Source organism: Haliotis asinina, chromosome 2, assembly GCF_037392515.1.
Source record: "Haliotis asinina isolate JCU_RB_2024 chromosome 2, JCU_Hal_asi_v2, whole genome shotgun sequence".
NCBI classification, from domain to species: domain Eukaryota; kingdom Metazoa; phylum Mollusca; class Gastropoda; order Lepetellida; family Haliotidae; genus Haliotis; species Haliotis asinina.
The window spans coordinates 17493544-17565632 of NC_090281.1; the positions used below are offsets into that span (position 1 = coordinate 17493544).

General features: G+C 40.3%; 3 protein-coding genes across 5 annotated transcripts; 1 reads left to right on the forward strand and 2 right to left on the reverse strand.

Annotated features, from left to right (window-relative positions):
- Positions 1-4654: 4654 nt before the first annotated feature.
- Positions 4655-14106, forward strand: LOC137272305 (methyltransferase-like protein 27). The gene is made up of 5 exons (XM_067804667.1): positions 4655-4737; positions 7220-7389; positions 8697-8825; positions 13027-13162; positions 13601-14106. The coding sequence occupies exons 2-5, from the start codon at positions 7270-7272 to the stop codon at positions 13777-13779; spliced, it is 564 nt and encodes a 187-aa protein (XP_067660768.1). The 5' UTR covers positions 4655-4737; positions 7220-7269; the 3' UTR covers positions 13780-14106.
- A 2519-nt stretch (positions 14107-16625) lies between these two features.
- LOC137273330 (sulfotransferase 1C2-like) lies at positions 16626-30729 on the reverse strand. The gene is made up of 6 exons (XM_067805921.1): positions 30677-30729; positions 21025-21201; positions 20508-20828; positions 19637-19740; positions 18862-19027; positions 16626-18209 (listed from the first exon to the last, which is right to left on the reverse strand). Exons 2-6 carry the CDS (start codon positions 21185-21187, stop codon positions 18097-18099), a joined length of 867 nt encoding a protein of 288 aa, XP_067662022.1. The 5' UTR covers positions 21188-21201; positions 30677-30729; the 3' UTR covers positions 16626-18096.
- On the reverse strand, positions 28515-39208 carry LOC137273331 (uncharacterized). 3 transcript variants are annotated; one of them, XM_067805922.1, is made up of 7 exons: positions 39072-39208; positions 37382-37553; positions 36366-36544; positions 34415-34488; positions 34064-34178; positions 31444-31567; positions 28515-29786 (listed from the first exon to the last, which is right to left on the reverse strand). In XM_067805922.1, exons 2-6 carry the CDS (start codon positions 37543-37545, stop codon positions 31476-31478), a joined length of 624 nt encoding a protein of 207 aa, XP_067662023.1. In that variant the 5' UTR covers positions 37546-37553; positions 39072-39208; the 3' UTR covers positions 28515-29786; positions 31444-31475. The 3 variants fall into 3 exon arrangements, with proteins under 3 accessions (XP_067662023.1, XP_067662024.1, XP_067662025.1); XM_067805923.1 differs by having other exon boundaries at positions 28990-29610; XM_067805924.1 differs by having other exon boundaries at positions 28990-29679.
- Positions 39209-72089: the final 32881 nt, after the last annotated feature.

Sequence of the window (72089 nt, forward strand, 5' to 3'; positions counted from 1 at the left end):
ATTCCGCCTTGATGATGGAGGAACATCAGTTGGAGTTACAGATTTTAGTACAGTAGGAAAATGGTCACTTCCACAGAGGTCATCGTGGACTGACCATTCAAATTCATTTAGTAGTTCGGAAGTTGTCAGTGACAAGTCAAGAGCAGAATAAGTCCCTGTACCGGGGTGTAAATATGTGTTGGAACCATCATTATAAATACATAAATCATTGTCAGAACAAAAGTCCTCCAACAATTTACCTTTAGTGTTTGTAGTTACACTACCCCAGAGTTAGGTTAGGAACATATATATCAACAGCGGTGTTACAGTATCCAGCTTTCACAGATTTTGGAGCAGTTGGCGAGGAAAAAGAAAACAAATATGTGTTTGTTGGAACAGTTTCTTTATTTTTCCGGGTTGTAAGCCTTTTGACATGCATGACACCTTGATCTGTCGTCTCTGTCCCAATATCTAATTCCGTCATGTCCGCAAACAACTGATCACGATCTCGAATTATGCCTTTGCTAGTGTTGAGCGTCCTGTGAGCTGAGACTGATACGGGAATTCCTACCAACATTTCAGTTGTCATCAGGTTTGCAGCTTGCTGGCGTTTACTACATTCAATGAGAAGAGCTCCTGAACGCAAGCGTCTAACATTTTTGACATCACCCGCAATGCCTTGAATAGCCTTCGATACTGCAAACGGGTTCAACTTTAGTGGTGTCTTATCATGAGTCTCGATCACTATAAAGCGTGGCCAGTAGTCAATTGATTGGGTCGGTCTGTGTTCATTATCATCTTCATCTGGGTCTAGTGGACGTTTTGCTTTTTTAATGGGGGTTTCGTAAGCCATAGTTGGTTTTAAACGGTTCATCATCCGAGCTCCCCACCCACCACGGAGTATCACAAGGACAATGCTAAAGCAAGCGGGCCTCCAGCTTGCAGCACCAAGGATACCCGGATGATATACTCCAGTAGAAAAATCAAAAGATTAATATTTCCACCAGATTGGCCCATGAGCCACCGCCTTCTGGGCATACGACTCTAGGCAAAAACATATATAAAATTCAAATTACAATCTCCAAAGAGCCAAGCATGAAAAATCAAATTACCAGTTTCATAAATTTTGAGCATGAAATAGTTGTAGCTCAGGGCTTGGCGTGATCAGCCAATTGATAGAACTGGGCCAGTTCTACCACCCGTCTAGGTGAAGTAAGGTCCAAAGTGGCGTGTTGAGCAATAGGAACACTGGTCCTGCTCCCATTGCCCTCAACCACCAGGATCCCCTCCTCCACCGACACAGGGCCGCAACCCACGGCAAACGGGTTGGTGGACCAAATATTCCCCGGGTCCACTACGGGGGTGTCGGCGAGCTCTTGGCGTTACCCAGCACCCACCACGATTAGGTGGCTCGCCACGGGTGCCCAGCTCTCGTAACCCTGATAGTATACCATTGCAGCAGTTGTAACTCTGATAATATACCATTGCAGCAGTTGTAGCTCTGATAGTATACCATTGCAGCAGTTGTAACTCTGATAGCATACCATTGCAGCAGTTGTAGCTCTGATAGTGTGGCATTGCAACAGTTGCAGCTCTGATAGTGTACCATTACAGCAATTGTAGCCCTGATAGTATGCAATTGGAGCTGTTTTAACTCCGATAGTATACCATTGCAGCAGTCGTATCTCTGATAGTATACCATTACACAAGTTGTAGGTCAGATAGTATACCATTGCAGCAATTGGAGCCCTGATGATATGCAATTGCAACAGTTGTAATTCTGATAGTATATCATTGCAGCAGTTGTAGCTCTGATAGTATAGCATTGCAACAGTTGTAACTCTGATAGTGTACTATTACAGCAGTTGGAGCCCTGATAATATGCAATTGCAACAGTTGTAACTCAGATAGTATAGCATTGCAGCAGTCGTAGCTCTGATAATATACCATTGCAGCAGTTGTAGCTCTGATAGCATACCATTGCAGCAGTTGTAACTCTGATAGTATACCATTGCAGCTGTCGTAACCCTGATAGTATACCATTGGAGCAGTTGTGACTCTGATAATATACCATTGCAGCAGTCGTAGCTCTGATAGTATACCATTGCAGAAGTCGTAGCTCTGATAGTAGACCATTGCATCAGTCGTAACTGTGATAGTATACCATTGCAGCAGTTGTAACTGTGATAGTATGCCATTGCAGCAGTCGTAACGCTGATAGCATGCCATTGCAGCAGTTGTAACACTGATAGTATACCATTGCAGAAGTCGTAGCTCTGATAGTATGCCATTGCAGCAGTCGTAATACTGATAGCATACCATTGCAGCAGTTGTAACTCTGATAGTATACCATTGCAGCAGTTGTAGCTCTGATAGTATACCATTGCAGAAGTCGTAGTTCTGATAGTATGCCATTGCAGCAGTCGTAATACTGATAGCATACCATTGCAGCAGTTGTAACTCTGATAGTATACCATTGCAGCAGTTGTAGCTCTGATAGTATACCATTGCAGCAGATGTAGTTCTCGATGTAGTTCTTGTAGCCGTTGTCGCTCATACTGAGCCAGAAGCGGATACCTTGTATGAGCTCATGTTGAACAGATATGCATTCTGTGACGGAGACGGAACTATAAAATGCCATTTTTCCCATGTATGAAGCTTTTGTCATTCATGTGTCTTTCGAAGATGCGGAAATAAGTGTGAAGACATCCTCAGATGATCGAGTATTGTTTGAAAAGTCAAACGTTTGTACAGGAAATTTCTAAAATGTTCTGTAAGTATACATGTGCATGAAAGCATACTGGTGCAGTCGGATTTCGATCTCAAACTATTACCATCAGTTTGTCTGAGGCCCGAGGAAATCCAACCCAGGTTGGTGTACGTCATCGTATCTAAATATTATGTCGTCACATAACTGGAAAATAATTTAACGCAAATGAATATATAGGTAAATAAAAAAATGAGTGAGTGAGTGAGTGAATAAACTGACATTTGTTAAAATGTGCTGTGATCATTGTGATGACGATGTCACTAGGCTTGAATCATCTGCTACATTGATACTGGGCAACGTTACAAGAGCAAGTACGATTCATACATTGGGCCATTGATAAACATTCGAAAAGGTTCGTTATACCATAATCATCCCACATCTGACACTACAATATACATGTTTATTTATATACAATGTTGCTCTAAATGTTATGTCGACTATGAATGACGATTTGGTTGTTTCTAAATGACATGTCTCAACACGAACCATCCTGTTTACTTGTTACGGCACCAGCATGGGTGTTACTAAATGTGACACTAGCAAATATGGAGTATGTGTAACAGGGTTATGGGAAGCCTCGTGGTTGAAGCGTTTGTTGGTCACAGCGAAGTCTGGGTTCGATTCCCCACATGGGTACAATGTGTGAAGCACATTTCTGGTGTCATAATTCTGGAATTTTGCTATATTCGGTGTATATAACCCAACTCACTCACACATCGTCACCTTGATCGTCACATGACTTCCTGTGCATCCTTGCTGCTCATCAACTGTACCATTGACTTGAGGTTGCAGAAGATGCGTCTGTTCACACTCATCAACCAAAGAATGAAGGTGGGTCGGGACTAGCGGCTTCAAACGAAACTCACCCACTTACTCACTAGGGCGAATAATATGCCTGCTTTGACTGTTAGCGCTATGAGCATTCACATCGTGAACATATCATATTATTGTTATCGCTAACGTGAGCGTACCTCAAACACGTGTACATTTAGCTTAGGGTATTAGGGCAATTTTTACATGATTCACAAGCCACAAGAAACACCAACTTGAGAAAGACAGAATTATCTGAATAATGTAAATGAAAGATACTGAAACAAAGAAGTGTCTCGGCATTGCCATTAGAAGGGTCGGTCGATGAAGAACACAGAAAATAGAAATGTTGGCCACACCGAAGAACACAGAAAATAGAAATGTTGCAATTGTTCTACCGACACTGAAAACAAAAATGCATTATTTGACTGTGACAAGCTTTTGATTTCGTTTTTTAGATAATGTTATCTACAAACTAAATGAAAAGTCTCTACATGGAGCACTTATGGCAGAACACAGTCACCAAAACTAAAGCCCTAACATAACATAGGAGAACCTTGTCCTTGTTTCACCTGAAACGGACAATAGCAAGAACCAGTTGTATCTGAGCACTCGTGAAGAAGCTCTGTAAACCTTATCGTTACTATTCCCGGATCTCTCTTGAAACACTGTGGAGGACACGTGTTCTCGGTGTTTCATTTAATGTGTATCCTCCGTTCTAATGCAAAACAATATCGATTTGTAATTATGATCGTTTGTTAAACAACTTTTATCCTACATTGTATAAAAATTATGATATTTAGATGTTCATTTGGCAAGGTAAAATTACGAGGATTCTCAATCTTAATTTCACTTTATTGATATACTTGTTTGTTTAAAGTGAAATTCATCGGAATGTTTTCACACCAAACAGACTATTTACAGCAGATGTTAAGTAATACGTAAATTTTAGCATACTTTCAAACAGTACATCCATATTTTCAACACGCATCACATTACAAGCCTATGTAGAGTGAACCACCGTCACGTGACGCCACGTGCACGGGTATATATATTCGTCTCTTTTGACATTGCAGAACATAGCTTGTTTTGTCACTGAAGAACTGTCCTAAGTGAACACTTATGTTCACACACAGCCACACTTCAGGAAGGAACAACTTTACTTGTTTGGAATTTAGGTAAGTTTGCTATTGTTCTTACATTCGAGATTGAAGGTGTAATTACTGCATACCAACCAACGTGGGAGGGAGGGGGGGGGGGGGGGGGAGACCCGGGTTGTGAGATGTTTAGAAAATATTATTCACCAGTTGACAACATAGTCATTCTTCATTCTATTGTTCAAAAGCATTTGACTCAAGGAAAAGGCAGATTCGGCAGATTCTACTGTGCTTCCATAAGTTTCTAAATTTCTAGATTTTTATAACCAAAATATGATATTAATTCATCTTTTAGAAATGGTATCTAAGGAACAACATTTATATGAGAACGTGAACTCGTCGGTGGAGGGAGAAAACTATCTGATTATTTTGTTTGTTCCGTTGATGTTAAACAAGGATGTCTACACACGAGAAGTCCAGTTTACACTGCCAGCTTCATCATGGGCTTTAAGCATATTATAACAAGCACGGGGGTATCGTGTGGAGTCCATATGGATCGATCTACACCAATACTTTATACACCGGCAGAAGTAATTAACTGATAGATGATAACGTCCTAACTCACCAAGAACTGCATTTGATGAAGATCGTTTCGACAAAGCAAGATAATGTTTGAAGAAATTACTCTGAACTATTTCTACACTTTCCCTAAAGGTAAACCCCCAAATCTCACTGCCATAACATGCAATGGGTGCGATTTCTGTATCAAATATGGACAGAATAGCCTTCAAAGAAAGATCTGGGTAACATTTCATGAGCTGGTAGATAGGAAAACAGGCTTTCGATGCTTGATTTGCAAGAGTTTCACAGGCTGTTGACCAACACAGTCGTGAAGAAAATATTACACCTAGATATTTATAATATGTGACAGTTTTCATTTAGATGCCATTATAATACCACTTTTCAACATTTCTAATCATTCCACCGTTACGAAACACAATAATGTTTGACTTTTCCATGTAAACCAATAATCCCCATTTACTGCAAAATAATTCTAAAACATTCAACTTCCTCTGCAAGTCAACCACAGAATCTGCAACCAACACAATGTCGTCTGCAAATAAAAGTATCTTAATAACTTCAACAGGGTCATTGACAAAGATACCATGGCAATCGTCATTCTGCAGATTAGAAGCAAGCTGGCTTATAAAAAATATGAACAATAAGGGACTCAGCATGCAGCCTTGTCTTACGTCACTAGATGTGGAAAACATGTCTGTAATAGAGTTCCCAACTTTAACACAAGCACGAACATTTTCATACATGCTTACTAAGACTTTGTAAAGTTTTCCATGAATTCCATGTTGGAGAAGCTGATATAGCGTTTGTTTCTATCAACTGAATCAAATGCCTTCCGAAAATCTATGAATGCAGCGTGAAAACGATGTTTAGGTTTTCTGAGATATTTTTGTGCTAATTACTGCAGTACAAAAATATTATCTGAGGTGGAATAATCCTGCCTAAATCCGGCTTGAACTTCAGAGAGAATATTATTCATCTCTAACCATACTCTCAGTCTGTGTTCTATGATACATGTAAACACTTTCCCCAGAGCATTTAATACAGAAATACCTCTGTAGTTATTTGGGTCAGTCAGATCACCTTTCTTAAATAATGGGAGAATCTTTCCTGTGTTCCAAGATTCGGGAAACATTCCACAGTCTAGAATAGAATTAACTAACGACTGTATATAAGGAATCAGATGTGGAGAATTTTTATACAACTCAGATGGCATTCCATCTATACCCGGAACTTTATTTTGCTTTAAAGACTGAATGGCTGTAACAATCTCATTTTCGGTAATGTTTTCAGATAACATAGTTGAGTTATTACAATTAGAGCAAGTTAAATGGTCATGTTCTTTGATAAATTTTGCTACGGAAACATCAAATTCACTAGTTTCTGAGTTAGGATTTAGCAGGTCTTTAAAGTAATGGTACCAAACCTCTGGTGAAATACCGTTTGATCTGTGTTTTGTTTGTAACAGGGATTTTACGGATCGCCAAAAGGATTTACAATCGCTGTAATGTAGATTTATACGATCAGTTTGCTCCTTTTGAAAAGCCTTTTTTTCATGACATACTTCTCTAAATTCCTTCTTGCTTTGTAGGAACTGTTCATGATTTTCTCTACAATTTAGTGCTCTGAGGAGTTGTAGTTTACTATATTTCATTTTTTTTCATAATTGAACATTCCTCGTCAAACCACTCTGGTTGTTCATTACAGCAGTTCCACGCTCAGAATATGGAGCTTTCTGAAAGTGTTCTCCAGATAATTGTATAAGTTTAATCAAACAGACTGCCGCCTCATCTACATTCACATCTACACACCGGAGCAACCTATCCAACAAATCTGAAGCCTGATTTGAACTATAGTTTTCCATATAAACATCTCTACCCGTATCGGACCAGAAGACCCGTTAAATTACATCACTATGGAATAACTGTTTTATGTGTTTTTTTTTAACATGGATGTTTGAGAATATAAGTAATTTGTATTCAAGGAACTACGACTGAAGCATTCACAGAAAGCACGACACAGTAAGAGAGGGCGATGACACAGAAGGAGAAAGAGGAAGCTGAGGCAATGTTCTGCTACCTTATTGGGGACGAGGAAACTAGCAGAGATGAGATCATTAACCGATTTTCACGAAACAGCCAACATTATGAAAGGGTATGTGCAGTCAACGAACGCTGGCAGAAAAGTAATGATTTCCAGATTGAAGAGGAACAACTTAATTGACAGATAACCGTTACCAAGCAAGTGATACATAGACGAATCACTTGTTTGATAGTGGTGTTAGCATTTACACCGAGTGAGTGTTAGAGTGAGTGAGTGAGTTCAGTTTTACGATGCACTCGGCTATATCCCAGTTATATAACGGCGGTCTTGACAGTCCCGACAGTCCAGTGATCAACAGCAATCCCATCACTCTGGGAAGGATGACATGAGCCAACCAAGTCAGCGAGTCTGACCTCCCGATCCCGTTATGGCAAATATGGGTTACTGAAGATCAATTCTTAACGTATATTCACGGGTCAGCATCTACTCCGTAACGCCGATCTGTGACATCAAAGAAGTTGTCTACATAAAGATATTGTTCCTCTTGATGATACCAACTTCTAAAGGCCAGATTTAGAAAAGTTAGAAAATATATATGCCATCAAGAGAAGCAGGAATAACACATGTGCCCTGTATACATGTAATGTAATTTAACCCCGAGCGGATGATTACAACACAGAACGTTTTTGGATTTCATGGCATAAATTATATCAATCTCAAAATTAGAACAAATCAACTTTCAGGGCGTACATATACTGAGCACATAGAATATTCTCAACGCCATGTTTAATTAACCATGTGAAGATCCGGGTTAGAGTTGATCTTCAGTAACCTATGGTTGTCGTAAGGGGCGACAAAGGAGACCGGGTGGTAAGGCTTGGTTGACACATGTTATGGTATCCTAGTTGCATAGGTCGATGCTCATGCTGCTGATCAATGGATTGTGTGGTCCAGACTCTAATATTTGCAGAGAAACGCCATATAGTTGGAATATTGCTAGGTGTTGCTTACAACAACAACAACAACAACAAGGGTTTAAGAAAGGAACGCGATTATGACAATGTAGTTACATCCAAATGATGACAAATGTGTCACCTCAGCGCGTGAGCTAATAAATGTAGATAGTCCATTGTTTTAGGCTGTAGGTTTTCATGCTACATATATTTACGGCTTCTTTTTTCGACATATGATGTAAGGATTAACAAAGGATTATCTAAAGCCACATCAAAGCAAACTAATTTAAGGGATGTGAGATTTGTAACCCAGTATCAAGGCTGTAATGGGCTACCTCTAGACGCCCTGCAAATATTCTACAAGTCACACTGGAACCTATTTCCACACAGTTTAATTTTGTTTTGAAGTATTTGTGAGCAAACAAGACTTTCAAGAATATATTCCTCTCCCCTCTTTTTCAAAAGGTTATGGCAGCGATGAACAACAATTGCGCAAGGATGACTGCACAAACAACTGCGGAGCTGTTTCCTAGCAACAGGAATGATGTTTATATTCTGGATGTGGCAGCTGGAACAGGGCTTTGTGCAGAGCAGGTTAGCAGATAAGAGATATTCTAAACCCGTTAAACGTATTGTCATCTACTGGCAACACTGAAAACACGTCTAAATTTCTTTCTTTGTAGCGAAATATTAGAAAACTGTATTCCTGACACAATTTAAAACTCCTTTGACTCTTACCGTTAGTTCAAAACGTGAAAATTAACATTGTGTATTGATGTCCTGCATAACAAAGTACGTCCTTTCTTTGCACGCTGGTGTCTATGATAAACAGTGCAGGCACGCTTCTGTCTGTTGGAATAACTGATTCAACATAGGGACATACAGTTAACATTTGATCTGTTAATACGACAAAAATGTGATGTAATTTGCGTTATTAACTAACACCACTTCTCCATTGTGTCTCCATTGTGTGCTCATTAGTGAGGTATTATATACAGTCCTCAAGATATTTCTCTCTATTATACACGACCCTTAAGTCTTGATCACATAATGTGGGGCATAGGCCAGGAGCATTAGACACAAACAGTAGGTAACATTGGAAAAAAATAGTAGAAAGCTGAATTTTTTTAGGAAAGCTTAGGAACATCATTGCCATGTGTAAAGTACAAAGTTCTGCAAATTCTACCTGTGAGATGAGCTTTTATTTGATATATCACATGACATAATTATTGACAAAATATCTGTGTGTATAATCATTTTAATGATTTTGGCGGCCATCTTGAAATTGGAGGCCATCTTGAAAATGCCACAAGGTAGAATTTGCAGAACTTTGTACTTTACACATGACAATGATGTTCTTAAGCTTTCCTAAAAAATTCAGCTTTCTACTATTTTTTTCACATGTCATGTCTAATGCTCCTAACCTAGCAATCTTCATTATGGCCCTTATTTTATGATATTTCGTATCATAATAAGTCAGTAAAAACTCATTTTTGTTAACATACGTGTAACATTTTGTTTTCTAATTCGGTTAGATATTTCGATATCTCTGACAAGGTCTTATTTTCGGGATATTCTCAGTGACCAATGCCAGGACCTTACATATCTTCATATGAGTTTCATAAACCAAATCTGTACAGTTTTAGTGGGGAATCCTATATCAGCATTTTCTCTGTATTTGACATGTGTCAAGGTAATGTACAAAGGATATTCACATAACTGCTCACAGTTTAATTCGAACAGTCTTTACACAATCTTACAATTATATAACATCACCTATCCTTAAAATTGTACTTTGTCTGGTGACTCGTGGCAATATTGAAAAGTGAGTGAGTGTGTGAGTGAGGTGAGTTTTACACCAAGCGTGGCAATATTCCAGCTACATGGCGGCGGTTTGTAAATAATCGAGGCTGGACCCGACAATCCAGTGATCAACAACATGAACACCGACCTGTGCAATTGGAAATCGATGACATGTGTCAACCAAGTCAGCGAGCATGACCACCTGATCCAGTTGGTCGCCTCATACGACAAGCATGGTTGCCTATTATGGCAAGCATGGGTTGCTAAAGGCTTATTCTAACCCGGACCTTCACGGGTCCACTGAAAGGTCAAGATCAGCAATAAAAAACAAACAAACAAACAAACAAACGACAAACAGACAAACAGACAAACAAACAGACAAACAAAAACCAGTTCTCAATGAGTTGAGTTGAGGTGAAATGGGGTTTAACGTTGTACTTACAGACTATGCGGATAGCGAAAAACAAACAGATTTTACTGTCGCTTGTGACAGCACATAGAATATATGAATATTTCACTCATATGACGACGTGCATGCGTGTGTATGTGTGTGATGCTGTTTGTACTCGTCTAGACTGGATTTATAGTGCTCTCTAACTGAGATACCATGTTACAGTTAAAGGTCACATGCAACCAAAGCATCAAACATAATTAAACCACAGTTATCACTTATTCATGATATATAAAATGCATGATTGAGAAAAACCCGTACACCCTTCGACCAAGAACGATGTTCAATTGGGGACAGGTCTGGGGACTTAGAGGGCCAGTCCAATGTCTGGATACCTTCTTGTCGGAGATAAGCGGAGACAATTCGGACCCGAAGTGGTCTGGCATTATCATCTTGGAATACAAAATTTCGGCCGATAACTCTAGCCAATGGAGCCACAACAGGACGCAATATTTGGTCAACGTTATCGCTGACCCGTCATGACTCCGTTAATGATGACCAAATCTGATCGTCTGTCATGTGTAATCCCACGTCTTCCAGTGAGTGTGCGAATTTCTCTATTGATGGCAGGGGCCGATTTAAACGTATCGCGTAGAGCAATTAACGTAATGAGACGATCCTGTCGTGGTGTCGTTGATTTTGGTCTACCACGCCCAGGTCTCGTTGCAACCCCACCCGTTTGACGGTACTTATCCCACAGGCGTGAAATTACAATTTTTGATTTACCCATCTGCCGGGCAACTTCACATAATGATGTCCCCCCCCCCTCTATCATCCCCACAGTTCTCCATTTTGTTGCTTCACCGAGATACTGCCTCGGAGGCATTTCTGTCAGTAAGTGTCAATCTCTATTGCATTAGTGATTGCGACTTCTCCAGTACATTTACAGGAGTTAACTTCTGTATGCACGTGTAGCACGTGCTGGGCACGCATTATGCGAAATTCCATTGTCATTGGATGTTGCATTTGGGAGATACGCCACGATAACGGACCCTGTCACAGTCAAAGTCATCTACATTCAATTTCTTGGTTCCCTTATTTTCTGTCGGTAGTATATGTGCGATAGGTGTAAATTACAAACTGGATGTGCTCAATGACTGCATTGCATATTGTCATTAGCAGACAGGCAGACATACGTGTCAATAAACCAGACACTGCGTTTTCTCTGTGACAGAGTCTGCGTGTCACTATCACCATGTTTTTTTTACGTAGCTTTTTTACTTGTTTGTGTACACAACCAGGACTAGACTACTGCTCACGACCTTATACACCAGGCAGGCATACTGTTTCAAGCTCTGTGAACCTATTCACTGCTCATGCGTTATGAGCGCCGCATAGATGTAACCTCTTTTCCCCTGGCGCTGGGAAATTAGGACTTTGTTTGAACTCCGATTTCGCAGGGTTTTTTTCATCGCGTCTTGTATCAACTTTATAGGTTGAATTGGCATATTTCATGATTTGTTTTGGTAAGAGCATACCGAAAGATATCAGAATCTGCAAAGTTGTGTTATATGTTGCATGTGACCTTTAAACAGGAAAGCCCAACTCACACACATCATACTAGCTCCGAGCTGACCAGTCATTGTTGTTCCCATTAATGCCGAGGGCCAGACAGGGACCAACAAGTACCATTTTTGTATGATGCGTCCGGGGATTGAACCAGCGACCTTCCGCTCTCCGGGTGGACACTCTAACCACTACACCACGCAGGCGGTCCATTTTTCAATGACTAAGGCTACACACGTAATAAAAAGCATTTCTTCTGAACCTGTCAAGTTAATGTTCGATGCTTCGATATTCACACATACAATGCTTACAGTTTAATTCCATTAAGGACATGGTCGTTTAATGTTTAATATTTCAGACATATCGAAAATCATATATAATTACATTCACCTCACGAAGGGTCGCGGAAAAGACCAGGAACGTTGTGTATTAAACAAAAAGACAAAGTCATTAATATTCCCCGCAATTGCGAAATGCCCTTCAAGAATATGCCCTCTAGTTAGGATTATGTGAAACATTTTGGTGTGTATAAGTGGAAGGAGAGTATCATAAGATTTTACAGTTCTGCTCCGGAAAAGAACACTGTCACCAAATTCAGCCAGAATCGAACTTGTTGCCATGGTAACGCAAGATATATTTTATTCACAAATATATTTTATTTAGGCATATATTGTTATTATATTTAACAGGCACCAGTACACCACCAGACCTGTCTATGAGTCACGTTTGGTGAAGAAACAGTGAACAGTTTTAAAGTTCTGCTCCGGACAATTTGACCTGTGTGTGACGGATGCACGGACGGACGAAACCCGTTTCTGTATCATAGAATAAAGAAGTTGACATCCATAATATTTTGTCTTATACTTAACACCAACTTCTACATGCCTCTCAAGAACCTCATGTGCAGTTACGATATGATCCTTAAAATTACGTATACATGCACATGTTTCACAACACTCAAACACCCATTGTAAGTGCCCCAAACCCCCTGTCATTATTTTCTCATCATAATAATTACATTGGGTTTATTTATAGCTTTACTCTCATGGCTTTCGAAAAATGGATGCATTGGAGCCATCAAAACAAATGCTGGATGAGGCAAGGAAGAAAGATCTGTATGGACGATACATCGTGGACGTTTTGGGAGAAAATACCTTACAGATTGGAAATGGTAAGTGGAGAACGTCATAATGTCATAACAAGGTAAAAATATGGAGCGATATTTCCCTGATCTCCTAAAACGTGGAATCCACTACCATCGTCACTCTTTATGTAATGATGAGTTGGAGATTTTACGTGCGCATTCCGACATGTTTCGTATTTCGCACACGATTATTCAGCATTTTAATCACTTTCTGTCACTGAGAATACTGTACTGATCGCATCTCCTTACTTTCTGCAACCTGTCATTGCGTATATCATTGTTTCAAACTGCCTGCCTATAACAAATGAGAAAGTGACATTCCCGTTTACTGTGATTTTGGAACACAGCTCAGCATTGCTTTCAAATAAAGGTTATTATTGTGTGGTAGTTGTGACTTTGGCACAGACTTCGCTGTTCAGTAATCACTGTAGAATAAATGTGACTATTTATATTAATTTGTTTCAGATACGTATGATGCAGTGACAATTTCAGGGATGAGCACGATGGTTCTGAAGAAGTTACCAGTCAATGCAATGGAGCAGCTCATCCGCATTGTTAAACGAGGAAAGTGTATGACAGCGATCATCTCATTAGTCGTGATGGTCCGCATAAGAATTGGCCTTCTGGAACCTTGTTATGTCTAAGAGGTGGCAAACGGAATTGGGTGGTCAAGCGTGCTGGTTTGTTTGATGCATTCCACTGTATCCCGTTTGCAGAGATCGATCCTGATGATGACCTTCAATGAGTTGTTTAATCAGAAATCTGAGTCCAATGAACCAAAAACAAACAAACATAAAAATCCCCCCAAAACACAAAACAAACAAACAAAAACAAACCACACCACCACCACCCTAGAAAACAAAACAAGAAACAAGAAGAACCCAAAACACCACCACTTCAAAAAACCCAAGACAACAAAACAGACGGAAAAACATCATCATCCCACCCTTAATCTTCTGACCTTTGTCGGCAGTTATACGAGGTTTAATGCATATGGCAGCTTACAAATGTTCCAGTCACAATAAAGCCGAAATACTATCTATATATGACTCAACATTTTAACTCACACAGTCTTCAAAAGATTCAGCGATTCATAAATCATCAATTCAGCAGAAGTATGTACTTTAAGGAATACTATGGACAATAACCTCTTTATTGCTTGTCATAATGTGTTGCTGTAATTGGAAATACATTCAATCAATTAGAGGCTAGTAAGGCTACGGTATCAAAATCAGCATTACCTTAAAACATCCATTGTTTAAGATATAATTCGTGCTGATATTTTAAGGAATATTGAGAGAGTATTGATTATTATTTACTAATTCTGGTAGAGCTATAACAGAACGCTGGTCTGACAATAGCATCGACTAGCCCTGTAGCTGGGTTGTATACACAACTGACCACATTTGAACCTCCACTTGTAAGCAGAGAGAATCTTTCAATATCATTACCTTTGCCTATCTCAACAACTGAAAGAAATTGAAAATGATAGTTGATAACTGCTTTATTGTAAAGTATTCTGATATGGAACAAAACATTAGTAAAGCCACCTATCAAATCTAGCTATTAAATGACCAAATGCTTCTCATCATCAATGTAATCTGTTCCCTGTCATTGCTCTTCCAGGTGGCTACATCATCAACACGTCTTATTACGACGTGCTCACTGAAGACGGCGACGCCAAAGCCGTGACACTGAGGGAAAACATGAAGACCCTGGAATCCCACGGGAAATGGAAGCAGGTGGATCTCATACGTTTCCCAGACGTCGTCAGAGGGAGTGAAGGGGGCGTTTCAGTTCACAGAGTCCTTACTTGACCACACCGTGCTTCAACACTCCAGATTTACGTTATTTCATCTTATGTGATTTACAAATATACTGTAATATTTCGTTACTTCTTTGGCATACATCTTAACAATATTTCACATTTCATGAATCAAAGTGCTCTTTGGCATTTCCTTGCTCAGTTGCTACATAAATTAACATTATTTCATGTCATATGATTTAGAAATACGTTTTTTACAGTTTGCGACTTAACTGCCATATAAATAAACAACATTCATATTATGATAATCTGAATTAGAATTTTAACATTTCCTTGCTCGTTTGCTCCATAAATTAATATTATTTCACCTCAAATGATTTAAAATACAAATTTACATTTCGCTGCTTAATTGTTTTATGAATTAACATTGATTGATCTCACATGAATTAAAAATACGTTCTCTGAAATGAGCATTGCATCTTTATTGTTTGTTTTCTACAGATAGGCATTGTTACCTCGATGAAGATAAACATTTGAATAAACATGGACTACAGATTACATATTGTCAGTGGCGACTGACGGAATCGGGAGGTCAGGCTCGCCGATTTAGTTGAAGACACCATGTTACAGCTAAACGTGGGTCCCCACCGTGGATACCGACTCCGAGAGCCAGTCCATTGTTACAATGTTAATGAGTGGTGTTGAAGGATGGGCAACGGCAAGAATTATCTTTTATAATATTCTGGAATAACGTGACCACGGGGTGGAACGAGCAACGTTCCAGATCGAACCACTGAGTCCTGAACAGAAAAAAACCGTGATTATAACGACATCTTACAGTGATATGTTCAGCGTAAATTTGTCATGATAGCTGATCAGGACAGCCGTCAGTCTCATCCACTCCACAAAACCTAAGTTACAAAGTTACTCGTCATCTGTATACTAACATGGTTACCATATGTGAAGAAGCTCATTTCTGGTGTCCCGCGCCTTGAGATTGCTGGAATATTGCTGAAAAGGGCGTAAAACCAGTCACTCACTCCATCTGCACATCCTGTCCAAAAACATGTTAACGTATACACGCAATGAATATTTTATGGTTATGAGGTATTATAAACTTTCTTGCATAACCACCTACGTCTATTTCCTCATGCATCACATTGGACATAATACATGTATGTTGAGAATACACGTGTGTTGCTTATGTATATGCTAATGAATCGACGGATGATAAATATGTATTTCCCATAGGTTTATGGTATATATTATCTTAGTAAATGTGGTTTAGCGCCATTTTAACAGTATGCCGGTGAGCCAGCTGTGATCGGGGTAAAAGGAGATTTGAACCCACATACATGGTTTCGTTGCGTGTGTAGGACCGCAGGTTGACTTACAGTTTCATTCGTTTACAATGAACATCTCAAATAGTGTAACATAAATAAATAACAGAACTACCATGATTAAAGTAAAGAGTTATAACAAGGACTATTGGTGAGTGAGTGAGTGGATGAGCTGGGGTCGGCGCCTTACCCGAATGGACCTATCGTATTCTTAGTCTTTACAAGAAAAGATACAATATCAACTTCAGTTAAAAGAATCGATTACCGATTTCATTGTCCCAGTCATGTTTCCATGCCATGCGTGTAAATATACGCTGTATAATTATTGGTTGAACAAGTCCAGTTAGCGGAAATGTTATTTGTGGAATTACATTGACTACATACATGTGTGTTAGTAAGTAGTTTATTCCAGTAAATCATGCCATAGGTCCATTTTTAATCTGTTAACACAGGAATGGTCTTCTAAGTCATTATAGAATGGACACACACTAGACAGACATTGTATTCTGGTTCTACGTTTGGGATGATACAAAATGGGCAAAATCTTTCACTTTCATGCCTAATTTTCTACACTGTGATATCTACTGGATCACTCCTGAATGTACGAATCTGTCAAAGGGTAATCCTAAACACATCAGTATTGACAGCATATAAGTAGTTTCATGTTCCCCGGATAACGTGACTGTTTTATAAAAATAAACTGAAGATAGTTTGTCAAGCGATTAAAGAGAAACTGATTATTAATATCAGTACACCGTGTTCTAAAAGCTGACAGAAATGACTGAATGCAAGACACAGATCGTCGGTTCCAATTTTCACCAAATCCATAGGAACATAAGAGATTTAAATTTTAATTTTAAGTATCCAACAATCCAATTAACCCTTTTCAGATCGGTTGTACTGATATACATAAGAGTAGCGTAATATAAAGATTTCATTCTGAGATAATATACGTAACCAGTATATATTTTCAAATGTTGGTTTACTTTTATCTTCCCAGTTCGCAACTATATCAGGGACATATCGTCTTAACTTTAGTAAGCGTTTACAGAACTTATCATGAACATTCAAAATATCTTAAGAAGAATGGAATCCGCATATTTCTGAGCCATATAATATTATGGACAGTACTTTAATATCAAAGATATGAAGTAGCATTTTCAAATGGAGTTTATGAAAATAGCACACATTTGATTGTAATATAACATTCCAAGCCAGTTGAGACAATATTTTTTGAGATTTTATAACATGAACCGGAGATTGATTGATTGAGTGAGTCAGTTTACGCCGCATTCAGTAATATTCCAGCGATAGGGTGGCGGTCTATGATTGATCGAGTATGAAGGGGTCCAGTATGCCTAAATTAACACAATATGGCTATCTACACTAAAAACATCTATATCACACATAATTAAAAAAGATGAAAATAAGAAAGGGGACAATTGGCATCCTTGTCGCACACCAAAGAGGCAGTCAAAGAAGGGACTGCAACTATTGTTGACCAACACACATGATTTCACATTTGCATACATATTCCTTATAAGTCTAAAGATTTCCCTTTACATGATTACCTAGTGATGGTATTAGTGACATGACACCTTCCTACTTCAAGTCAGATATATTGTACATAAGTAGGAATGGTATATTTATGAAAATTTAGTGTCGGTATCAATAATATATAGATAAAGAACCATTTACCAAAATAGGAAAATTTCCAAGAGGTAGCTGCGTGTCTGCGTGTCTGCGCGCGCGTGTGTGTGACCTGAAAGTTTGGACATAGATCAGGACATATCCTATGGGTGCAACTGCAGCGCTTGCTGATCGATTCCAGTCAGGCCATGATGGTAAGCCTGAAATCAGGATGCCCAAAGTTTTTCAAAACGAGATCCCGCCATCTTCTGTCGATACACTCTGTCAAACTCCTCACACTGTCCCTCCTTGAACCAGTTTTTCCAATCTCCAACTACACCTGAAAGAAAGTGAGTAAAATACACAATTCTACGATGTGATGTATTAACATACATTGTGTTTACATTTCTTTCGCGAAAGAAAAAACAGAAACAGCAACGCCGACCCTTTTTGATAGAAAGCCACATCAGTACTGTAACAGGTCCATGTAAAATTGTGGAGTTAAAACTGCCATAGCGTTGTGCATGTAAACAGATCAATGTAAAACTATGGGAGATACGACTGTTGTAGCATTACTGATGTAACAGGTCATTGTACAAATAGCGTCAGTCGTAGCATCACGCTTGTAAAAGGTTAACATAGGTCAACTGTTCGAGTCAAGCAAGTACTCAAAGAGTTTCAGCTGCAACTTATAGTACATCTTTGCAGTCTACTGAAGTACTTATCTAATCACGATGAAAAATACTTTGGGCAGTCGGCAATACATTGTAGTCTCCATGTAAGCCTGATTCAAACACGAATGAACTGCAGTCCAGCCAGGGTCTAGATTTTAGAAGGTCTCTTTTAATGCCATACATTAACACTGACTTACGACTATCTCAGCGGTGAGAGACCTTTGAAAATCTAGGCCCAGATTACTTCGTCAGTTCCATCGAGAGATCCTCTCAGGAAAAGGTCACTGTCCGTTTTGAAACACCGCATTGTTTTATTACCTTTACGGTAATGGACGTGCACGCCGCTCTGGGACGTCCAGGCAAAATCTCGTTTATTTTCCTTCATCTTGTGGAAGCTGCACTCGCTTGCTATTTCCCGACACAGGTCAGTGGACACTGGGCAGTCAAGGAACCTTGACAACCGCTCCACAGTTTCAACTGGATCCTGGTATATAGCGCAAATGAATGAATGTTTTACATCACAACCAGGAATATACAAATAGACATGAATATTAAACAGCAAACGATATGTATCTCATGCTCACATGATGTTTCATACGTCAGGCAGTCCAGTGACATGGGCAACTAACAACGCCCGCACCTAAGCGTGACTCGGGTTTAGTTATTAAAAGTGACTTATAATCCGTACATGGGTTGGTGACGCACAGACGTGGGATATCTGATCTAATCATACCTTTCAAAGAGCTACAGTTGTCCCTAAGTCAATGCAGCTATCACACACAAGAGGACACCCCACACTTCCTACATCCACGTAGTTGCCTTCGGTTGGTTTGTTGCTTTACGTCGCACTCAGCAATGCCCAAGCCATATGACGGCAGTATGTAAATAATCTATTCTGGACCAGAAAATCCAGTGATCAGCATCAATTGAGATACACTGACCTGTGTCAACTTAGTCAGCGAGCCTGACCACCAGGTCCCGTTATTCACCTCTTAAGAAAAGCATGGGTTTCTGAAGAATGTACCCCGAGTCTTCAAGGGTGGCTTGTTAAAGATTCTGCCTTTGGCTTTGCTTCAAAAGCATGGAAACTTACAGCTTTGTGTTCTTCATACTGAAGGACAAATACAGGATGGTCAGGGTTTTGGTCAAGAGCTCTCTCCCAGTGTCTGACGTAATCAAACCAGGAACCCCAGTCCACTGAAAGATAAGTTATTACAATGTAATGATAGATCCATGTAATATCAAGGTTTTACTAACTGTTATACTATCGTCTAGCTATGAAAAAACCCAGTCTTTCTGCGATATGACGGATTTAAATACGGGCCTGTACACACCACAGAAGTGTTGTCATTGCTATTAGATTCATGCTTATAAGTAAGTTAGTGAGTTAATTTAACAAATATACACAAAAAACTTTTTGGAGACATGAATGGTCGTGGTGTGCTACAAATGGATCTTCAAATACAGAGCCTAGCCCAGTTGGAGTCTGTTTTACACGAGGAATTGGCGTAGACTGCCTCTTCAGGGGGTGATAGGTGGTAGGACGGGTGTGTGTGTGTGGTGTGTGTGTGTGTGTGTGCGGTGGTGGGGGGGAGCTGGCTGTCATACAGTCACATGGAGTAACACTCGGCATTGACCTTGAATCGTGTAAGACACCCAAATCGCATTTTGAATGTTAACATTCAACATTAACTTCAACATTAAATATTCCATGACCATACTTGTAAAGACATTGTTTTGGATGACAATCAGTGGGTTTTACTGAGCAGAACCTAATGGTTTAGCGCCACGCTGAAAACCAGTGTTCGATTCCCCACATTGGTGGAATGCGTCAAGCCCATTTTCCCGCTGTCCCCCAACGCGATGGTGCTGGATTATTGTTAAAAGCGGCGTAAAACCAAAATTCACTCCCTTCCTCCCTCATGTAAGTGATTCATGAGTGTAGTTATCAATGTCCCACTCACTCTTTCCTTCCAGGAATAGATGCAACCAATCCTCCCAGCTGCCGTCATAATCAAAATATTCAATCGTCTTCTGGAAGTTAAACCACGACACGGCACAATCCCTTGGGTTTCTCAGCAGTAAGATGATTTTTGTTTTCTTTTGACGCGCCCCAACAGGGAGTTGGTGAAACTGAAGATGAGTATTCAAGACGCGTGGGGAGGAAAGCGCCCTCTGCTGGTCCAAAGATATTCTTTCGATCATCTGGTCCTGTTTGGGCATCTCTACCGTCTTGGCACTCCCAGTAAGGATCATGTTGGTCACTTCAAATGTCCAGTGCGTTCCTGTGAAAAAACCAACACGATGTTATCTTATATCTACTATTATCATTTTGATGAGAGAGAATAAAACAACTGAAGACATATGGTGGTCCTAATACCTTTGACCAAACAAGACGTTACAAACTATGCATGATATTATTGATGCAATGAACATATCAGAGAAATATACAAATGAGATTAAAGGATGGCCGTGCCTAACCTGAACGCATCCAGCCACAAATAATGACATCATCATCTCGGATTTCCATGTTTGGGATTTTCCGGATGAGCTGTTCATCAACGTCTCCGGGAAACCAATTTCCATCCACGTCCACAAAGTTGAGTCCATGTCCAGATCGATCCAGCACTCGAATGTGGGGCATTGTCCGCTGACGATCTGAAATATAAAAATGCCTGAAATAATCTGAGAGGCAACGTTTTTGTGACATGGAGCCACTGGTCACTATTCAGGACCAGAAGTGAGTGATTTGGTGGTCGTGTTAGCATTATGTTAGTGGAGAAACGAGCAAGGACAAGAAGCTGTCAAAGACAATCAGGGGAGCAGGGTTTGAACCAACAGTCCACTCCACAGTCTTAAACCTACATTCATCACTTTCAGTGTTTAGACCACAGCTCCAATGGAGAGTCCTCACAGCAGAGTCACAAAAGTCCTGCCCATCACTTATACCAGGGAGCATGTTGACAGCATCATAGAACTCATCAACGGATGCATCAGCTGCACTCACTTCACATGGAAAGAAAAAATAATGCCCTAGACCCACGGCCTCCCTGTTAGCTCCCAGCTATCCCCTTCATCACCGAGATCTAGAAGAAACGAACATTCCCGACCTGCACCCCACCTGCTGGTTCCGTAAACTGGATGACTTTTGTATTCTTCCCCCACCCGACGACTCCAACATCCTTCATCAACACCAAATTCCCAACATCCCCGTATGCGGTTTACTTTGGAGTCAAATACAAACAACCAACCTCTACTTTCCTAGATGTCCTGGTCCAGAGAGAGAACAAGAAGCTCAACAACCATGTTGACCGAAAACCAACCCATACGGACCAGTATTTCCATTTTCCCTCCTTTCACATTATCCAAGTCAAGAGAAGGATAATCTCCAGTCTGGCCAAGAATATATGCTCCACAACCGCATCCCCAGAGTCAGAGTTGGACCACCTCGGACATGTCTTGGCCAACCACATCGAATATCTTGCATCGTTTGTCGACCAGACCATCAACACACCAGGCTCCCCCCCCCTCCCCCCCCCCCCGACAAGAAACAGCCCCCTTCATCATACGCCTCCCGTACACTGGACAAACTAGCCATCACATCCGACAACTCCTTAAGCAGCAAGCCAAAATTGATGTCATGTTCGAAAGAGGCAACGCCATACAGAATCTCCTGCAGACTACAGGCATACCCACCCCAGCAAAGATCTCGCAGGTGTCGTTTATTAGATTGAATGCAACTGCAATCAAGACCAGTCACCAATGGATCAAAGGACACTAGGTCTCAGTGAGAAACAAAGACTCTAAATCCTCCATAGCTCACCACACCAAAGCCAATCCAAACCACAACATCAGAAGGAACACTACCGAGCTCATCGAAAGGAACAAGGCTGACTTCAAAACCCGCAAACTATAGCTACTTGAAGCAGTCCATATAAAGAAGATTAGCCCATCTTTAAACAGAAATAAAGGATATTTCACTCCCAAACCCTATCATCACTTGCTCAGTTATTTACATGTAACCCAACTAAGCTATTGTATATTACCCCTTGTGTCCATCACCACAGACTTACCGACAGCACCTTATCACGTATATAAACACCTATGCACATCACTCTCTACTGGCTACATCATCCTTAATCCTTTATGTATACAACAATGTACATCTTCTATTGAACTCAATCTACGTACCTAATCCTGTAGATCAACATCTTCTATTCTACATATATAAACTCATTTTCGCCCCATCCCTCAGCTGACGTCCAAACATCTAATGGATCACCCAAAGTTACTCCTCATGCATCACTTGCTTGCCAACGACATCAGAATCTATGTCGAAACGTCGCCTATACAGAATAAAGAAGATGAATATCTAGAAAAATAGTCCACATCCTTCATCTACCCAACTTCTAGAATGCCAACCAAAGAAGACAGTAAGCACCTACGTGAAAGCACCCACCAGTCACCGAATCAATATACTCAAAACATCCGCCAAAGCAGAAACGTGTGCAGATGTCCAGACGTTTTGTGAGAATGAGACAAATTTATTGAAGGTTCCACCATGGCCACCAGAATAACACCACATAATAGTTCTGTTGCTGTTACCAATACAAAAGTGAACAACTAATAAACAAACCCGACTACAACATTCTGACTAAAAAGCAATCCACGAGGATTAACTGTCCTTAAATAAGGAGTAAGAAATGTAGACACAGATGACGTTGCGTGAGGCTTTACGCCTCTTTTCGCAATATCCCAGCAATGTCATGGCAGGGCACACCAGCACTGGACCCCATGCGATGTACTGCAGTGGGGAAACAAACCCGGGTCTTGGGTGTGACGAGCGAACGCTTTACTGAGCCCAAGAGGACGTTACACATAATTAGTTCTAACGGGTAAGTTTGCAGTTACATCAACATATACGTAATACAAAGAACAAGTAAGAACGCGGCTATCTAGAGTACATACAAATATATGTGAAAGCAAAACAAGCGCTGTCAACGACAGCTGAACACATGCTATATCAATAATATCTTATTTCAAAATGACTACGGTATTCTCGTTAATGATATCCAAGATTCCCGGACAACATGTCAGTGAGATACATGAGCTTCCAGCATACAGCCCACGCTTTATGTAAGCTTTCGAAATAACTAAACATACACACTCTCAACATTGCAAGATATATTGCTGACGTTGTACCAACAAATGCAAGGAACAAATGTTCACGGAATACACACGTAAATGTATAATTATAATCAGACATGAACTGAGTGAGTTTTGATGACGCCGCTTTTAATTAGACAGGAAGAATGACATGTTTGTGAGGTACCTTAGAGCAGCTTGACGTTGAACAGCTTGCGTTCTGATATTTGCAGGAGAAATAAGATTTAGACAGGTATGTCCTGCTGTTAAATACTCAGTGTGCTGATGAGGCAGAAGACACAGTTTGCTCCAATTGGTCAAACTGTATCTTAGTGTTCAATATGTACAACATGGAGCTGACATATGCTTTCTCTTCATGTGGTGCTCCTGGATTTAACAATGCTCACATAGTTAAACAAATACACGTAAATTTGTAGGAGTCATAAAAGAAGATTAAGCCCACGGCTATGCTAACTATGGTGCCTCAAGGGATTAAATCTGATGAAGACCACTCTAGTTGCTTGACCTTGCCTGTTTGACCCGTGTGGCCTTTGTATAGAATTGACCAGAGGCGTTCTTATCGCACAAGTGACACTGATTGGAAACATGGCAAATCTCTGTAACAGTTGGAAAACCGGTCAAGTATTTGCATTCTTCAGATTGAATATGAGATCAAATGGCGCAGAACAAAACTGTTAAATCGTGTTATGAGACTGTACGGTAATGTCAGTACGTTTCAATGCGAAGTCTGTGTGCGCCAAGGATGTACACTGAATCTAGTTGTATTCTTAATTTTCCCCCAAACTAATTATTATGTTTTTTTGCATTCATTGAAAACTGCTAAAAGCCAAGACTAAGCTATTCGGTTTCATACAGACTAGGGACAACGTATCATTTTATCATTCTGTTTTCAAGTCGGTGATCACAGCCGGTGACCTGCACAACACGAATGATGTCACATATTATGAGAAACGTACACTCGCTAAAAGTCGCAAACTAAAAAGCATGATTAATGTTTGGGTTATAGTTGAAATCAAATAGTCATTTGACAAAGATGTTAAACTATGCAGGATTAACTCGGGAAAAAATGAACCAATAGTGGTTTTGGAAATGGCGTGATTAATGTTCAGTCTACAGGAATCTTTGTACATTCTTTTGTAAAGAGACTGAAAGGTATGAATTTGCAAACGTGATCATTTTTTATTTTTTTTCAAACATGTCTATATCACTGACGGTTAAAATCTGAAACATTTTCTACGCAGTATTTGATTTTGAAGAAATGTGATCATCGACAGGTTTGGGCAAGAGCTAGATGGTCTCACCATCGCAGGTGGGCGAGAATTTAAGACAGTGAGTGCATGAGTACAGTTTTACGCCGCCTAAAGCAACCTTCCAGCAATATCACGCTGGGGGACACAGACATGAGCTTCACACCTTGTAACCATTTGGGGAATCAAACTCGGGTCTGCGGCGTCACGAGTGAACGCTTTAACCACTGGGCTACCCCACCGCCTACTGAGTTCAGAGAATGGAGAAAAAAAAAGTTGAAGGTAATGTCCCAGATATCATGGACGATTTCCAATTTATACTACTTGTCCATTTTAATTCTAATCTCAAGGAGAAAATTGTATGTGCATTTCATACAGTGACAAATATGGTAAAGTGTCTAAAGTTTAAATGTAAAATAAGATAGCTGTTCAAAATGTTCCCATATTTATTGGTGTGTCTCATAAGGTGACAAATATGGTGAAATTTCTAAAGTTCAAGTGTAAAAATAAGACAGCTGTTCAAAATATTCCCAGATTTATTGGTGTACTTATGTACTGCTGTACAGAAGCAAATCTGCATGTGAGAGATATCTCCAAATCATAATACATCTCAACTAAATGTTCACTGCATGATACCAACTATATCAAAGATATTTGTTTATCAATCACTCCAACACAGTGATGGTAGCAAGTGTTCATGAAAAGGTGACCGCATCCTGTCCAACTGGTAACATTCGCCATAATAAAATGCAAAGACTAGTTGTCTAATGGCCTGATAACACTGTAAACTCTGCGAGACCCCGAGCAACCTGCTGTACATTCAATGCTGTAACCTTGACAAAAAGTTCCTGAGCATTAGTCGCTGACACTTTGAAAAGTGAGTGAGTGAGTGAGGTTTAACGCCGCCTTTAGCAATATCACGGCAGACGCCACAAGAAATGGTCTTCACACAATGCCTTCGGCGTGACAAGCGAACGATTTAATTACTAGGCTACCACACCGCCTGGACATTGTATATTGACCCCGTGTGTGTCTGACCATTTCAACTCTACAGCCATTAGAATACTCAAGAAACGGGTTTGCACCATCGAAGCAGGGGGCACCAGGAAATGGGCTTCACGCATTGCACCCATGTGGGGAATCGAACTCATGTCTTCAGCGTGGCGCTTAACCACGAGGTCAGCCGCCCCACCCCTCCAAACGCACGCGCTTGACAAAAACCTTTGGGGAGCACAGGATTTCTTAGTCGTGTCAAATACACTTATATCGATGTTTTATATCATATACACACTTATGACAATAAACTTACTGTAGGCCTTTGCTTGGTTGAAATCTGCTCCCAGTTCAAAGGAGAGCGTCGACTACATGTTAACTGTCTAGAAGAGTGGGACTCCACGCATTATGTTTCCAATTACGCATTGCCTCTCTGGCGTGGATGCTACACACCTGTGAACCAGCGCTGATAACAATGCATTTATATTGCCGAAGCAACGAAATCAAAGCAAATATCTGTCAATATGGAAATAATCCACTGACCTCAGACCGAACATATGGAAGAGTATGAAATATAATCTACATCTAAACTACACATCTCCATCACGACTTCATTGCTATTTAAACCTGTTTTGTCAATGAACAGCATTTACAATTATTTTCGACGTTAGAAATATATGAAAATCATGGTCATATTTACAAGCCTTTGTCCAGATGCCCATTTATTTCATGACCTGCAAAACAGATGGCAATTTGGCGGTCAAATAATATACTGAGCAGCGAAAGAAATGGAACTCTTCTTTTAGACAGGACATAAACATGAATGCTTACTTTTATGAAATTTCATTTTTTCGAAACTTGCGTTTCTTTTGCTGTTTAGTATAGGTACATTTCAAGAGTCAGTCATGCGGGTGGTAGTTGTATTACATGTATTTCCTCACATGGTATTGAAATATTTACAGATGTGATGGCTTTGAACAGAATTGAGGGCCGAACACGTACCAAAAACACGGCGCGGAAAGAAATCTTATGTTTCACAAAGTACACTTTATAGTCTGTCCAGGTTTGTAACACTCCACCCCTGTTCCACATGTTAACTACCAGTTGTCCTATTGATATACCATATCAACTGAAGAATGTGGACTTGTTTTCGCGCTTTCGGAACCTATGAAACACAAATTAAAGAAGTGGGCTTGGGTTAAATGGCAGTCCATTTAATGCAAGTCTCTCACCACATTTCTCTCAAAACAAATAGTGCATTTCTCTCAATAATACCAGCAGCAGTCCCCAGGGAAAATTCCATGAACTTGTTTTGCACTAACAGGAAGCTAAAGTGAGTGCCTTTATGTCCCAAAATATACCCAGCGTCATTAATGAAGGGCCAGGCTATTTGTAACACCATTTCTTAAAAGTTGTAAAATTGAAATATATACAACTGAATGGTTTACTGATTACCGATTACTGGATGTAATCCACTGTACATGGTCGACGGTAATCTTACCGGACAGCGTTATTGGGACGATACCATGGCTCATATAGCAGTAGCACCCTCTTAATTGCACGAAGACAATAGGGATTGTCAGGGATCTCAATCTAACCGAGCACGCCAGTGATGAACTCGGTCGACGTGTGTACAGACGTCACCCAGTACCAGTGGATGTCCCAGGACTCATCAGAGCTCTAGCAGAGGAATGGAAGCGATTCCGCATTCTATCTTTGTGAATTTGATAAAGAGCATGAGGGCACAGTGTATCCGTGTCTTGGACACGCGAGGACCGAGGGTTTCATGCTTGTCATTTCAATTTTAGGGCTTAGTCTTCACACTTGGTGTTTGCTGGTACTGAATCTTTTTGTCTGCATGTCACGATGTCATTTTTGAGAATTTTTTCTTTACACAGACTTTATAACATTTGACCCTTTATTAATGGCGCCATGTATATATAACAAGAGGCCAAAATACCGTCAAAATTCTGCGACATTATGCCTCTGAAAACGTTATGAATGATCAAATAGAACATAGCTGGAGCGAGCGAATATGGTTTTATACCACTTTGTAGACACCAGAAATGGGCTTCACATATTATATCCATGTTGGGACTCGAACCGGGTCTTGCGCGTGAGGAACGACTGCTTTAACCACTAGGCTACCTTACCGATCCTAACAAAGTTGCATTGCCAGTGGCTAAGTGAAGAAAACTCTCCGTTTGATTAGGGTGAGACGGTATAATGCGCCATTAGTAGAAACACGGTATTTGCCCTTCGCTTCGGTGTACCCTAATAAAAAATGGAATGAAAGAAATTCAGTATTTTCGGTTTTCATACCGTTATTTTACAAACTTTTTATACCTTTTGTAAAATGTCTAGAAATCGTATCATGTTGTCCAAGTCTATGCATTCCTAGACGGCAACCATTTTCCTGGAAGTAAGTTGGGAATTGCATTCTATGTCGTCAACTTAGATATACAAGTCAGTAGACATCAGTATCTGGGTTCCTTGTTCAGTTCTTTCAAATAAAAATATTTTCCAATCGCGTATATTATGCAAACATAGTATTTGCATAAAAGGCGAGTTGTCACATATCATAGGTATAAAATTCCCACTGGTTTTACACAAATACGACAGGTACAATACGTTAAACTTTAGAATAAATGAAAAACAATCTGATACAGAAACTAATTCCCTAATTTCTTACAACCACAGACGTTGTATAAATAAGTTTCGAGCAGAACATGAACACAGGATTTACTGAGAACATATTATATCGAGAGGTACATTTTGTCACCTGACGTGGGAAAATTTGCCTGTAGTGTGTTCTCAGTAAATCAGTCTTAGAATCTCGAAATTTGTATTGCAGCTACTCCAAATGTACACACGTCTGAGATTTCATACTTTTTATCGAATCAGTGTTCAACAGATAAGGTCACTGGAATAAAGATCGAATGAGTTCTAAGTCTTGTGCAAATATAACTACAATTCGATATACTGGATAATCAGTGTTCAATTTTGAAGCTCGTGTTTGTTTTTAATCAATTAAAAAAGATTATCAGCGGAAACAATTTATTCATTGAAAAAACTATCTACTTGATACACATCATATCACACCTCACTATGTTTCAACAACTGGACAGAAAAGTGAGTGAGTGAGTTTAGTTTTACGCCGCACTCAGCAATATTACAGCTATATGGCGGCGGTCTGTAAATAATCGAGTCTGGAACAGACAATCCAGTGATCAGCAACATGAGCATCGATCTGCGCAATTGGGAACCGATGACATGTGCCAACCAAGTCAGCGAGCCTGACCACCCGATCCCGTTAGTCGCCTCTTACGACAAGCTGAGTAGCCTTTTATGGCAAGCATGGGTTGCTGAAGGCCTATTCTACCCCGGGCACGGGGCGGACAGAAAAGAATACCAATAGTTAGGCCGAACTTGACCAGATATTTCACATATCAACTACATAAACTGTAGACACATATGTACAAAGTAGTAATTTTTTTCTATTTCCGACAGTGCTATAGGATATCAAGGACATCATCGCTGGACTGACCAAAGTAACATCTTCCACTCACAGGACACAGACTCCGGCCACATGACCACGTGGTCAGTCGAAACTGGTGAGTGACGATCCACGTGACATTCCTTGACATTTCCTCACAGTCTTCTACAATATCGATCAGATATTACAAAGTATGTGTCACGGCGAAGACTGTCTTTCAGTTTCACTGAAACGCTGAAAGTTCATGACCCCTAACGTTCTGGATTTGGGACACGTAAATAGTAAATAATTATATAATCTTCAGCTGGTCGGTACCTCGCTTCGATCGAGTGTTATATTACCTTCAGAGAGAAAAGGCGATATAATAAAATCGGAGTTATGATTAAGTGAGTGAGTTAATATTTAACGTCACATCGGCAATATCTCGGCCACGTCGTGACGAGAACATTTAACTTTTAACTGAAACCGAATTATGAGATATTATGGTCAGACATTATTGATTTGTGTTCTTCAGATAATTTCAGAAGGAAAATGGAAGATGCGTATGGTTGTGTTGATCTGCAGCATCGAAACGAGATCAGAAATGAAATTATTATAACGAAGAGGGGACATTTTCAAGCTGATAATCCAGATGTTCGTTTAAAGTATTGCTCGGGAATAAAAAAAACCCGAAATGGTTGAATAGTTAAATATTCATTTCAAAGGTAGTCACCAAATGTTAACATGCGTCAGTTAACAAATGTGTACAGTAATTATAAGTTCTGTGTATTGGCAAAAAAATTGTATTACGATATATAGTAATTCTGCTACTCGTCTTGCGGTATATTATGAACTTACGTGTTTGACAGAAAATAAAACTAATTGTACATGTAGATGCTATTTTCAACATTGTAATAATCTGAAATATATGTCATAGTGATAAAAACACTAATCTAAAAAATAGGTTGCACAGTCATGCATTCTAATGTCTTTGTTATACAATTTATAGTCCCTTGCTGCGATGAATTGTGAGAATAGTTAATCATGAGATCTAACCACACGATAGACTTTTCATTACGGAAATGGATGCAAATAAAGCAAAGCATAGTGCAATCAGTTTGAGACGAGAATTAATCACTGGATGTGGGACTTAGTAGGGGTTTACACCGCTCTTAGTAATTATTCCAGCAACATCACGACGGGTTACATGGAAATATTCTTCTCACATTGTGCCCCGTGCAGGAAATCTTACCCGGGTCTTTGGTGTGACAGGCAAACGGCTTCAGCTTGTTCAGCTTAACCGGATCAAGTGGATAGTAATGCTTTGCGTGACCTTGTCACTACTGGTTGGGTCTATTACTGTGAAGGGGTGCACCTTTGTCAGTTCATTGTCATCATCCCAGAACAGCCGAGACAAGGCTGCTGTTTCACATCTCAGTGTCGAGAATCGTCAACAGTGTCGGGACTTTACAAAGAAGCTACATATGAAGTTAATTAGTCAGCGACCAGACGCGGCAACTGGTCTTTCCTGGGCAGAACAAGAAAGGAAATAGCTCCCCTTTATTGAAGTTAACTTCACCTGCCGTTGTGCCATATGACCTCCCAGGTCATGCATATGTAGAGTAGCTCAGGTCAAGTTGAACACGCTGTAGACAACTCTTACCGTTGGATTATAAAGAACTGACAATTGTAGTTATATGGCGGTCTGTAATTAATCGACTCTGGACCAGAATCCAATGATCAACTGCATGATCATCGGTCTGCGCAATTGGGAACCGATGACATATGTCAACCAAGTCAGCGAGCCTGACCACCTGATCCCGTCGGTCGCATCCTACAAGCATAGTCCCCTTTTATGGCAAGCATGGGTTGCTGAAGGCCCATTCTACCTCGGACTTTCACGGGTAAGAACTGACAATAAGAATGAATATGGAGTGAAGAACAAATGAAGACTGGTGCATGAACTGTTTATACTATATACACGGATGCTCATATGAATATCCTAACGTGATCAGATACCTGATGAGTTTACCAATGATGGCGAGAAGTATTTACAAATCAACCGGGGGACTCGACCGTCTCAGTCTCGAAAGAAGTGCTCTGGTTTCAACATCCATCTCTCCCCACTTCCCAACAGCAGGATCTGAAAGTGAGATGTGGGTATAGAGCAGTCTCCAGCTGTATATATGTCGTAGTGTGTTAACTTTACCCTTCATTTTACCGTTGTGGAGATGCTTGGGGATTCGTTGGTTGGTCGGTTGAGTGAGTGAGTGAGTGAGTGAGTGTAAGTTGGTGGGTGAGTGACTGAGTGAAAGGATGTTTTAGAGTGAGTGAGTGAGTGAGTTTAGTTTTACACCTTACTCAGCAATATTCCCAGCTTTATGTAAATAATCGAGTCTGGACCAGATAATCATCAACAGCATTGGCATCTATCCGCGCAACTGGGAACCGATGACATGTGTCAACCAAGTCAACGAGCCTGACCACCCGATCCCGTTAGTCGCCTCTTACGACAAGCATAGGTTACTGAAGATCAATTCTAACCCAGGTTTGAGAGGGTGTGACTCCATAGCGAACTCATGTCAGATTGTGAACCGAAAGTGATATTCTGTATTTTAGTACATTATCTCTAGGATTTGATGTAAATTCATTTTCACACACAAGTGGATATAGTGGATATACTTTACGGCCACTGCTAAGAATATTCCAGGAACAATGCTGTCGGGTAAATCTGAACTGAGCTTCATACACTGCACACGTGTGAAGAATTTAAGTTGTTCACTGGTCGCGAGGGGGCCATGGGCTCATGTACCCTCGAGGTTTGTTTATGTTCCCCCAGCCCGCAGGGCATAAACAAACCTCGTGGGTACATGAGCACATAGACCCAGAGGGACCAATGAACAACGTATCTATCTTACCAAACACCTGAATTATAATTTTGAACTGTTTGAAGCGCCTCTGTTGAATGCGAGGCGAATCGCCATTTTGCAGACGACACAAGGTAAACAGATTTAGAGCTGTCTCCCTTCCATCCATTTTCAATCGCAAAACATCGGTAATGTCCGTGCTTGATGCGCGATTCAATGTTATTCGAGATAAAAAGTGCTACCATGAAGCACCAGAAGAGTTCGGAATTCCCAGCAGTGTTCATTGAAAACAATACACTGATGTAAGCGGGGTACATTATAAAAATAATAGAATAGCGCTTAGCAAATCAGAATGCGACATTCATGTGTGAGGTAAGATAATACATAATCTCAGGCGTCTTTAAAATGGTCCAAGGTTAATCTGTTATCGTTCAGATCGTTCAGTCAGTACGTGCATGGAGGGAGATTTGCGCTGTGAGCTACGGAGTTGAATTCAAGCATGCACGCTTTTACTTTTGTTTGGTGTGTAACGCCACACAGTATCTACAGCTTTTGAAACGATGACAAATTTCAGTCAACCAGACCATCCGACCCATTTTCCAACATGTACTTCCTATAAGATATGAGTGAGTGAGTTCGGTTTTACTCCGCACTCGGCAGTATTCAGGCTATATGGCGGCGGTGTGTAAATAATCGAGTCTGTGAGAGAATCCAGTGGTCAACAGCATGAGCATCGATCTACGCAACTGGGATATGATATGTGTCACAAGTCTTACCACCCGATCCCGTTAGTCAAAGGATACGTGTTGTTTACGAAAGGGACAAGGAGTGAGTGAGTTTAGTTTTACGCCGAACTCAGCAATATTCCAGCTATATGGCGGTGGTCTGTACATAATCGTGTCTGGACCAGACAATCCAGTGACCAACAACATGAACATCGATCTGCGCAATTGGGGACTGATGACCTATGTCAACAAAGTCAGCGAGTCCGACCATCCGATCCCGTTAGTTACCACTTAGTCAAGAATAGTCGCCTTTTATGGCAAGCATGGGTTGAAGGCCTATTCACGGGTTAAAGGGACAAGGAGGAGCGAGCGAGCGAGCGAGTTTAGTTTTACGTCGCACTTAGCAATATTCCAGCTATATGGCGACGGTCTGTAAATAATCGAGTCTGGACCAGACAATCCAGTGATCAACAACATGAGCATCGATCTGCGCAATTGGGAACCGATGACATGTGTCAACCAAGCCAGCTAGTCTGACCACCCGATCCCGTTAGTCGCCTCTTACGACAAGCATAGTCACGGGACAAGGAGGAAGCAGACATGATATATCATGCACGTAATGAATATAGGTTATCACACGAGAGTGTTTTGGGATGGTTAATATCCTGCACTAGGAATAACCATGGTATTAGCGAGCCTTGGCGATTTTCTATTTTCGCTTTGTAAATCTACTCCCATCTATCATAACCAGGGATGAATTTTCTTGGATCAAAGCACAGACAGTACGGACACCATGGTCGTCAATCCGGATACGAACGCTGACCCTTGACGCCATGTTTGCTTACACTGTGAAAGCGGTTCCAAAAATTCGCATGTGACCTAAAAGCTTTAATTTGCATCGAAATCAGCATATGAACCCAACGGATACCGAAAATATCGGCTGGTGTTACCCTGCCGAGAACACTATCCATTGTATGATAACAAACACATCTGAATATCATGCGACTTGATATGCACTTTTAACTTCAAAGACCTGATGGCACATACCCATCTTAAAAGGTCTAATCAGGTGATGCTCTTCACTGAAGATATCTTCCACTTCAAGGTCAAGGTCAAGGTCGCTTGTTTTGATCACGTGTCCAGTCTCAGCCAATGCAGACATCTGAAGGGGAAGTAACTCGCACGACTGAAATGCTCTTCAACGCAACATTTAACTATATTTCAGCTACAGAGAGGGCGCAACAGACCAAGATGTGCCCGACTGGCGCGCGTGGCGACAACAGATCAATGATTCTGTGATTCGAACGATTTTGGAATAGCGAGTTCCGTCTAATATCACTATATTTAATAACTTGATTTCAACTCTCAGCATTTAATTATTGTCTTAAAAGGTCCTACCTTATGAAGGAGCGGTATTTCAGCCGTCATTTCAGTCTGGTTGCTAGGAGATACGCGGCCGGTGATGTCTGTGCCTAGAATCATATTTATTATATCGACTTATGTTCTATAGCATCTTTCAAAGATTTTCAAAGATCATATCATAGATTTGTTTGGAGCGTAAGATGAGCGTTACAGCTAAGCCGTTTCAAAATATGAAGAATGAAGAATTATTTATAATTATATACTCACAGGCAAACTGTAGCGCAAATGGGTTGCGCAGCATAGAGAAAATGACCAGTCTTACATGCGAGCAAAGCGAGCAAAGGTTGGCAACGTACTTTCCTCGCTTCGGTTCGAAAAATATTTTTCATGTCAAAATAAAACATCACCACCATCAAAAGTATATACCCATTTCTTCAACGGGTTGTGCTCTCCCCATGTTGAACAATTCTTCACGAGAAATATTTTGTATTCAACATTTTAAGCGCAAATCGTGGTAGATCAGACCGTTCTTCGTCTCCATTCCCGCTTCCAGTTTCCGTGTCAACGGAGTGAAGGAACCGGAGTGTATTATTCTATATGGCATACCTACAGTTACCTCCCCTGCATCAATTACGCCAGAATTGTTCTTATGAAGAATAAATGTTACGAAAACTCTAATAATAACGATGACAGATACGACCAATGAACTGCAACAGGTTCGCGATAAAATTAGGCAACACGGTATTTCTTTTTAATTTCTGCTTACTCTTGTTCTGTCACTCCGTTCAAATGGAACCTGGCATGGATAATGGAGGCGAAGAACGATCTGAATACCACGAATGGCGCTTAAAATGTTGGATAAAACATATTTCATGCGAGTAATTATTAAAAATGGGGTAAGAAATGTGAGAGCAAAGCCAAGTGAGGAAATCGGAGTGTACCTTTGATGGTGGCGATATTTTATTTTGACATGAAAAATGTTTTTCGATCCGTAGCGAGGAAAGTACGTCGTATACGTTGCCAGCCTTCGCTCGCATATACGAAGACGTGTCATATTCTCTGTGCTGCGTAATCCCATTTGCGCTACAGTCTGTCTGTGATATACTGGACACAAATAGTTAGGAATATGTGTAAAGTTTGAAATTATGAATAATGATCTATGTATTCTTTGACACAGTGATAAAATATCAGTCCTAAAATACCAATATCCCTAACTTATTTTGTCCAGTAAATGTACGCAGAGTATATTAAGCAAGTTTAAGCAAGTGCGACGTAGCGCATTATTCTAGCATATATAAAATACATTGTAGTTAGTGTGCACATTTCCTTTTTATATTGTATTAAACATTGTACATGGGTCTGTGGCCTTTATACTGAATAAAGTTATACTATATATTTGTATATACTTTTGCAACCGAATATATCATGTGGGGAACTGAACCCATGTGCGTGACCAGCGAACACTATAAACACGAGAGAGAGAAAATAGATTATGATAAAACTTAAGTCCTCGTATAAATGACGGTTTCCTGTGTCACCACCCTCCTGTGCTCCATTCCATCCATCCGTTCATGGCATTTTCGTTGCTATTTGCCATACAGGCCCAGTGGAGTCTACTTTTACCGAAACAATTCAGTTACCTTATTCTCTGGCGCTGTACAAACCCCTAAGATCCCGTATTATGGCTGAAAGATGTTTGGAACAGACATTTCAGAGACCACGCGTCACCATGCGATACGATGACAGGGCATGTGTTTTTGAATCACTATGAAAAAGTGACTTTATCAAGCGTTCGTGAAACAGTGATCGTATCGAGCAGACACCCGTCATAAACATACACAAGGTCTAGACTTTTTGTTCACCTGAAATAATTCGGGAATGTGTGGTACTAGTCAAATTGACTACTAGCAATTGAATCGCCCGCCATGTCTGTCACTGGTGAACATTAGCCAAAGGTCTGAATGTCCGGTCAGACATACACCAATACCTTCTGTATGCTGCTGCCACTGGGCAGGGGAGTCAGACCTGGAGTAGTAGTAGCTGTACCAGGAGACAGCCACGTGTCGTGGGTCACGTCGTCGGAATCTATCCCTCTCCCCAGCGCCCTCTGACCTGTCCTTGATCTGCGGGGCAATCGGGTGAAGTTTCGGTTCGTAAATCAGCCGTCTGAAAATAAGCATATACAGTAAAGTTCACTTATAACGTACACGCTTACAACGAATTGCCGGTTACAACAAACAAATTCAGAAGTCCCGACTGCTCTCCTGTATGACTGAATGATCTCAACACACATGATCACAGTTAGGAGCACATGATCATTTGGTGGGTCATTAGTGAGTGAGTTTAGTTTTACGCCGCACTCAGCAATATTACTGTGTGACAGCTATATGGTGGCGGTCTGTAAATAATCGAGTCTGGAACAGACAATCCAGTGATCAACAACATGAGCATCGATCTGCGCAATTGGGAACCGATGACATGTGGCAACCAAGTCCGCGAGCCTGGCCACCCGATCCCGTTAGTCGCCTCTTACGACAAGCTGAGTCGCCTTTTATGGCAAGCATGGGTTGCTGAAGGCCTATTCTACCCCGGGACCTTCACGGGTCAGGTGGGTCATGAAGTCCGATTCATGGCAGCAGTGTGTAAATAAATTAATCTGGACCAGACAATTCAGTGATCTATGTTACACATCATGAGCATCAATCGTAAGCAATTTTGATACGATGACAGACACCAAGTAAGTCTGGCCACCCGATACAGATACCCGTATCTGACGACAAGCATGGGCTGCTGAAGACAAAATCCAGCCCGGCTCATATTCATATTCAAACCAGTGATCTTTGAACAAGCATGAGTTTGAGATACCGTGTTATACGCCAAACCATTCTATATAACAAACTGGCGGTAGTTCGACTCTGGGAACAGCAGACAAGAGCCTCGGGACGTATATGAAACCATGGCAACGGTTGATATACATGAGAATTTAAGAGTTTGCTTTGTTACTTCGACTCAGCTTCTGGTATGGTGTCTGGCATGTAGTCTGGCATGATCGGGCTGGGGGCCATTTCTCTGTCGTCATGGAAGTCGATGCCCAGCACTGGTTTCTGATGGGACATTCTCTGATCACTGAATACCGGAAGTAAGCGATGTACGGCTGTTCCACTCATCCCGATGTCTGGAATCACACGATATGTTTGTTTTATAGCACCGAAGTCATCAATATGCCTGTCATTTGAAATCGGGGTGAGTATAGTGTGTGCGTTTAGTTTTACGCCGCATTTAGCAATATTCCAGCTATATGGCGGCGATCTGTAAAAACTAGAATCTAGAACAGACAATCCAGTGATCAATGGCATAAGCATCATCTACGTCACTGGGACCAAGTCAGCAAGCCTGAGCACACGATCCGTTAGTCGCCCCTTAGGATAAGCATAGGTTACTGAAGATCAATTCTAACACGGATCTTCACGTAGCGGTTTACAAATAATTGCGTGTGGACAATAAAAACTACATCATACGATCACGATGTCGCCATTTAAAACATTTATGGGGGACGTTTACGTCCAGTTCTTGCCCGGATGTGCACGTGTTGAGTGAGTGAGTGAGTGAGTTTAGTTTTACGCCGCACTTAGCAATATTCCAGCTATATGGTCTGTAAATAATCGAGTCTGGAACAGACAATCCAGTGATCAACAACATGAGCATCGATCTGCGCAATTGGGAACCGATGACATGTGGCAACCAAGTCCGCGAGCCTGGCCACCCGATCCCGTTAGTCGCCTCTTACGACAAGCATAGTCGCCTTTGATGGCAAGCATGGGTTGCTGAAGGCCTATTCTACCTCGGACCTTCACGGGTGTGCACTTGTTGAAATAACGCTTCACCGAATACCGGAATCTACGCGAGTGAGTGAACGAGTATGGCAATACGACACTTTTAGCAATATTCTCAACAATATCAGGGTGGGGTTGGGCTTAGGGGAACGTTTAAGCGCTAAGGGACAAACCTTCAAGTTGAAGGAAAGGCTTCAGGGTTTTGAGTTAGTGAGGTTAGTTTTACGCCGCACTCGAGCTATACGGTGGCGGTTTGTAAAAAATCGAGTCTGTGCAAGGCAATACAGTGATCAATAGCAGCATCATCGACCTGCGCAATTGGGAACCGATGACATGTGCAATTGGGAACCGATGTCATGTGTCAAACAAGTCAGCGTGCCCGACCACCTGATCCCGTTAGCTGTCTTTTATTACCACTAGCTAAAAATGCTAAATTTTGTGACGAGCATGTATAATACATCTAATGTCTAATATGATATAGTCCTGATATACATTTGTATTTCAAACAACAAGTTTCGCCTACTCTCGCGACTCGTGACGGAAATGCTGAATTATAATTTGCACAATGTATATTTCTGGATATACGTTATCCAGCCTTTACGTCAGTCAATGAATGCGAATTGTAAACCCATGCATCACGGTCAGACTTTTGAAACTGGCCAATGAATGGTGGTCCACCTACGGAACGTCCAGATTTATATGTATTGATATGATTTGACTATGTTTGACTAGAAAAAAATTTAAGCGGGAATACAGGCGAAAGTCTTTCCTAGACAAAATATAAACCACGAAATTTTAAATGGCAGTTTCCGAATTGGGTTCATATTTCAGCATGCAAATATCAAGATGAAAACCCTTACCTTAACAGCTCGAATACGTTGTCAGAGACCACACAGGGGAACCAGTTGTTCAGCTTGTCTGAGGTCAGTTGTCGGCCACCATATTCACGAGAAAGTGTCGCGCGCATGCAGGTGCGTTTTGGTTATACGTTCCGACTGATGATGAGGAACAACTTAGCGTTTGGTTGATTTCGTGGAGTGGCGTTTACTGATACCTTGTGACTGGTTTCTTGAGCATAACAATATTCTAACCGTATGAGGATGATCTGTAAACTATCGCCATTAAAGTAGACAATCTATTGCCTGATATCATGAACATCGACATGTCACTGATGTCAGCTAGCCCGTCTATCCGATCCCCTTTACGATCACATATACTCTAGGGGGTGCAAATGCATAAATGACTCATTGACATCGCTATAAATGAAATCTCGTCATTAAAACTGTTCATTTCGATCTTTAATTACCTTAAATCGACCTTTTTGACAACAGTGCACAATTCTCAGCCGCAAACGAAATTCCAACCAATCAGAGCGGCGCGTCTCCGTGACGTAATAGTAGGTACAGACATGAGGGTCTATGAAGAATTCATTTGCATTTCAGGGGGTAAACTATTTCGTTTACAGCTTTGTACAAACCTGAAATCGCGACAGCTGTTCTGAAAAATGAAAGCTTTATGTTCTCACAATCTACTATCATTTAGGTTCGTCTCCTGCTTTGCGGCGCCCTGTCTGAGGATAAATGCTATTTAAATTTGTTTTCACCCACTTACAAAATCAAAATTACTTTTCACTGGTAGTAAAATATGCATTTTATTGATGGACATTAGGATTTTACATGACATTGCTTATAACATAACAATTTCAGTCTTGGAAGCATACGGGGGTCAATATAATATTACTTACGATAATATTGTCAATTCGACAACAACCTCGCTTCCGAGGAAGAAAGCATTATATTCATGCAAAATCCTTTTGGTCAGCAATGTATAGTAAGCAGTCTTGATTTTATAAACTCGATGAAACTTGAACTCCATTTTCTATCCTGGAAGCGTGATAGGGGCGAACCATCCGATTTAGTATATATCACAGGCTTCCACAACGCTCGCTTCGCACACACAAACAACCAATTTAACCACAAACTACGGTGTCTGGTGGAAATCTGTGCATAGTGACACCATCAACCCCCGACCCCAAGGAACAATTGACGGCAACACAACAATCCGGCATGTCTTTGGTGACGTCGAAATCAGCAAAATGACGAGCTTCCTGCACATTTTCTATGCAACTAACTGAAAATCGTTCCTTCTACGACGTCACTGCAGGGCGACAGAGTTGCGTAACCTGTCTGTGGTTTCATTTGCGGGCGAGAGAAGCAGACGGCTTTTAAGCGCTTGGTATTAATTAACCACAATTTAAAAAAGAAAAAGAAAAAAAGAAAAAAAAAGAATGTTGTTCTGTTTATGACTAACCAGAAGTCTTTCATATGCAGTGATAAAAAGAGCACTAAAAATTGAGTTTAGTCGTTCTTTAACAGCATTTTGCGTTAAGCATGTGTTGAGAAGATCAGTTCTATCAGGAGCAGACTTTAAGACGATATTGCAATACAATTGCAATCAGGGGCTCCTTTCGCGAAGCAACCTCAACTAAGGTTAACTTTAACTCCCATTTTTGACGTTGTTACCTTAGTGACTATGTCCTACCAAGGACTGCAATCTAACTTAGAAAACAGTTCACATTATGACCTGTACAAAACGTTTAAAACTTTATTAGAGCCAGAAAAATAACTACCTGCTTCAACTATTTGTTTCTATTTTATCCCCAAATGATGTCGATGTAATATTTAGATTATCTCTCTTTGTAAAACATGGAATGGACCTAACAAATAACTTGTTAAATGGATTGTCAGATTTCCCTCAATAAGTTCTCCGGATTACCACCAATTGTTAAACGAATGTTACATGTTTGTGTGATTTCCACTGAGTCTACAAACTTCGAACATTGTACATGTGTAAGCCTGTATATGGGCCGATGGCCTTTGATACAATAAAACTCACTTGGCTTGACTTGCGATCACATTCGAGCTTTGTAAATGGAGACCCAAGTTTATAAAATTGCAAATTGTAAAGTTTTGTTTCGATGAAGTAAACCATAGCTACAACCACATCATTTACACAATCATACAAAAATCCAACTACATAAGAAGATTGACATTGTGAAGATATTTTTATCAAATAGTGATGATAGCAGTGTTCGCGAAATGGTGAGCGTTTCCTGACCCTGATTGCAAAGGCATGTGTATGAAATAGAAATATAGTCAGATTTGGCCCCTCTGCTGTCAGTGTGTGATCATTCGCACATTATCGTGTCATCATTCACACAAACAGCTTGGTATCATACACACATATATATCGTGCCATCATTCACAGATACATCGTGTGGTCATTCCCAGAGGTATCGTGTTATCATTCAGAGATGTACCGTGTTATCATTTACATATATACATGTCATTAGTCACTGAGATATCGTGTCATCATTCACAGATGTATCATGCCATCATTCACATATACATCATGTCGTCATCCACAGATATATCTAGTCATCATATTCACTGATGTATCGTGTTGTCATACAAAGGTGTGTCCTGTTTTCATTCACATATGACATTTAGCGTTGTTTGATATAGAACATTGGTTCCAGACTCAACTATCTACAAATGATGTGATATAGCAGTGATATGATGACAGCGTCTAAAACAACATCCATTTAGTCCCTGACATCCAGTCATAATGGACGCCATGATTCTGCTGAGTGTAGGTCTCCAGATGAAACACACTGATCTGAGATCATGCTTAAAAGAGAGAAAAATATGCAAACCCTCCTATATGCTCCAACGATGTTAATTTGACACAGACACATTGAAGCATACGGTATTTCCTCTAAGGTCTGTCCATATATTAGAGGCCCCAAGATTATAAGAGGAAATATGGCACCATCTGTGAAGCTTAAACATCAGATATACCCAGTTAATTAGGTGTAAGTCCTTGACAGTCACACATCAGCTGTTGTGAATTTATACAGTTTACAGAGTGTCAGCGTCGTCGTCACCATGCTGTTAAAGCTCCCGCAGTCACACAACAGCTGCTACATCGTTCTGAAGTTGTACAGTTTACAGGCTGTCAACGGGTTCGCCACCATGCTGTTAAAGCTCCTGACAGTCACACAACAGCTGCTACATCGTTGTGAAGTTGTACAGTTTAAAGTCTGTCAACGTCGTAGTCAATATGCTGTTAAAGCTCCTGTGGGATTTTAGACCTGTTCGCGGAGACATCATCCCAAACACCGGCTTTTTGACGATACGTGTGACGTTTATGAGTGAGTGAGTTGATATTTAACGTCACATCGGCAATATCTCAGCCATATCGTGACGAGAACATTTAATACTGATATCAAATATATGTCTACTATAAAAACCTGTTACCAAAGAACAGTAAAACTAGAATATCACAATTTGAATTAAAACTAGCATGGAAAGTTAAAACTAATAGATTATAGATCTTTAATTAGGCTATAGATTGCCAACAACTGAAGGTAGATCACCATACTAGGGACCATGGGGACTTACAGTACCTTAGCTTCCTGCATGGACCCTAGCTGGATTTACACCATCCCTTCAGATGTTAGCAATTTAGTCACATCTAGAGTACGTGGCTGGGTAACCAACAGAAGGCGATGTCGTATTGGTCAGTAGCAAGATTATTAATATATACAATTCAATAATTTCAATTAAAAGCGGATGTTCACAAGAAATATTTTTAATGGCCTGAAGGCAAGAAAGAGAGTCGGAATAGATTATATACTGCTTATGTTTAGGGTGTCTTTGACTATATGTAAGAGCTGTTAATATGGCGTTTGCTTCTGCAGTAAAAATAGAGCCGTTATCTGGAATTCTAGAAGACCTTGTTCTCGATCCAATGACAGTGGCACAAGCTACTGCACCACCGTCCTTGGAACCATATGTAAATAAGGGTTTGTAGTTGCTATATTTAGTTTTTAATTGATTATATTCTTGTTTATACTGTAATTCATTCGTTTCTGATTTTTTAAATGAAGTTAATGTTAGGTCGACTTGTGGCCTAACCAACTGCCACGGAGGAGAAGAAAGAAGACGGGAGGGAGCTATGTTTTCCAGCTCAGTGCCGGTCGAAAAAAGAAAGGCTTTACTTCTGTGCCCTAGAGGTGGAACAAGAGAAGACTTCTTGTCGTACAAATCCTCATAAGGTTGATTGAACAGACAGTTATATGCAGGGTTAGATTCATTAGAGTATAATTTAGTAATGTATTGTAAGGATAATTTTATACGACGTTGTGTGATGGTTCATCAGTCTCAAAGTAAAGACTGTCAGTAGGTGAAGTTCTAAATACCCACGACAAAGTCTTAGACCTTGGTGATGGACAGAATCAAGAAATCTAAGGTTGCTTTTACGGGCTCCACCATATACGATGGAGCCATAAAGCCATTTTGAACGGACCAGTGATCGATATAGGTGTAAGAAGGTAGCTCGATCTCCTCTCCACTTTGAGTTGGAAACAACTTTCAACAAATCTAGTGCCTTCAGGCATTTAGTTTTAAGCGATTTAATATGTGCTAAGAAGGTTAAATGAGAATCGAAAATCAACCCAAAGAACATGGCCATCTTGACAACTTAGATTGGAGTCATTTAACGATAGTTCAGGGTCCTTATGCGGCTTATATTTTCTACAAAAATGTGTACAATTTGTTTTAGATTTGGAAAATTTAAAGCCGTTTTCAAGACACCATTTATTTATTTTATTTAAACACAATTGTAAATGCCGTTCAATAGTACTTATATTTTTACCACGACAGGATTAAAATCATCCACGAAAAGTGATCCATCAATTGAATCATTTAAAACCTTGAATGAACTGTTGATTTAATGCTAAATAAAGTAACAGACAAAATACTGTCTTGAGGGACACCCTGATCCTGATTGTAATGATCAGACAGGGTAGAACACACTCGAACTTGAAATTAATTGTCTTTTGAAAACTCTGATATAAACAGAGGCAAACGGCCTCTCAAGTCAAAATCATGTAAATCCTTAAAAATACTATGCTTCCAATTTGTATCATAAGCTTTCCTGAGATGAAAGAAAATCGATACAGCATGTTGTTTATTTTTAGCGAAGGATTCTAAACGTACCAAATGGTCAATGGTACTACGATTTGGGAACAACACTGAATATTTGTGATCAGGTTATTGGTTTCAAGATACCAAGTTATTTTATTATTTACCAATATGTTCCATGGTTTTACAGACCCAGCTAGTTAGAGATATTGGTCTGTAATTCGACGGATCTGTATGATCCCAAGTTTTGGTATTGGGACTACAATGGCATTACGCCATGAATGGGGAAATTCCCCAGACATCCATATTTGGTCAAATATATCTAAAAGTGCCATTAGACATGGTTCAGGTAAGTATTTCAGTAGCTGGTAATGTATATTATCATCACCAATTGCAGTGTCATGAGCTTGCTCAAGAGCTGTATGTAGCTCATGTAAGGAAAACACTTCATTGTAATCTTCACCATTATTTGATTCAAAATTAAGGTTTTTCTTTTCTTGTAACTTCTGGTATCTCTGAAATTCAGGAACATAATTTTCTGATGAAGAATTTGTGGCAAGCGTTTCGCCCAGTTTATTGTCAATTTGAGATGTGTCAGTAATCAAACTATCAACATCTTTAAGATGGTGAACAGCAGATTTCGAACCTTTGCCTTTTATTCTCTGAACCATGCTCGATACCTTGACACTGGTGTGCGTGAATTAATTCCGGAGACATAGTTCCTCCAGGACTGCAGTTTGTTTTGTTTGAACGTACGACGTGCCTTCGCATTTAGTACTTTAAACATATTTAAGTTATGGACAGTTGGATGATTTCGAAAATAATTCTCTGTTCTTTTCCTCGCTTTCCTATCCTGTTTACAGTTTGTATTAAACCACAGCTTCCGTACATGTGAATTTGTAGAGGATTGTGGTATACACACTGCAGCTATCTCATTTACAACGTCAGAAAAACGCTGAATTTTATCACGTATTTGACTGAAACATGAAGGTTTGACTTTAGATGAGTACAATGTTTTAAATAAGGACCAATCTGCCTTAGAAAAATTCCATCTTGTTTAAGATGGAGCTTCAGATGGGGAAATTTCTGATAAAATAGTTGGAAAGTGGTCACTTCCACAGAGGTCATTGTGGACTGTCCAATAAAATTCATGAAGTAGATTAGAATCTGCAAGAGACAAATCCAGAGAAGAGTAGGTGCCGGTTGCAGGATGCAGATATGTATTTGAGTCATCATTGTATACACAGAGGTCATTATTGGATATAAAATCTTCCAGTATTTTACCTTTACTGTTAATATTTGTACCATCCCAGAGTGGGTTGTGGCCATTCAAATCACCCATTATAAGGCACGGTTTCGGAAGTTGATCATAGAGAGATTGTAGATCAGATAGTTGGAGTGCTGAAGAAGGCGGAATATACAAAGAGCATAATGTAAGTGCAACGTGAAGAGTAAGTCGCACTGCAACGGCTTGGAGATTAGTTGTAAGAGTTACAGGGCTATGAATAACGTCTTGTTTGACAAGTATTGAATCCTGTGACAAAGGCATAGGCTGAGACTGAGATGGCGTCATGGCTGCAGTCGGTGTAGCAGAATCTCCTCGTGATAATAATTCTTGATTTGTGATGGGTTCAGGAGAAGTAGATTTTATCCATGTCAGCTCTGTCTGGCATTCAACTGAGAGTGTGGTCGTGGGCGGTCTTTTACTAACAGAAGCATAAGAGTCATTTGGGTAAACAGAGGGAACAAGCTTCTTAGCTTCAGCATAGCTGATATTTTGAGAATGTTTTATTTTATTGACTCCCATTTCCCTCTTCCATATCGGACAATCTTTTGATGAGGAGGAATGCTTTCCTGAACAGTTGACACATTTTTTAAAGTTATTTGTACAGTCTTCTGTAACATGAGATTGCTCCCCACAATGAGCACAAGTAATACGGTTGGAGCAAGAATTTATCCCATGACCAAATTTCTGGCATTTAAAGCACCTCAGTGGATTTGGTATATACACTTCAACTGGAAGATTGCAATACCCAGCTTTGATTGACTTTGGTGCCGTTGGAGAGACAAATGACAATAAATATGTGTTTGTAAGAACTACTTCAGAATTTTGACGCCTCGTAAAACGTTTCACCTGCGTGACACCTTGATCTTTCAGTTCAACCATGATGTCAAACTCCGTCATGTCCTCTAAAAGATGATCTCGATCCCTGATAATGCCTTTACTTGAATTCAGTGTACGATGGGTTGACACTAAAACAGGGCATCCGGCCAATGTATCAACTGACAGCAGGTTGGTTGCTTGTTGTCGTTTACTACATTCTATGAGTAACGACCCAGATCTCAGTCTCCTGATATTTTTCACGTATCCTGCAATGCCATACACTGCTTTGGAAACAGCAAACGGATTGAGTTTAATTGGTTTTTTATCCACAGATTCTATCACTAGAAATCTCGGCCAATAGTCTACCTGTTTCAATGGTCGATAACTGTCATATGTGCTTTGGTCATTATCAAGCTGACGTTTTTTTCCCAGGGGGGTTTCAGGTTCCATGTTAATGTATATACGATTCATCATCCCAGCTCCCCACCCACCACCGAGTATCATAAAGACAATGCTATCTACAAGTGGACCTCCGACCTGCAGCACCAAGGATACTGGGATGATATACTCCAGCAGAAGGATTAAACAAGTAATCAGTCTACCAGATTGGCCCATGAGCCATCGCCTTCTGGCACCAGCATCTAGCAAATTTTATCAAATTTGAAAATTCAAATATCGTACAATATATACTTAAAACCAATTATGTCAACATTGTGTCCAAGCCAAATAGTTATTGAGCAACGAAATTTAGTGCTCAGGGCTCGGCATGACCAGCCGATTGGTTTAACCGGGCCCATTCAACCACCCGTCTAGGTGAAATAAGGGTCGAAGGGGTGTGTTGAGCAAAGGGAGCACGATTACAGGCCCCCAGTGCCCTCAACCCCCAGACTCCCGTCCTCCACCGACACAGGGCCGCAACCCACCGCAAACGGGTTGGTGGACCAAATATGCCCCCGGGTCCACAATGGGGGTGTTGGCGAGCTCTTGGCGTTACCCAGCACCCACCACGAGGAGGTGGCTCCCCACGGGTGCCGTGTATTTTGAGTAAAAGTAAATATTCTCACCAATGGGCCAAATGTTTTTGGCCCACGGGCGAGATTTTTTAAAAATATCACTCTACATTAGCAGAAATGAGTTAATATGATTTGAATTTTGTGTCATGATACTTAGAAACATACTTTCATTCATTTCCAGCCTCCAAAGAATGAATTCTGGGCGATTTTAAACATTCTCAAACAGAGGCCGGCCCTTGAGCGGGCGAGTTTAAACTCTGTGTTTTCGAAAAAAATAATAAATAAATAAAAAAAACAAAATAAAATTCATCCTTAGCACGTATTCACAACAGCATGTTTATTTTTGTCAAATCCCTGATCAGAGAGTAGACACAGTGCGGAGAGTTTCTGGACTTTTGTGAGTCTAGTAATATATTGTGACGTGTTATTCTCTTATCGTCTATTGTGACCTAATGCTATGCATGTGAAGTACTATTGATGTTTCCTTTTAAGGTCTACAGTCATAGACTTCAGCTCAAGGTGATACACAATTTCATGATGCACGTGCATATCATGTAGCTTGCGTTTTAGCGATTCACTAGAGACTTAAGTGTATGCTTTTGTTCAGCGTTTCCTTTTTTTCAACCATCCCCCCTCCATGTGATTCAGCATGGACTGGTTAGTGTCAAATATTTTCTTAAAATATTCAATTTTTTCCTATGCCAAGTAAAGACACGTTGATGAACACATGCATTGTTCAGATTGTCACTTCACTCACTTCACGTGTGGAGACACGGGGACGTTCAGGTCAGTACCTGGCGACACCACCCTGGCTCAACAAGTGCTCAGTGCTCGACACCGCCGTGGAAGGGATTGCACAAGTCGGATTATTTTAGGTTGGGGAAATCTAAACTCTCCTTTAACGCGTTGACAAGTTCTGCGTGTGTGTTGAGGACGATGGTAATGTTTTCGGACGCGTCGATCAAGTCCATCCCATAGATGCACAATTGGCTTAAGCTTCAGATCGGGTGATGGGAAGACCTTGGTACAGGGAAGATCAATGGCGTTTGCAAAAATGACATTGTATGATAAATAAATATATATAAAAAATAAACAAAAAACAACTAAATACATATAGCTGCATGGGAAGCATGTCTTCTACGTGCACTTGGCTGATGTGTCTGGGCGATTGAATCAAACGTGGTGCCTTTGTGTTTCATCACCCCTCTTGTTCGATGTTTTTTCACTCAAGCTCAATCACAATTGAATCAGACGCTTCACTGCACGTTCTAACCTGCCGTTTACAGTGCCCATTAACCACACAAAAAGTTACATTTACCTTAGAGCACAACCACCCACCCACCCAATAGGTTCAATTAGAATCTAGTAATACCTGTATCTAATGGTCTTTGAATGACTGTTATACGCACTATCCCAGGACAGTATGGATTGTCTGTAAAAACTAAAGAGATGAATATAATAGGTTTCATAGATCAGTAAATTAAAAATATGCCCAGGTTTCCACTTTGAATTATCACTAAACGCGACTTCAGTAATTCGTGCAGTTTCAGAAATGTACCTCGAACACCGTGTGCGAACAGTCTGTTTCCATCAATTTGAATGTATATTTATCTGAATTATCTGAATTCATTTGAATATATATTGGCCGGTTTTCCGCATACAAACGAAGTGCTACAGTGTCAAGCATACACTGATGTGTAACGTTTTGTAGTCATTTGAGATATTTGGCTTTAGTGAGTGGTGCAGGCGCTATGTCCAAAAAATTCAAATTAAATTCAAAATCATAAACTGTATCCTGGCAAATTATTTTCATACAATTTGTTAATTGGAAATGCACTTAGCTTAAATCTTCAACCAAGCCTGACGGAAACCTACGAATAGTTTGTAAGAGAGGACATGATATTTATCATGACATTAGCTGATTGAAACATTCTCAGAGGTAGAAACTTTATGGATGAACAACGTCTTTATTCAGCGATCTTGTGGTACTTATTCTTGCATCGTTGAATGGTGTCTTCGCAGGAAGGCGACGTTTTTGATGTGTATAAACATGGAACTGTATTCCGTGTTCGCCTTCGTGCGAAAAGGGTGGACAATTGCTATTGCAACAATGGGTTCGGCATTTGATACAAGCACCCTAATCCCAGAGGAGGGCGACAACCACAAGACGTTCATGTAAATGTTATTCATACACATGAATACATCAAATATTTCACTTCCACTGTCTTTCTTATTCATTAAAAAGTATTTATCATCTAATCATCGTATCGTTTTGTAATATATTTCACTTAAAAGACGTACAAAGAATCATCTGACATAGTCTCATAACATACGATGCACATACGAGTTCCTGAAAATGCCATCGCACGTCTCTGTACGTCCTTTTCTTTGAGGGGCGGCGCTGAACAGCGGCATATCGCGCTAGGTTGATGGATTAAGTTTCCGTGGATTTCTGCTCTCTTAGAAGGAATAGAAGGAATTCTAAATATGTTTGGGGTGGGGAAGGTGTGGGGTGGTAGTCGTGGGTTGTGTCGCCTCTCAGTGAGATAGCATTCTTGGTTGTCAGTGAAGCACTGAAATATTTCGTTGTGCATCTCCAATAATCTACCTCATTTGCTTTCCTCTTACTGATTCTGTCCGTATATCTCCCAACTACCAAATGCCTTCCATCTACATATATATTAAATAAGTATTAAATAATTAACAATGATAACAAGAAGTTAATTGGGATGTAACAATCTGAAGACAAGGGATTAGATGCTGAAGCCAGAATCAGGACCTTGAAGAGAGAACCCTCTTGACTTCACCTGTGAAACCTATCTGTTGACGACACGTTTGTCTCATTCTACCCCGACCATAATCCAAACCAGCTGCTAGAACATCTTAACAACCAATACCACCGCATTAAATTCACAACGGAACCAGACACAAACAACAAACCGTCCTTCCTAGACTTGTTTGACAACGATACAAGAATCTATTTTGAAACGTCTCATCACTGGTGCACAATTTGTCCTTATCTGACTCTCCAATGTTTAAAAATGCCACTCAAAGAGGATATTTTCCCTGGATGAAATGGACGATAAATCGGATCAGTGGGATCCGTGTTAATGTTTCCTTTCATATACCCAAAGTTTCGTCATCTCAGATAATCAACTTCAGTACAATAAATAAGTATATGAAAGCATCAAGTTAAAAGCTGTTGCCACAATATTTTAAAACTGAAAGGGGTAATTATACTCATCTAAGAACCTCAGTTTAGGATGTGAGACCAGTATGTGGAATTTATGAACAAACAGGACATGACAGGGTTTCTCTCTTTGATCGGTGATCGTCTTTACACAATAAAAGAAACATGGAAGACTATGTAGCCAAAGATTGAAATCGAGAGATTTACTGACGAAGGTGGTAAATTACAAGCAGCATGTCAGCGACTTAATAATATACTGAGTGAGTGAGTGAGGGAGGTTAGTTTTACACCACACATTGCAATATTCCAGCTATATGGTGGCAGACAATCCAGTGAAGATGGTGACCATCTTTAAGATGGTGAACTACAGCCTTTGAACCTTTGTCTTTAACTCTTTGAACCGTGTTCCATACCTTAGACACTGGCGTACGTGAGTTAATGTTGGCGACATAGTTCCTCCAAGATTGCCGTATATTTTGTTTGAAAGTACGACGCGCCTTCGCATTGAGTATCTTGAATTTATTTAAATTATGGACATTTGGGTGATGGAGAAAATAATTTTCTGCCTTTTCCCTCGCTTTCCTGGCTTGCCTACGATCTGTATTAAACCATGGTTTCCGTACATGTGGAGTTGTAGAGGACTTTGGTATACACTCATCAGCAATTTCATTTAAAAGGTCTGAAAAAAATAAGATCAGTTATATCACTGAAAAATTCGGGTCTTATTTTAGATGCACATAAAGTTTGAAATAAGGACCAGTCTGCCTTGGCAAAATTCCATCTGGTATGATGGAGAGTCAGATGGAGCATTTCAGTTGGAAAGTGGTCACTTCCACAGAGGTCATTGTGGACTGACCAATCAAATTCATTAAGTAGATTAGAGTCTGCAAGAGACAAATCTAGACAAGAGTAGGTGTCGGTTGCAGGATGCAGATAAGTGCTTGAATCGTCATTGTATATACACGTCATTATTGGCTATAAAATCTTCCAGTATTTTACCTTTAGTGTTAGTGTTTGTACCACCCCAAATGGGGTTATGGCCGTTGAGATCACCCATTATGATACAAGGTTTATGAAGTTGGTCATAGAGAGCTTGAAGATCAGACTGCTGGAGTGTTGAAGAAGGCGAAATATACAGAGAGCATAGTGTAAAGGTAACGTGAAGAGTAAGTCTCACTGCAACAGTTTGGAGATTTTTTTCGTGAGTGTTACAGGACTATGGATAACATTCTGCTTTACAAGGATTGAAGACCCTCCAGTGGCCCTATCATCCGGAGGTGAAACATAATTATATGAAACGAACTGACGTAAATCAAAAGTATCTGTTTGCTTCAAATAGGTTTCCTGCAGACAGAAGGCTGAAGGCGCAAAATCCTGGATTAGTAACTGTAACTCATTGAAATTGGTCCTTAACCCTCTACAATTCCACTGTACTATAGTTTTGGAGCGGACTACCTTTTAGGGGGTGATTGGGGATCTACCCCCAATTTATTTTGGTGGGCGACAAGCTATGTGCCCTTTGATGGGTGTGGTCGGACACTTACATGTCCTCAAGCGAACCATATTTATTATAAAGTTGAACTCGATTTTCTGATCCTTTGGATACTCTGCCACTTTGGATTTTTTTTAGAAAGATCTGGCCTTGGTTTGGGTTTACTTTTAACTACCTGTTTGACATTTCCAGTTGACTGAGATGGTGATATCTCCTGTGGTGTAGATGTGTCACGATTACTCAAAGACTCAGATTGGATTTGGGCTGAAACTGTTGTTTAGGTGGATTGTCCTGGTATTAGTTTTCACCCATTTCAAGTCTGTCTGACAGGTTATTGATGAAGTTTTGACTCTGGACTGTTTTAGTGTTGTATCTGATAGCGGTCTATTTATAATAATTACTGATACGGTTAGTTCTGGAGATGGTACAAGTCTTTTAGTGTCTGCAAAACTGATGTTTCTAGTAAATTTAATTGTGTTAATCTCCATCTGTTTTTTTCACATCGGGCACTCCCGGGAGGACGACGAGTGTGCTCCAAAGCAGTTGGCACACTTTTTGAAGTTGCTGTCACAATCGTCCGTCACATACGTCTTCTCACTGCACTGAGCGCATGTGACAGACAATGTGCAGGTGTTCATACCGTGGCCAGGCTTCTGAGTGAGTGAGTGACTTAATATACTCTTCAAAAAAACAAAACAAACTATACATACATAAATGTGGTGAAAATACAATATCAAAGTATTTCTATGGCATAGGTAACTGTCAGTTTTGAAAGTTGGCATGCTGTTTTACCACATCATCGCCCAAACACCAAATGATGCCGAAGCGTAACATCCTCACGTCACTCTTTACGATTAGCCAAAACACATCCATAGCAAACTGCACGTGCATCATGCATCTTCATGAACAATCATGAAGATGTCGCTGCCAATAAGATGTAAAAGGGCAGAACAACGACTGCTGTCACACACGTCAGAAATCCACAATGTAACCATCAACATGCCACGTCTAACAGAACAACAACGGAACAACGCCATTGGACTTCTACAAGCAGGCCGTACTCAGCAGCAAGTGTCAAGGGCTATGGGTGTGACAAGGTTAACCATCACTAACCTGTGGAGACGGTACAACACCACCGGTAATGTCCGTGACAGACCCAGGTCAGGACGACCTACAGTAACGACACCTGCTCAGGATCGGTACGTCCGGGTACGACACCTACGGGATCGCTTCACTACAGCAACGTCAACAGCCTCACAGATTCCGGGTATGCGTAGAATCTCTGATCAGACTGTCCGTAATCGTCTGCGGGCAGCCGGTATTTTCGCCAGGAGGCCTGTTCGACGTAACGTCCTTACGCCACGTCAGATTCAGCAACGTCTTCAGTGGTGTCGTCTAAGAGTCAGGTGGCCTCTGGCAAGATGGAGACGTGTCTTATTCACCGACGAGTCGAGGTTCCTGCTGAGACAAGTTGATGGACGTGCCCGAGTGTATCGATGTCGGAACGAACGTTACGCCAGAAACTGTATTCAACTGATCCTTTCGGTGAAGAAAGTGTCATGGTGTGGGGAGGAATTCAACATGGTGGTAGGATAGCACTCGTTCGCGTGGCAGGAGCTTTAACTGGCGTACGTTAGCGGGACAAGATCTTGCAGCCACAGGTTGTCCAATTCATTAACGTCAATGGTGGTGAGTTCCAGCATGTCAACGCTCGGCCACATGTCGCACGTGTGTGTACGGACTTTTTGCAGCAAAACAATGTGCCTATTCTACCCTGGCCTGCACGTTCGCCGGATTTATACCCAATGGAGCACCTCAGACACTCCAGGCACTCTCCTTGGCGCTTCAACAAGAGCGGCAGAACATTCCTCAGGTTGTGATTCGGACCCTCATTACATCTACGGGCAGGCGATGTCATGCTGTCATCACCGCTCATGGTGGTCATACCCGCTATTGACTTATCACTGACCCCAGGCATCAATGTGACTGCAAAACGTGTGTTTCTTTGACGTTAACGTTGGTTTTGCTTGCTGTGTATTATGCTGACATGACCTTGCTGTCATATTTTCTTCATTTTGTTGACCTAACATTTGCTGACTTTCCTTAAATAAATCTGAACTTCCAATGTATAGTTTCTTTTTTGGAAGAGTGTATTTAACGTCACATCGGCAATATTTCAGCAATATCGTGACGGGAACATAACTTGAAATGGAATATATGGGTATTATAAAAACCTGTCGACAAAGGACAGTAAAACAACTAGAATATCAAAGAAAAGAATGTAAAACTAGAAATTATACCTAAACAGTTTATCTATAGATGACAATACAACATGAAAATGAGCTATAGATTGCTAACTGAAGGTAGATCACCATACTAGGGTGACTTACAGTACTTTTGCTACCTGCATGGACCCTAGCTGGATTTACATTATCCCTACAGCCGTCAGCAATTTGGGAAATCTAGCCATACAATAAAAAGACACTTATTCTACGATTAAAGACCTGGAAATTTAGAATTTACTGGCCAAACTTCAGACATTTGAAACATCTGAGAGGGTTTGGAATGTATGTTTCAACCCTGATATTGCAGTAACCAGCCTTTATTGATTGAGGAGCAGTTGGAGAAGAAAACGAAAAGAAATAGGTATTTGTTTGATGGATTTCTGAGTTTTTGCGGGTGGTAAATCGTTTGACTAATGTGACACCTTGGTCTTTCATTTCTGTGACTATATCCAGTTCAGTTATGTCAGAGAACAATCTATCCCGATCTCTTACAACACCTTTACTTGTGTTAAGAGTTCGATGTGCAGAAACGGACACACGTGTACCAACAAATGATTCAATGGAAAGGAAGTTGGATGATTGCTGTCGTTTGCTACATTCAATTAACAAAGCACCTGAACGCAAGCGTCTAACGTTTTTTCACGTCTCCTGCAATGCCATGAATGCCTTTAGAAACGGCAAAATGTATTTATTTCAAGGGTATTTTATCAATAGTCTCAATCACTAGAAACCATGGCCTGTAATCAATAGAATGGGAAGGTCGCTGTTCATCATCGTTTTCAAGTGGACGTTTTGGTTTTTTTAGGGAGTTTCATAAGCCATAGTGAATGAGTACGTTTTCATCATCCGAGCTCCCCACCCACCACGGAGTATCACAAGGACAATGCTAAAAACAAGCGGATCTCCAGCTTGCAGCACCAAAGATACCCGGGTGATATACTCCAGCAGAAAAATTAAAGAATTATTCCACCAGATTGGGCCATGAGCCACCGCCTGCTGGGTTTAAGACTCTAGACAAATTACAATATTAATAAAGATGCACTTGAAAATGAAGTAAAGATCATTTTGGCCAAGACTGCTGACAAAACTTTTTGAAAACCTGGAAGTATTTTATTTTGTGAAACACAATAATACCAAACACTTGGCATGACCAGCCGATTGATTGAATCAGGTCCATTCAGCCACCCATCTAGGTGAAGTTAGGGCCAAAGTGGTGTGTTGGGCAACAGGATCACCTAGTCCTTGTCCCAGTGCCCTCAACCACCAGGATCCCCTCCTCCACAGACACAGGCCAGCAGGCTGCCCAATGTGGTCGACTCTTACGACCAGCAATGGAGTGCTGTGGACACATTCTGTCCCCGGTTCACACGAGAGAAGAGCACTTAGCATTACCCAGCAACCACCACGAGGAGGTGGCTTTTCACGGGTGCCGTGACGTTTATGAAGACGTGGGTGTTGGAAGTATTGTTGGCCGTGCTGGTTGTAGTCCTCGGTAGTATACCTGTTGTACATGCCTTATGTACATACATCACGCAGTGATGCCGAGGACCAATGAAGAACCTGGTCTAGCGTATTTCACGATAAAACATTATCATAGCGTGATCCGTGAAGGTTTTCCTTGGACAGTTGTTTTTATGCGCTGGATTACACTTTTCCTTTCCGTATCTGCATATAAAGAGTGTCTCTAAGATATACTCAAACCGGGCGGTACTTCGACTTTTTTTAAATCCCTGTTTAAAATACATAGTGATTTTGCTTTGAGACCCCAAACCGCTACTGTATATAATACTTCAGTTGCGTAGATCGATGCCCATGCTGTTGACCACTGCTGTTGTCTGGAACTCGATCATTTACAGACCGCGTCCATATAGCTTGGATATTGCTGAGCGCGTCGATAAACAACTAACAAAACATTTTCAGAAAGATCTGATTAAAGCGATGGGCTACTTACAGCTATGTGCTTGGGGATACACTGGAATATCCTTAGAATGTAGATATGAGTGAGGGAATGCTCGCCAGCATTGTGACCCGACTATATATGCTGATACACCGGAAATAGATAAACAATGCTGGACGTGACCAAAACGTACACGAAACAATCCGACTTCCTTTAGTGTCCTCGCAGTCAGAGAGTATATAACTTGTTCTTCCCCAGAATATTTACGGAAGCTGATAACTACAATTAATGCCATGATATTATGTGTAGTTAATGATAACATTTTCCGCACCTAAATATGGAATAACCAATGATAAATAATGAATAATCAAAACGGGATAATTATTGCAAGAATATGTCATTTTCATGTGTGGTTCATAGTATAGTTGCATAAAATTATAAGTTGTTCACTGGTCACGAGGAAACATGGGTTGATGTATCCTCGATGTTTGTCTATATAAATAAACATCGAGGGTACATCAGCCCATGTGCCCCGAGCGACCAGGGAAAAAACTATCTATCTTACCGAACATTTCAATGTTAATTCTGAGCTGTTGGAAGCATGGGTTTCGGGTTGCACACTTCAGACAACCTGTGTGAATTAGAAGATTCGATTCTTGCTGTATTTCTCCCACTTATTGTATTAGTAAAGTCGCAGCGTTGTAATTCAGCTTCTTAATATTCACAGACCTGTGAAGGTCCGGGGTAAAATAAGCCTTCAGCAACCCATGCTTGCCGCACAACGCGACTATGCTTGTCGTAAGAGGCGACTAACGGGATTGGGTGGTCATGCTCACTGACTTGGTTGACATATGTCATCGGTGTCCAAGTTACGCAGATCGATGCTCATGTTGTTGATCACTGGATTGTCTGGTCCAGACTCGATAACGTACAGTGTTACGAGTGTGTAATTATTATTTAGTGTTTTTAATATTAAATATGATGGGTCACATTTCGTTTTAATAGCTGGTCAACACTTTTAGGATTCTGGTTTTCCGGAATTTATCTGCTCCTAATTTTCTAAGTGTTTACTTCCGGGAGACTTATTCGAGGGCATTCTACAGTGTTGACGATAGTCATGTGTGCCCGAACTTTCGGGAAATGACTTAATATATATAAAAAGGCTGGCTGCCGTGTTGAGGGCGACACTCATTCATATTTGCTAGAGTTACATCAGTGCCACGCTTGATCTTCAAAACCCGTCAGCGCCTGACCTACATTATCTGCTGTCACACTGATCGCTGTGTTGACATTTTGCATAGCTGTTCTCTCTCACACCAAGACTTTGGTGAGTTTGCTATAATATATTTTGTGACCCATTGACTTAGATTTTGTCTAATTTGAATTGTATTTGTAATCAGCATTGGAATTGACTTGTGACTTTATATACCTTGCTCTCGTTGCATAAGACTACAATTTGAACGTTTATGACTTGTCTTTGTTCTGTTTTGCTGGTTCACAAGGGGATTTCTTACATCGTTTGTCACGGTAAATTCTTAACCGTAACAACAGACCGCCGCCATATAGCCGGCGTAAAACTAAACTCACTTACACACTCACTCTTAATATTCACAGGGACTACATTTGAACGTTTTGTCAAAATTTATTTACTGGAATGCGAGGCAAATCTTTTCGTAGCCATCGCTAGATTTTGTAGGTGACACAAGAAAAACAGATTTAGAGTTGTCGCCTTCCATCGATTTGCATTTGGAAAACATCGATAACTTCCGTGCATCATGCATTATTCGAGATAATGAAGTGCTACCACGGAGGAGCGAATGAGTTGCCATTGGCAGTGGGGTACATTGCAGCGTACCTTGCTTGTAAGTGGGGTACATTGAAAATAATCAGAAAACGACATTCATGTGTGATATCATATTCAAGATGATATCAGTTATGCAAATCAGCAAGACCAACACAGTACTTCAGAGAGTTCAAGAGAGTTTTATATCACATACAAAGGGCATGTGCTTGGCACAGTAATGATCATTCCATTCCCAAGTACTTAGTTTAATGATCAGTGCCCCACAGTTTTCTTTTACCAATCCTTTTCCTGTTTGATGCAGATGGTATGGTTCTCCTGGAGCCCAGTTACTGAAGTTGAGAGGGGTTCCATCCACCCACAAAAATGTGTCGTTGTCATGGAGATCCCTCAAACCAATCCAAACAGGCTCTGAGTAAAATGTTAAAAAGGAACTTTGGCTGAGAAGAAAACGTGAGTGAATGAGTGAGTGAGGCCACACGATACTACACATCAACGTCAACGTCAGTGTGTCCCATTTTGATTATCGTAGCGTTTACATCAGCATGCTAAACATAATTTCACCAACAGAGAAAATAGCGTTTTTAGCAATATTCCAGCAACACCGAGGCGTGGAACACCAGAAAAGGGTCTCATCATTGTACCCATGTGAGGAATCGAATACAGGTCTTTGGCGTTGACAAGCGAACGCTTTAACCACTAGGCTACCCCCACCGCCCCTTAATGTGATAAATAGATAGTCAGTGTAACAGAGGCATCTACAGAGGTCTGCATTTTGTGACTGATTTTGTATTAAAATGGCGCACTGCTGTCAGCTCCCAGTTACAAGATATCGCGTTCATAAATATCGCGTTATAAATCGGCCTCCATTCTCAATATAATCCAGACTTCGATACGGCATGCTCCTAATGCAAACTTGGTTCGGTCCTATTCCATTCTTCCTGTAGAACGTCGCCTAGTTCTCTGAGAGTAGTCGGTGGCTGCTAACGGTGTACGCACTGTACCAAGATTATCCTGAATAATATTCGATCTCTATCCAAGATGATGTTGTTATCTTCTCCTGTTGGGGCTACTCAGTAATAACACACGATTTGGAGTGATCTTGCTTTAAGATTTTGATTCATGACTGGGGCGGCGTAGTGGTCAAAGCGTTCGCTCGTCACACCGGAAACGTCCGATTCCCCCCCCCCCTTGGATACACGTGTGAAGCCCACGTGTCCGTGCAGATACTGCTGGAACATTGGCGAAAAACTCACTCACTAACCCCAGAAGTCGTCACTGTAACTCTATCAAGTGACACGTCTGTGAATAACACGTAAAGGTGTGTTTCATAGACTTGTTCATGTGCGCCACTTGTCGCCCTTGTTTGACCAGATCGACGTCTGTTCATCTGTGACATCGTGAATGGAATGTGCTTATCACTGACTGTGAAATGCTGAGAGCTAGTGCCACAAAAATGTATCACACTGATGTTTCATAGTAAAGTTTGCTGTTTACCCTTACAGTGTTCACGTGCACGCCATGACAAAAAAGGGCCATGGGTTAGCTTAATGGTTAAAATTTCCGCTCGTTACCCTGTTCGATTCATCACATGAATGCAGTGTGTGCAGTCCACTGATTATTGCTAATATCGAGGTAAAGTCGCGATCACTAATCCACACATACATACGATTGAAGAATGAGAATCCGAACTGCCTCCGAACCAGTTCTTCTTTTTCCCTGTTTCTTATCTTGACCAAACTCCCCCCATCCTTCTGACAAACTTCTTGAGCTTCCCCCCATGTCCTAGCTTCTTTATACGTCTTTATACGGCCAGTACCATTGTCATCGGTAAACGTCTTGCTGCCTTTGGTACAAGAATCACTGATCAGTAGAAATGGATATAAGCCAGTGGGAAAGACTGTTCTGTTATCATGTCGAAATATGATTAACATAAATTGGGTTTTTAAGTTAATAATTGATCGTCGTCTTTCAGTATAGTAAGAGGCTTTAACGTGCAGATAGACTAAATTCATATAAATCTGTAATAATACTGAGTTTCAGCTATTGAAAATGTTATCTTGAAAGATATGTTTAAACAAGTGACGCAGTGTTGATCCACACGTACACGCACCCACACATATACTCAATGCATTGCACTTGGTCCCATGTTTTGCTGCGTTAAACAGTGAGATTCAATTTGCATAAAATTCACTGCACACCATTGATGTGTATACTATGAGTAATACGATATATACAACCTGACCTCTATACCATTGTACATGCAACTTATTGCATTCTTATAGAAAATCGAGATAATTTTGAGATGTGTTTTCGTTTTGCCTTTGGGAAAATGGAAAATGGGAATTTTAGCTTTCAAGAGGGCAAGGTGTTGTTATTCAGTGACCATGAAGTGAATAGAAGATCTGATTAGGTTAGGGAGTCATTGATTAGACCTATAATATAAATACAAAGTAAAAATATAAATGAAAGATGACTTACTCTTCCCTTTGGCAAGATCGTGTGATTCCTCTGACCAAGTACTGCTCGGTGTCGGGATCAGGTTTATGATGTTCTGATTCCCAAAATATAAGTTCATTGACATCTTATTATCAACGGTACAGCAATCAAGAATACACCAGGTGACAGTCAATGAAAACAGTTCGCCACGAAACAAGGAAACAGTAGGAAAACTTACCTTTTCAAATGTTTTTCTATTCTCAAACACCTGACAGGACAGATGTTCCACTGTGAAGAGGACAGATGAACAGTTCCTTAGCTGACATACATCCTCACACATTCTTAGACCAAATGGTTGTCTGTGATAGTTTGATGTGTCTCCCGAGAGCAAACCATGTGGCAGAATAAAAACGAAGCCGTAAATATGGTTCATTCGTGCTCTGGAAATGAAAGAAGTAAAACAAATGTAGGCAATTTAAACCTTTGATGACCATGGACGTTCATTATAACCAATACCAGTTCATATCTAACCTTCGAGGTTGGTCTAACAAAATACTCTGTAAAGAAAACAACAGAGTTAGAAATACATCACATTACTGCGGTAAGCATCCTGTACGATTTGTTTGATCTGAACTTGTGTTTGTTAACTCTCCTTATTCAGTGTTCGTGTAGGTGGATTCTGATATATACTAGGCCCCATGTATTCAAGATAGAGAGCTACTGTTATGCCTCACAGCAGCTGGACTAGAAAATGTTATAATTATATTTGCAATAAAAACGGTTTTACAATGATGATCTGACGAGAAATACTGAAGCAACTGGATCTCCATGCATATAAATCACATTTCAAGAAGTTTAAAGATTAAAACTAAATACTAAAGCCACGTAAAGTAGTGTAATTCAAGTAACTATTGTACGTTATTGCTCAAAATATGTATAAAGTTCTCGTTATTTTTCTTACATACTGACTATTACGCTTTAAAACACATCTGTGATGTCATTCAATTGTCCTCAGTGGCCACCATTTTACGCATTGATATGAATGACGTACCTGTTATGGGCATGTGAACTGAATAACTGAAGAACTGAATGTACTATGAATAGATGGTTCTCCCGTAAAATCAAGTGATTTTCAACCGATTTCGCCTGATGATATTCGTCCTCTGTTAAGACACAGCAGACATAAATCATATAGGGTTTCAGGAGCCTAAAACTAATTGTCTTGGTGCTTGAATAATCAACCCACGGCGATGGGTGTATAATATTTATGAAGGGAAAAGAAGAATTCCGACGACAAAAAATACTAATGTGCAACATTTGCGTTTTCCTGAGGGATAGACATAATATCAGTTCAGCCGAGCTCCTTTAATTACAGACAGATGTGCTGCATACGTTAATATTTCAGACCTCACTGACCACTTCACTCCGAGAAACACACGTGCTCGGAGTCACCTGACCATCGATTCCTACCAGGACTGTAATCGCGTGATCAAATAAGTGGCGATAGTTGAGACTAAGAAATGGACACGACATTGTGAAACGTGTCAACTTGGAGGCGGTGGTATCATGATCTGGGAAGTTAGTCATTATTCAGTGCAACATTACTCAGTAGAGATATCAGGATGAACTGTTACGGCCCCAGTTATATATTTAAGATATCCCAGGATTACATAGTGTCCATAGTCTTGGCACTTCCTCAGCAAGATGGAATATGTTTTGCCACGGACTGCGTGGTCTCTCGGCATGAACCTCGACAAACATTCGCTGGATTATCTTGACCTTCAGGTGATAAAGGTGAGAAGTTCCACAGGTCATATACCCATTTTCAAAACGGTCATTGATGACCTTACCGTGACTTTCAGGTTTCTTGTTAATTGTGTGATTTGACGGTGGCAATTAAAATGATTTAAAATTTTCCCCTGCATGTGTATGACAAGTGACTTTTATGGAGTGAAAACTAATTTTTCACATGATGTTCGTTGACTATTCCAGTCACAGGGGTTCAAATCACAGTTTGAACAATAATTTCTAAAAAATAAAAAAATCTAACATTTTGCAATCGTATATTCTTTGTATCTCTTATGACTAACCAATGTTTCAAATTGGAACGACATCGATGAGGAAATGAATATTCCAGAAATTTCTACCCCTACACTCATTACATAAAATACAGAAGGGTGACATTCCGGATATTCTGAATCAGCCGGAATGTCACCCTTCTGTATTAGGGGTAGAAAGATTATTGTCTGTCAGCCTGTAGGAGAACAAGCACTGGTTTGTCTAAATCATTTGCTTGTAATATGGGTACCCGCCAGGGTTGTTTTTAAGTCCTCGAATGTTTATCATATTCATTAATCATTTAAATACGTTCTTGGATGATGTAGGTGGCACACAATGAAGATGACTTTTATGCTTTAATCTTTGCAGATGATGTTTGTGCTCTGGCAGATAGTTGTAACCAGTTACAGGTGAAGATAAATGCTCTAGAACTGTTTTGCAATAATACAGGTATATGTGTAAATTTGAAGAAAACTAAGGTTGTATTTAGACAGTGGGGTCCACTTAGGGCTTATGAGAAACATGCTTGCCATAAAAGGTGACTCAGCTTGTCGTAAGAGGCGACTGACGGGATCGAGTGGTCAGACTCGCTGACTTGGTTGACACATGTCATCGGTTCCCAATTGCGCAGATCGATGCTCATGTTGTTGATCACTGGATTGTCTGTTCCAGACTCGATTATTTACAGACCGCCGCCATATAGCTGTAATATTGCTGAGTGCGGCGTAAAACTAAACTCACTCACTTACTCTTATGAGAAATGGTACTTGCGGAGATCCTACTGAAGTAGTTTCATTCTATCGTTACTTAGGTGTAACATTTACTCCGAAACGAGCCTGGAGTAAGGCGCAAACAGTACTAGCATCTCAGGCAAACAAGGCAGTACTAGCAATTAATGGTTTCCAGAGGATATCTTTAAGATATTCGATTCAATGGTTACTCCTATTTTATGTTATGGTTCAGAAGTCTGGGAATTATCTTATTGCAAAACTATCGAATCTGTTCATCTTGCTTTCTTAAAGTCAACAAAACTACTTCATCAAATACTGTTTTAGGGAAATGTGGTAGGTGTCCGCTACAGCGTGTGGACACAACAAGGGCTATGAAGTACTGGTGTCACTTATAGCAACTACTCAAAGATAGATTACCACCTCAGTCCTACATGATGCTTAAGGCACTTGATGGGTGTGGAAGAATTACATGGGCTAGTAAGGTTAAACGTTTACTATTTCACTTTGGGTTTGGTTACGCCTGGTTAAGCCACAGTGTTGGAGAATCAAAGGCTTTTATATCTACGTTCAAACAGCGGTTATGTGATAATTTACAGCAGGCATGGTACTCCTCTCTGGACTCTACACCTAAATGTTATCTCTAAAAATCGTACAAATTTTTGTTGGATGTTGAAAAGTACTGATTTACTACTGTGATTTACCTCTTCATGTAAGTACTGCTATTTCCAGAGTTAGACGTTCAATTTTTATAATTGCCATAGACACGGGAAGATGCCTTATAGTGATACACATCTAAGGCCGTGTAGCTAGAGCCTGGTTCCCTGGGCCTGATGCGCCTGCGCTAACGCTCCGACACTGACCCAGGCAACCACTGCCGAATGGCGGCCTGTAGTGCAGGGAGACGCGCCATTTACTATAGGAAAGCCCGAGGACGGGGGGTTAGAAGTTTTTCACAGCATTTTCATCGATACTATGGCGAAGTCTACGTCACTAGAACAACGGCCATCGTCACTTTCAGTTTTGGAAAACGTTATTTAAGCAGTTTCGAAACAGGGAAATCGTCGTTACATGTGCGGTATGCAATCAATGTCACACCCCCTATTTTCATCACCGACATGTGCTGTTTCCAGTCAAATTGCTATTACCACAAACTCATACACATAACACATGCATCTGAACGATGACACTGAAAATTTGATGACGTGTAATTCGTTGATATGACCCATTTTCTCTTTTAACGTGTATTTGGAACAAACTGAACGCCCGCTAATAGTAACTAGGAAATGTTTTTACCACATTATATAATAAATAATAATTAGATCTAATGCTTTTGAAACGCATGAATGATTCATTCAACAACGTTTTATAACAAAGTATGTGCTTTCATGTATGGAATAATAATAGAAGAATATGGGCTATTTATTATTTGTATTCATTTGGTGTGTATCATTTCAATACAACATTGGGTTAATCATTTTGATGCAATGGGCATTGATCATAAAAGGTTCAACTATAGTCATGGTATGGCAACATCTGGGTGATGCTACTAGGAAGCTGACTATACATTCGACCATTACATGTAGCAGTGAATATACCCCATTCCCCAACCCATATATAACAACAGCTTTGTGTATATTTGGGAAACGGATGCATCATTAAATATTCATAATTGTGTTTTTTGTGTTTTAATTTTTTTTGGCGTTTTTATTAGCTTTTGGCTTGTTTTGTAAGAGCCCATTCATAAAAGGAAAGTTCGCCTTGTCTAAAAGACACTGATATACAACACTCCCAGATGGGAGTCTGTTTGTTAAAGACATGTTTAGTAAAACACAGTTATTAATATTTCATAATGCGTCCATTTCCTATTACATAAAACACACTGTTGCTGGACTACATGTAATTTTGGAAACTCTTGCTTTTAAAATAAAAATAAACAGTATAATACAGACAATGTTGGATTGCACGACACATGTCAGTGTCAGTGGAGCAATTTATTACACTTCCCTTGGCTGTTTAACCCTCTAGAACCCACTGTATCACCAATGATACAGAAGATTCAGTTGTTGGTATCTAATCACTCATTACACTGGAAGAATTAATTTCACAGTGTCTGAATTCTTAAAATGATATATTTAACGATCACATTTCGTTTCGTGCTTCCTTCCTAATTTTCAACTCACCCATCACTTCCTGTTCAATCACTGGCACATGGTCTGATGATGCGTGAAAGGGGTGGAATTTAAATCCATCCTGATCGACTCAAATTAAGTTCCATTTATGTTCAAATTGTTGTTTTCCTTTCTCTTTTACATGCATTTAACAGTAGATGTCAACATTTCAGTGAAATCATTATGCATTCTTAACAGTTAATTTTGGAAAATCATATGTATCACACGTGATACAATGGGACCAAGGCATATTCTGCTGTATCACCAGTGATACATTTCGGGACTTCGTGGAATGTGTAAATTCACTTACAGTTTTAACATCGACGGTAATGTATCATGAGAAATGTAGCCATAATTAAATTGGTTACAGTATCAAAGAGTGTGAAATACAGATACAATACCTTCCATTTCCTCAGAATGGAGAACACCCTAGATGAGGATTTGACAGATAGTGAGCATGAAACCTCCTCTGATGAATACATTCCTAACACAGAGGATGAGAGTTAGGATGAAGTCGATGCCATTCCCAGAAAGAAAAGGAGAAGTTCATCAAAGCATACAGCAGCAACATCAACTGGGACATCTGATTCTTCAGATAATGAGGGCATTCCTCTCAAACAGCTCAGAACAACACTGTACGATTCTGATGATGACATCCCTATTGCAAGACTCAAAGAACAGCTTAGAGAACATCAAGACGAGAGTGAGCTCCTTTCACAATTGTTGGATACTCCTTTCTGGGAGGATGAGGAGTTCTTCCCACCAAACCCAACCTTCAAAGGTGTTCCTGAACAGCCTCCTCAAGGCGGACAGCTGAAAGAGCCTATAGAATATTTCAAGGATCTCATAACAGATGCAGTGATCGAGAATAAGATGGCATTTCAGTTAAAACAGCATCCAGAGAAATTGCCTTGTTTCTGGGGATTTATCTTCGTATGGGGCTTATTGTTACTCACTCTGTGAAAGCTTGCTGGGCTATGGAAACTCGATGTCCTTTAGTCACAGATTTAATGTCCAGAAATCGGTCCCAGACGCTCCTGACTTCAGTACATATGAGGGACAACACCAATCTCGTGTGTCTCAGGCGAAGAAATGCAAGATAAACTGTGAAGGCTGCGCCCATGGTTGGAGAACTTGAAAGATGCTTTCAAAAAGATACCTCAGGAAGAACACAGTGCAGTCGACGAGGTAATGATTGCGTTTAAAAGACAGTCTGCAGTAAAACAATATATGAAAAGCAAGCCACATAAATGGGGGTTCAAACTATGGGGCAGGGCAGGAGCTTCCGGGATTCTCTATGAATTTGAAGTCAAGGAGCATCAACCAAAAACCGAGCACCTTCTCCATTTGGCTTGACTGGTGATGTTGATGTTTGGTCAGTTTCATCTGTGCAAATAGACTTCTAGTTCTTCTTCCTAGGGACTGTTTTGTCTCATTTGTAGAAGACTCTAACTGCCATGTCCGTCCAAACATCCTTGATGCTGACTGATACTGTTCAAGTTGCACCTGCTTTCACTTGTTCAAGTTGTGTTCAATTGTGTTCAATGAAATTGTTCAAATGTTCTTCATTCTACGAGCTGTCTTGTATCATCCTTCAATGGATATCGACAGACATTTTACTGTTCAGTTTCCATCTGTGCAATGCAAAGATACTCAGATACATTGTGCAAATTCAAATTGTGCCAAGGTTCTTGATCGTTTGAAGATAGTTTATGAATTATTAATAAACCCAGTCTACAAAAAGTGTTGTTTTCTGTCTCTTTAAGTATGTGTTTCGTATTTTCAGTCTTGACCCAAAGTGTATCACAGATGATACGGATCCTTCACAAATCACAAAGACCCAGTGTATATATATATATATCTTGCACACACCTTCTGAAACGAACCAAGTATATAGGAATAGGGAGAGTAAGATTCTTTTCCAGTGATTAAAATTGACAGAACTGCATCATGATTGTTGTAGTTTGGTAAATGATCTTTGTTTGAAACGGTGAATAATTATCTTCACACCTTGTGCTAATCACACATGTTCAAATTCAAATCAAAACAGAATATTTGTAACGAGCAGCCCATGCTGTACAGCACTGGCGAGACAGTTTGCATTCATCCAAATACTGTAGCATGCACCAAGCCTTATAGCCCTTGTAGTGTGCTCGATTTATACAGGTGTTCATTGTAAGCGGTTTTGAGAAATATTTTTACAGTATGAGATTCCCAATACTTCTGCACACTTACACACTTTAGGAACAGTCATAGCGTTAAATATCATAATTAATCTTGACATGGTTTATTCGCAACTTTCTTTCGACATCTGCACAATGCAATAACATCTTTTTTATTGTGTGCATCAAGAGTAATTAGTGCTTTAGTGCAAATACGTTTATGTGTCAACGTACTACCCAGTATCTATGTACACTACAATTTCTAGATACACAGCATAAGATTTGGTTCTTTTAAAAATAAAATCACAATAGTAAAGTGGTCAATATTTCTAGATACACAGCATAAGATTTGGTTCTTTTAAAAATAAAATCACAATAGTAAAGTGGTCAAGAAGTACTGAACACATTACTCAAAATTCGAAAGCAAAATCACTGGTGGTGATTAAAATTAAGTATGCCTGCACTGATGTAAAGTATAATAAAGTAAAGCAAAAAGTTCAAAACAGTATTTAACCAAACTGGTAAACTAATATCTGACGGAATAACTGCTGATGTCAGATGATTTGTATCAGATGTACTCTAATAACAACAACATATAATCAATGTACAGCAAATGTATACACTGGTGCTGGCTTCAAGCCATAAAACCTACAGTTCTCATGACAGGTGTCATTGGTAAAACTCACTCTTAATTCAACAGTTCACAGATATTGGAATGTTCATCTGTCTAAAAGGTTCTTCCAATATATGTATGCCAATGTTTTAACACACTGATTATACCATGTATTTCTGTATATTCATTTTAGGAATATATAGTACCAAATTCATTGTTTTAGCTGTATAAGGGGAGGTGGGGTAGCCTAGTGGTAAAGCGTTCGCTCGTCACGCCGAGGACCCGGGTTCGATTCCCCTCATGGGTACAATGTGTGAAGCCCGTTTACTGGTGTCCCCCGCCGTGATATTGCTGGAATATTGCTAAAAGCAGTGTAAAGCTAAAACTCACTCACTTATCATAATCATAAACATTTCTGAATGATATTGGTGTATATGTTAACTATTTCATGTTGTTTTGTAGAGGCGAAATATCAGAAGGACACGCCCTAACTGTCATTAGCATCATTCAAATCGACCTAAACGCTTTACCTTGTAATTTCACAAGGGGATCGAAAAGTATATATCCGCTAAGCCTACCCCGAAACAATGATGACACTGGACTTAATGGAAATTATTTTCATCATCAAATTTGCTAAAATGAAGTTGCTAACTATATTCAATCGGTGCCTGGGTCAGTGTCGGAACGTTAGCGCAGGCGCATCAGACCCGTGGAACCAGGCTGGTGTAGCTACTGCAAAAAGTATAATGTAAATGCCATTGAGGATGAGTATGATACTTTGCTGGAATGCGCACTATATGCAGACATTAGAAAGAAAGATGTTTGTATTTTGGGCCTGTCAAAGAAGCTGTCAGAAATCGTCTGAGGGAAGTGGGAATTCTAGCATGTAAACCAGAGGTTGGTCCTTTCATGACACAACTAACAACGACAACGTCGTGTTCAGTGGTGCAACAGGGTATAGTCATGGAACTTGGGGAACTGGCGACAAGTCGACAAGGGGATTTCCGTGCATTGAGAAAGTTGGCTGTGTCACAAGGAAGGTTAGGAAGGTTTTCAGTTTATATCACTGTTGCTAAGGGGATGCTTGTAATCTGGTATGACCTAGAAACTGTTATCTATCCATTTAAGTTATCTTCATGTCTGTATCAACTTATAACGTTAAATAGCACCCTATTATCATAATAGTGTGTGGTTAAATTCCGTTAGGTGTATCGTTCCGTGCCAAGACATTGGCTGGTCTCTGTAGTAGAATCAACATAAACAGATCAATTTATTAAAAATGGAATGAAATCGTATACAGTAATTCTAAGACATTTATTACACTCTTTATAAAAAGAAAGAAACGCAAAACCCAAATATCAATGAAAATTTGGTGTTATTCAAGGACAGCGAAAAACAAAGATATATAAGTGAAATTTTGTTGGACAATGCATTGCTATCTTGTCCATATTTCATGAGAATAACAGTCATCACAGTCATCACTGCTGTCCACCAGGTTGTGCTTAAGTCGGTACCTCGTATGACCACCTCCAGCTGCTACCGCTGCCCGACACCTTGGTGCAGATCGAATCAGTCGTTTGATGTTTTGTTGTGGAATCCTTGCTCCATTCCTCCTGCAGCATGTGGAACAACTGTTGAAGATTCTGTGGTGGATTAGGACGTCGACGTACCCGTCTATCGATCTGATCCCAAAGGTGTTCGCCCGGGGATCTGGAGGGCCAGGGGATGGTATTGATGTTGCTATTGGCCAAGTGGCACGTGCTGGGTTGGGCCTGTTGGAAGAGCTGCCGTTGACGGTGAAGGACGTTCGGAATCTGGTCGAAGTATCGATTGGCCGTCAGATTGCCTTGGACAAGCACATGTTCCGATCTGCGGGTGTATAACATTCCCACCACCGAATCTGTCTACCTGTCTGATGCAGTTAGGAGCAAGACGTTCATGACGTCGTCTGCAGACACGGTCTCTACCATCACGTCTCCCGAGGAGATAACGGGATTCATCTCTAAACCATATGCGCCTCCAGTTTGCCAGGTTCCATGGCAGCACCGCGTTACAACATCTCACTCATCGACGTTGATTTAGTCGTGTCATGGAGGGGGCAACTTTTGGACGTGTGGCACGTATTCCTACTTCTCGGAGACGGTTCCTGATTGTCTGATCGGACACTCTTCGGACTCCAAACTGTTCTTGTGCTGTGTCCCGGGCGGTTCGATGGCGGTCACTTAGATGGGTTACCAGGATGTACCGAGCTTGGGCAGGCGTGGTGACTCTAGGTCTTCCTGATCTTGGACGGTTATTTGTCGAATTTGTTTGACGAAATCAATCCCACAATCGAGTTATTGTGCTGGGATGAACGTTGAAGATCCTTGCAACCTTACTCTTTGATTCGCCAGCTTGCAATCGTCCAATTGCCTGATTTCGATCGGCAGCGATGAGACGTCTCATTTACGTGTACCGTACTTGCAAAGATAGTGGATGAAACTGATAGATTCATGTGGGTCTTTTATAGTCACATGCTGTACTCATGTTTTGCCCGTGAGAAGCAATCATTGATAATATTGTGCAGCATGACACTCACGCACATCATGACAATCCTGGTTGCGTTTGGTAAAGCATGATCTAAAACAGTCCTGAAACAATTTCAACCCTACAAACATGTTTGAGTTTACATATGTAAACAAAATTGTAAGTATCATTTTTGAATTTCATTTTGCATTTCTTTTCTTTTTTTTGAAGAGTGTATAAACTATGAAAGGACAGGCCAACTTTCACACCATATCTTCAGGCCAACGTTCACACCATATCTTTATCTCAATAAATATTTCTCAAACCCAGTAATGCTGCTTAGAACCTCTTATCATTGCTTACCGGTAGAGACCGGTTGCTGGAAAAAATACCTAGACAGTTTTGAAAATGCCATCTTTGTAATTCCCCAGCTATAGCTGACGAGTTCCATTACATATTTAATGTTCGTACTGCGATAATATCAGACATAACCATATTAAAGACTATTACTGTAAATGGCCAAACCTCGTAAAATTATAAAAGCCCTTTGTCCACCTGTAAGTATTCTATCCTAAACTCCAGGATCCTTGTCAAACTTAACACGGATTGTAAATAAAACCGTCAAATTGTAATACGTTGTATGTTTTATTCCTTATTCATTTACAACCTCCAAAACACAGGAAAAGATGTATTTTGAGTAAAAGTAATTATTCGCGGATATTTTTAAAAATCCCCCTGAATTCGCAAAATTAAGTCAAAATCAGTTGAATTTTGTGTCATGATACTTTCGTTCATTTAAATCCTCCAAAACATTGGAAAAGATATATTTGGAGTTTAAGGAAATATTCTCGCCCATGGGCCAAATGTTGTCAAAATGAGTTGGATTTCCTGTCATGACACTCATAAATATCCTTGCATTCATTTACAAACTGCAAAACATGGACAAAATGTATTTTGGGCGAAAATAAATATTCTCGTCCATGGGCCAAAATGTTTATAGCCCATGGACAAGAGTTCTTAAAATCGCTCTCAATATAGCGGAATTAAATCAAAATGGGCTGAAATTTCTGTCATGATGCTCATAAATGTACCTTCTTTCATTTACATCCTCCAAAACATGTGAAAAGATATATTTGGAGTAAATGGCAATATTCTCGCCCATGGGCCAAAATGTTTTTCGCCCATGGGCGAGATTTAAAAAAATAGCTTTAAATTAGCAGAATTAAAGTAAAGCGAAAGTAAATATTCCATGGGCCAATATGTTTTTCACCCATGGGCGAGATTTTTTTTAAATCGCTGTCAGTTAGAGGAGTCAAATCACAAAGAGCTTAAATTTGTGTCATGATACTTATTAATATTTTTTCATTCATTTACAACCTCCAAAACATTTATTCTGGACGAAATTAAACACTCTCGCCCAAGGGCCTGCCCGT

Excerpts from the sequence above, each read along its gene's own strand:
- LOC137272305 (XM_067804667.1), top strand. The coding sequence starts at position 7,270 with ATGACACAGAAGGAGAAAGAGGAAGCTGAGGCAATGTTCTGCTACCTT. Across the intron at positions 7,390-8,696 it reads ACAGCCAACATTATGAAAGG|GTTATGGCAGCGATGAACAA; the intron begins GTATGTGCAGTC and ends CTTTTTCAAAAG. Across the intron at positions 8,826-13,026 it reads CAGGGCTTTGTGCAGAGCAG|CTTTACTCTCATGGCTTTCG; the intron begins GTTAGCAGATAA and ends GTTTATTTATAG.
- LOC137273330 (XM_067805921.1), bottom strand. The coding sequence starts at position 21,187 with ATGCCCCACATTCGAGTGCTGGATCGATCTGGACATGGACTCAACTTT. Across the intron at positions 19,028-19,636 it reads AGTATGAAGAACACAAAGCT|GATCCAGTTGAAACTGTGGA; the intron begins GTAAGTTTCCAT and ends GCTATATACCAG. Across the intron at positions 18,210-18,861 it reads GCACGTCCATTACCGTAAAG|GTGTAGTTGGAGATTGGAAA; the intron begins GTAATAAAACAA and ends ACTTTCTTTCAG.
- LOC137273331 (XM_067805922.1), bottom strand. The coding sequence starts at position 37,545 with ATGAGTGGAACAGCCGTACATCGCTTACTTCCGGTATTCAGTGATCAG. Across the intron at positions 34,489-36,365 it reads GTGGCAGCAGCATACAGAAG|GCACAGACATCACCGGCCGC; the intron begins GTATTGGTGTAT and ends ATATGATTCTAG. Across the intron at positions 34,179-34,414 it reads AAATACCGCTCCTTCATAAG|ATGTCTGCATTGGCTGAGAC; the intron begins GTAGGACCTTTT and ends CTTCCCCTTCAG.